This window comes from Rhamphochromis longiceps, linkage group LG1 (genome assembly GCF_057381845.1).
Source record: "Rhamphochromis longiceps isolate RC_006_pf linkage group LG1, R_longiceps_female_GT1.1, whole genome shotgun sequence".
NCBI classification, from domain to species: domain Eukaryota; kingdom Metazoa; phylum Chordata; class Actinopteri; order Cichliformes; family Cichlidae; genus Rhamphochromis; species Rhamphochromis longiceps.
This window is the reverse complement of record NC_140557.1, coordinates 28,896,779-28,956,410: the sequence shown is the minus strand read 5'-3', so window position 1 is coordinate 28,956,410 and position 59,632 is coordinate 28,896,779. Positions and strand designations below refer to the sequence as shown.

The 59,632-nt window shown below is 41.4% G+C and overlaps 3 protein-coding genes across 5 annotated transcripts; 2 read left to right on the top strand and 1 right to left on the bottom strand.

Annotated features, from left to right (window-relative positions):
* The first annotated feature begins 6,654 nt into the window (after window positions 1-6,654).
* Window positions 6,655-26,810, top strand: tnfaip8l3 (tumor necrosis factor, alpha-induced protein 8-like 3). Its single transcript, XM_085404993.1, has 2 exons — window positions 6,655-7,002; window positions 25,719-26,810. Exons 1-2 carry the CDS (start codon window positions 6,957-6,959, stop codon window positions 26,279-26,281), a joined length of 609 nt encoding a protein of 202 aa, XP_085261119.1. The 5' UTR covers window positions 6,655-6,956; the 3' UTR covers window positions 26,282-26,810.
* Window positions 26,811-35,511: 8,701 nt separating this feature from the next.
* scg3 (secretogranin III) lies at window positions 35,512-49,968 on the top strand. 2 transcript variants are annotated; one of them, XM_085404969.1, is made up of 12 exons: window positions 35,512-35,923; window positions 36,903-36,955; window positions 37,092-37,134; window positions 37,333-37,518; window positions 38,661-38,803; window positions 39,174-39,323; window positions 39,405-39,618; window positions 40,052-40,168; window positions 43,906-43,989; window positions 44,555-44,665; window positions 46,616-46,705; window positions 48,839-49,968. In XM_085404969.1, exons 1-12 carry the CDS (start codon window positions 35,818-35,820, stop codon window positions 48,955-48,957), a joined length of 1,416 nt encoding a protein of 471 aa, XP_085261095.1. In that variant the 5' UTR covers window positions 35,512-35,817; the 3' UTR covers window positions 48,958-49,968. The 2 variants fall into 2 exon arrangements, with proteins under 2 accessions (XP_085261095.1, XP_085261085.1); XM_085404959.1 differs by having other exon boundaries at window positions 37,333-37,530.
* A 149-nt stretch (window positions 49,969-50,117) lies between these two features.
* lysmd2 (LysM, putative peptidoglycan-binding, domain containing 2) lies at window positions 50,118-59,267 on the bottom strand. 2 transcript variants are annotated; one of them, XM_085404987.1, is made up of 3 exons: window positions 58,792-59,267; window positions 55,791-56,140; window positions 50,118-51,275 (listed from the first exon to the last, which is right to left on the bottom strand). In XM_085404987.1, the coding sequence occupies exons 1-3, from the start codon at window positions 59,035-59,037 to the stop codon at window positions 51,227-51,229; spliced, it is 645 nt and encodes a 214-aa protein (XP_085261113.1). In that variant the 5' UTR covers window positions 59,038-59,267; the 3' UTR covers window positions 50,118-51,226. The 2 variants fall into 2 exon arrangements, with proteins under 2 accessions (XP_085261113.1, XP_085261107.1); XM_085404981.1 differs by having other exon boundaries at window positions 50,118-51,278; window positions 58,792-59,262.
* Between the last annotated feature and the right edge of the window lie 365 nt (window positions 59,268-59,632).

Here is a 59,632-nt window from a genome sequence, read left to right as displayed (position 1 = left end):
CTATTATTATTTTTGTATTCACCCCTCCCTTTCCTGCTTACTTTCTAAATAAGCCTGGAGATTTCAGAGTTAGCTCACTCGACAAAACCTAAAGCCCCAGTCAGAGATAAAGGATATCACGACGCTGGTTATCATCTCTCTTTGTTAAATCTGGCTTCAGGCTCAGAAAATGCTAATAGAAAAAGGGGAGTTTCACAGGTCATATGACTCTTCTCCTACACAAAATGATCCCCATGAGTGACGCTTACTTCAGAGATCTTATCAGATGATGATGATGATTAAAATTCAATATCTATATATAAGAACATAAGAAGTGCAACGCTGCAGAAAATCATTAATCTTGGTATTTATCACGCAGGGCAGTAAAACGATCATATTAATTCAAGTTAATGATTTAAAGCTGAATGCGTTCTCTGTTCTGCTGTTTATATGTCTCATTAAAAGTTACTGTCCCACAGCGTAAAGGAGACTTGGAAATATCTTCAGTTTGTTTGCAGAAAAAAGATCACAGTACACGTTCTGTGTTCTGGTGTAAAATATTTGAATCACCATTTATACATTTTTCGCATGACCACAGTGCATTTATGTGGCAATGCAAAACAGTTTGTGCTTCAGGCAGTGGTTTTTAGTAAGGTATGGCTAAACATTTACACATATGAATTTCCCCGGCAGACAATCTATAATGCACTTAAAGGAATTAATCAAAATGCGGTGATCCAGGCAATTTTGAGCGGAAACTCAAAACACAGCCTGCTCCAGAGTAGGTTATGTGTTCAGCAAGTTACCATGGTGATTTATCCAGGTAAAAAGAGAGACGGTTTTGTGATACAGGAAACTGACTTTAAAGGCTTTCACACACAAAGCACGATGCAAAAAAATGACATGAAATTCACATTTTTCCGGATGCAGACACTTAACGTATGTAAATACTTGACGTATTGCATTTTTGTGCAACATTCATCCCCAAAAAGAAAATTGTAAACAAAATTGTCGACACCAAGCCACGATAAGCTGGTGTTTCCAAACAAGAAGAAAGGGAGGAAACTGAGATTTCACGGTTTGATCCCACAGTTGAAGCTGTATCGCAACTGCTTTCATTCATATTTCAGGATGTCAGTGGGGCAGTTTGAGAGTTGCTAGCAGAGTTGGAAATGCATCTGAGGAGTCAGGAAAATAATTTCAGACCCAGAGCAGTGTCTAGCTCTGTGTCTGGGGTAAAGCAGTGTTATTTTACTATTTACTTTTTGAGCTACAGTGCACTTGTTGCCAAATACATTGGTCTGGTTGGTCAGATCTGTTTGGAACTGAAAAATTGAGCTTAGATTGAAAAAATATTTGTCTGGCAAATTATGCAGTCAGAGTGAATAGCTGAATTAAGAACAGGTGAGTCTGAAAAACATTTTAAAAGCATGAAATATTCACTAAGCCATTCATCTGGCTTTGTAGTACACCTCTGGTACCATTCATCTTTTATGAATCTCTGACCATGCACATAATAGAATTTGTGGTACACTGAAGAAGACAAGTTAAAATGCATAATCAACAACTAATGTCATAACATGTAACAATGCCTGATCAAAATTCACTACTGTAAGCTAGCTTGCTAACATTGGTATTGACCAGTGTTGGCACTGGTGCAAGAAAACTGGAAGGTTGATGATATGAGGGGGCATTTAGCTCATGTCACACTTGTGTTTTATAAAAAGAAATACTGTGATTGTCTTTAGACGACTGTTTTATTTCCCGTTTTCAGCTGTGGAAAAAAAGAGTAAGATTAAGTAGTGGGAGGAAGTCATATCAAAACAAGCCCTGATGCTTTAAGAGAGAGAAAGTGCTGTAGTTTCCACTGCATCATTACCAAAAAAAAGAATAAGAAAATAAAATAGAAAAAAAGACTTCTTTTACAGTTAGGTACAGTAGGACATATGATTTTGTGTTTCCACCAAAATGCTCTAGATTCAGGGTACTAACACCACTTTCATGTTCAAGAGGGCCAGTTCAGTGACTTGGATTACCCGAGGCAGTACCTAGCATCTAGTTAGCAGCCTAGCTAGCACCCACAGGTCCCTAAACGTGGCCACAAACTTAACACAGCATAACTTTAAACTTTTAACCTATTTGAATTCTTCCTACCGGGCTGTGAACATGTTAGCTTGGTTGGGTTTAGCTGCACAACGGCAGAATACAGAAATTTCAAAAACATTTTCATTGCCAAGCTTAGCATTTTAGCATTTGTTGAATCTCTGACCATGCACCTAATAGAATTTGTGGTACACTGAAGAAGACAAGTTAAAATGCATAATCAACAACTAATGTTATAACATGTAACAATGCCTGATCAAAATTCACTACTGTAAGCTAGCTTGCTAACATTGGTGTTGACCAGTGTTGGCACTGGTGCAAGAAAACTGGAAGGTTGATGGTATGAGGGGGCATTTAGCTCATGTCACACTTGTGTTTTATAAAAAGAAATACTGTGACAGAGAGGTGTACATCCTTAGCATCACTGTGTCCATAAAACAAAGGTTGGCATAGCATGCAAAAAGCTAGCCAAAAAAAAGACTGAGCTAACCGGACACCAAGCAATGCACAGTCAAAAACATCCTATAATTCCGGTGTTTGTTATCTTAATCTGAATGTCTGCACATATCAGTTTCATACGGAGCCCCGCAGGGGACATGGGAGAAAAAAAATTAGGGAGGAAAAAAAAAAAATTAAGATGGACTTTTGCGAGATCTCAGAAAACAAACTCGGGATCTCGCAAAACTTTTGCGAGATCTCGCAAAACAAACTCGGGATCTCGCAAAACTAACTCGGGATCTCGCAAAACTTTCTCGCGAAAGTTGAATTCCAACAATGGCGGCAGCTACTTAGTTGTAATATTACTCTTTCTGGGTCACAAAATACACTTTTAAGATATTTTGAGGCGTGAATGTAGTTGTGTAAACGTCAGATACCTGCTCGGTTTACAAGACATCACATATTTGCAAAAGTGCTCCGACGTTTTTGGAGATCTGACACCCACTAGCTCGAAGCTAACGGGAGGTCGAGACCTACTACAGCCGGGAGGAACACCGCTTTCCCGACACATCGTGCCTCGACCTCCCGGTCGGCTTCGAGCTGGCGGCCTCCGAAGAATGCGGCTAAAACTTTTGCGAGATCTCGCAATACTTTTGCGAGATCCCGAGTTTGTTTTGCGAGATCTCGCAAAAGTCCGTCTTAATTTTTTTTTTCTCCCTAATTTTTTTTTTCTCCCATGTCCCCTGCGGGGTTCCGTAGTTTCGGATTTATAAAATGATTCAAATTTACATTTAACATTTACATTTAAAGCATATTTGAAATAGTTTAAAAGCAGCAAAACGGAATAAAAACTGCAGGCTAGAAAACATATTCTCTGATATTCATATTCTATCATCACAAAATTTTTAAAAAGTAGAATTAGCTTGAACTGCTTATTACAGCAGTGTGTTTTTATCAAAACCAAACTGTGTGATTTCATTTTAATTATAGTTGTAAGAGTATGTCAGCTGCCTGTTTGGACAGGAATGGATCCCCAAGGCCGACACATAGCACCAACGCTGCCGTTGCCATCAGCCCTCATTACACTAATAGTGTAAATACAGAAGAATTAAGTTGTATCGCCAAGATTTCAACAATAAAATCTGTATAACTGTAGGGTCTTTACCTTACAATATAAAGCGCCTTTTGCCATTATTGTTGTGATTTGGTGCTATATAAGTAAAACTGAATTAACAAAACCTTGCTTTAAATCTCAGAGCTTTACAGTACAGCTATTCTATTTGTTAAAACTTACCAAAATTACCTCTACTACTTTAAAAATTAGACACTTTTGCACAGTTATTACTAGAAATTTTGGATTAAGGTCTGCTTTTTTCCACACTCACAAGTCACAGGCTGGATAAACTTGCACTGTTTTGTTTCCTACAGGCAACTATAATTTTAGATATATGGATTACTTTGTTAGCTCTGTAAACAAAGTATCTTATTAGAAGGTCCAAAAGCCCATTTAGTTTGTTTTTCCTGAAAATAAATTTGAATACTAACTTAGTAATGACGTGCATTTAAAATCGTTGCTAGAGTGCATTATCTCATATCAGTGGTTCGTTTGTCCTGTCCAAAGAAACTCAGATGAATTTATAGTAGTGTATAGTTATAATACTAAAATACCTAATAACTAGATGGCCCCACATTACCAAGATCAAATGTGTGCCAAAGCTGATGAGGTATTCAACATTCCTGAAGCTTAACCAGTGCACACATGCAAAGTCCAGAGAGACAGACCTGTGCTCCAGACTGATCTTTAATTTTTATGTTTTGGTTTCTTGTAAAAGCCAGTTCACTCCTGTAAGCAAGCAATGATAGTGCAGACTCTCTGTTATGCTTTTCAGTCTCAGGGCATGAGAATTGTATGTTTCTATTCACGCTCACACAGCCTACACAGACACTCTCCATTTCACATCGGGTCAAAGGAGTACATAGCTTCAAAGTAGTTCAGCTTGTTGTTGTTACCGGCATTATGTTTTTTCACTGGAATATTGCACAAGAGAGTTGCAATTGCTCTCACACACACACACACAAATGCAAATGCACACAGGGTCAGAGATAATTGAGCCCTTGGCTTTGGAAAGACAGGCTTAATGCCATCTGGTGCCCAGAGTTCATGCTGAGAAACCGTGAGCTCCACACCTGGGAAACGCTAATGCCTGCAACTGTTGTCGGACCACCAACTGCACACCCACCTGCCTCCACACCAACCGCTTTAACTCATTTCACAAAAATTCATTCAAACACGAGGCCCACATTTTACACATTTAACATCAGTGGTCTGTCGGGTTTAGAGACACTTTGTTATCACGTGTATCTCAGATGAGGATTGTCTTTAGACGACTGTTTTATTTCCCGTTTTCAGCTGTGGAAAAAAAGAGTAAGATTAAGTAGTGGGAGGAAGTCATATCAAAACAAGCCCTGATGCTTTAAGAGAGAGAAAGTGCTGTAGTTTCCACTGCATCATTACCAAAAAAAGAATAAGAAAATAAAATAGAAAAAAAGACTTCTTTTACAGTTAGGTACAGTAGGACATATGATTTTGTGTTTCCACCAAAATGCTCTAGATTCAGGGTACTAACACCACTTTTATGTTCAAGAGGGCCAGTTCAGTGACTTGGATTACCCGAGGCAGTACCTAGCATCTAGTTAGCAGCCTAGCTAGCACCCACAGGTCCCTAAACGTGGCCACAAACTTAACACAGCATAACTTTAAACGTTTAACCTATTTGAATGTTTCCTACCAGCCTGTGAACATGTTATCTCTGTGGTTAAGGTGGACATTGAAATATGGAAATCTACAGGGACTGACGTTTGGTGCCAACCTCCATTGGAAAAACGTCAATTTTCTGTACTTTGTGTTGGCATCCTATTTCAGCTCCACATGTTACAGAGCGGTGTACATCCTGGACAGGTTGCAGTCCATCACAGCAGTGACATTATATCACATGAGGACGGTGAGAGTGAACCAGTACAGAAACAAATCCACTGTCTTAAACACATTTCCAGAGATGATTTGTGGGACACCATGAAACCACAACAGTAGGCCTATGCCAAATTCCACTTTGTGGGTTGAAACTGCATAGAGTGCTGACATTTTACTTTTCTTTCAGTTTACTACAGGTTTGAAGCGTCCACCAGCTTTGCAAGCGTACAGCGAATGTACTTTATAAAGATGGTATAACTATAAACTATTTTCAAGAAAGTTTACTTAAGTTTCTCGATCGAGTTCTTGCCTTTCAGCCTTCCACCGTCTATCTGAAGACAATTATGTGATCTGCTCTTCAAGTGTTATATTGCTGGAATGTTCATGCATTTCAAAGCAGGGAGCACTCTTTAGTGTGTTGCTCAAGGACACACCACATTCAGAACTTCAGAATTAGAGATCAGGAAGTTAAGATGAAAAAAATAAAAAGACAAACAAGGGCAATATGAAAAGAAAGCTGTGAATCCGATTTCTGTCAGAGTGCTTTCAAAAATAACAAGAGCATTGGAAAAAAAAAGCTCTCTGCAGCAAATTGAAAACCAAATAAATTACAGTAAGGAAAGGCGGCAAATAATATTATTCTTTTGATAATGATGGTGAAGTGATTGACACTGAAGTGTGAATCATTGTGGGATCCACAGAAAAATCAGCTTTCCTATTGCACAGAAATGATCCACAACTTTTCACGACTAATCAGTCATTACCTGGTCTGTGACAGTCACAAACCAAAGCCAGTTTAGTTTTGTTGTTGTTTTTTACAACAGCCAGTAACAAGAGGTCATGGGATTTTTACTGCTGGAGATGAATTTCAAGTCGCCGTGAATGAGTCTCTCCCATTGCTCTGCTAAAACACAGGCAGCACTCTTACCCAGAGACAGAGAGAGGGAGGGAGAGAGGAAGAGCGAAAGAGGAAGAGACGGCACTTACAGCATACAGAAAGAGGTAGAGAAAGAGTTTGAGTGGAGAGAGCGTGAAGAGGCTGAGTGTGACAGCACCGAATGAGAGAAGGAAGAGAAGGAGGAGGGACCGAGCGGCAGGGAAAGGGTGGGAGACGCTGAGAGGGGGACGGACTCAGCGAGTGAGGGGAGGGAGCACCAGAGGAGGGGAAAGTAGATGAGAGGGAGAAGTAAAGAGGGAAACTGAGGGAGTCAGGAGAAGAGAGGAGACTAAAAGGAAAGGAGCGCAAAAAAAGGAGGACAGATCAGCAAATAAGCCTAGTAGCATTCCTCTCACAGCTGCAGTGATCCAGGCTGGGAGGGGAACTTTAGCTCACTGGGAGAAATAATAAAAACCAACCAAGAATTTGTGTATATTTTCTCTGAGCTAAGAAATCAGAAGCTACTGTAAAAAAGGAAAGGGAGCAAGAAGAGAGCTTCTGCAGACTCCGAGTGTCCTGCAGGGAAAGATGGATTCAGATTCTGGAGAGCAGAGTGACGGAGACCTCTCTCCAGGTAAGGCCTCAAGACTCTTACAGGTCACCACAGCACTGGTTTCTGGCATGCCCTGCTAACTAGACTTTAAGCAGACCAATCCAGGAGGTCTACAAGCTCTTTCTTCCTTTGTGTTCCAGTAAATTTTCAGCATTTTCCAGCCTTTCTTTACTCTCAACTAAACACATTTAGTGCGTCTCAATCCTCTCTGAACCATTTCTCTCACGCGCTCAGTCTGTTTCTAGCGATCAACAGCTTGCCTGTAAATCTGAACCCTTCTTTAGTGCACCCAAATGTAAGAATCGAGTACAGTATTTAAAGCTTTCAAAGATGTGTGACAGGCAAGCAGCCGTGAGCTCGAATGCATGTACAGTGATGCTGGTGGCTGGCAGAGGCTCCCTGAGTGCGTGGAGGAAAGCCGGCTCAGTCACCACCAGGAACAGGCAAGCTCCGACACGTGCAGCCAGTTTGTTCATCAACACGTCCAGCTACAGAGCGAGCCGGAGAGACCACAGACTCCCCGGACGCTGAAATCAGCTCCTTTTCCTCATGAAGCTCGCTGCTGTTTGCTGGAAGTTAGAAGAAAAAAAAAAAGATTTATGGTGTCAAAGTACAGGGCAAAGATTTATTGCGCAGATGAGAGTTATACATTAAACACACAGGTAGAGGCACAAATGCTCCTTAAAGTGAACTCGCTTATTGGAGATTTCACAGCATCGCATGCACGTGGGCGACTGATTCTGTGGGAGAAAGGAGGGAGATGAAGCATCCTTGTGGAGATATGTTTGAGTTTAGACAGATTGAAATGTGTCTCCAGGAGGGGTTTCTTTGTTTCACAGCAGTGTCAGAATACAGGAACAGTCAAATAGCAGCGAATAAAAGTAAAACTCACGCTGATGCTTGAACTGACTTTATTGCTCTCCTATCGTGGTTTCCTAAAACTAATACTACTAGTAGATCTGCTTTAGGTGTTGGAGGGTTTTATCATTTAATGTTAGATAACGTTGATGGCGTGGGTGTTTGCAGTTTTATTTGAAGTCACAGAGCTCCGTGTGCCTTAATGATGCTCTGCTGAACTCTGGCCATCTGCCTGTCCATCTGGACCATTGTCTGTCTGTCCTCTCATCCATTTGCAAGTGGAGAGGAACCTCACTGTGAGGGTTAGAGGACTTTATGCATATAATGAGAAAGTGATGACATATTCATATCATCTGCTGACTTCCATAAAAGTCTTTCATATGAAGCGATGCTTTGTGCGTCACAGTTAAGCCAAACCGTAAAGGAAGAGGCTTTATTTCTGTCACTTTGATGTGAAGTGGTCTACAGTGTTTTCCAGAGACTCCAGGTAAAGCATCCTTCAGCATAACATAACCAGGTCTTTGTTACGTCAGAGTAATAAAATCATATAGATTTATCGACCGGACACCAAAAAAACAAAACGTTGTTGCACATGTTGAATCTCCAGGGTGATGCGAGAGCTATATTTTTCCAAAGTCAAGAGAAAAGAAGAGCCTGACTCACACTCATAATGCATCGTGCTTTGTTGCTGTGCTGCAGTGCCTACTCTACCGTGGAAAAATCTGGTTTGGCTCACTTGATAAGGTCAGTGAAAGCTGAGATAACGTATTTGGGAAAACAGGAGTCTTTTGTAACTCTGTTGTACACAAACAAAACCCTTTTCCTTGGATATGTCGGTGAGGGATGTGTGATAAATCTACGCTTTACACATACACATGCATATTTTCAGCAGTGTAAATAGCAAGGTATTATGTTTCAGCTGGCCTTGACCTTTCAACCATCTCCTGTGCCCTTGGGCAGTTAATGGTTGAACTTTTTTTTTTCCAAGAGAGTGATGTTCTAAATTTCTGTGCTGCATTAATTTTACCTCAACGTGCCCTTTCCATGAGCAATTAGTGATAGTTTATTTTCTTCAGTGCCTCTCTGGGCTAACCCAAGAGAACTAGCCTGACATGACCTTGGCACAGGTCATGTCAGGATTGTGCATTCAAGTAATATCTGTGTGTGTTTCTAACATGCAAACTCATAAATAAAACCACATAAAGATAATATCATGACTGAACTATGAGTAGCTTTCTAGTAGTTTGAGCCATGGAAACACTGTTGGAAGGTGGCTGCTAGTAAACAGATAGACAGATAAGTTTGTTACTACCCCCAGGAGAGAGCTGTTTGGTCACCTATCTGTAAATCAAACTCAAAATAGTGGCCTTGTGATCCCATGTGTTTTGTGTTTTATATTTATGCCAGGAACAAGAAAATAGTGTACAGGAAGGAGAAAGGTGAGGAAAGCCTGCTAGTTAATTTAGGCAGCAGGACTCACCGCAAACAGCACATGGTGAAGGTGTAGCTACCAGGGCTGTGTGTGCCTTTGCACACTGCTTACCCGAAAACGACGCTGCTGCTCCTGCTGCTTGGTGCCACCACAGTCACCGCTGCTGTCAGCATTTTAAAGAAACACCTCCACCTAGGCACCCACCTGTAGGTCCTTAGCTTTCCAAAGGCAGTAAAGCAGAAAACTACTCCAGCTGGAGGGGGGTGTAGCACACGCTACAATATGTAATTGACTGTGGCTGACTTAGATTTGGCTACGTCATTATATATCATCACTCTATGGAAGGTTAGCTGTGAAAAGGTGCTGTTTCTCTTTGTATTAGCTTCTTACACACAATATAATAGCATTCCTCAGCTTTCTTAATGATTCACTTTCCAATGTTGCACATTATCAGATGGGTTAGCCTAAGTTAGCAAAATTTAGAAAGCCTTAAATGATATTTGATATTTTACTTTTAAGTGAAAACATGCTTTATGCTTAATGCTTTTACCATTCTTCCCAGTGATGGCGCCTCACATCTTGAGCCTGAATCCCATTTTGTCTCCTTAAAGACTCAGTTTTTCCACCCTGATAAACTTGTATGTTTTTTAACCCGTACGTAGGGCATCCCACCTCAGCTTTTAGGCTCTTTTTTGCCAACTACATCTATAAATCTATGATTTCTGTGGGCTTAAATAATAATCTGTCTCCATGCTTTCTTATGGGAAGCAAGAAGATTTATGCAGCACATTTTTTGCGTTTACTCATAACACACTCCATGTGATAATTTATGGAAATATTTTAAATAAATAGGCTTAAACTTTTTTTTTCATTAAAAAAGTAAAAGTTTCACACTATTTAAAGTGTCGCAAAAACATTCTCGAAGATTTTCAGGACGCTTACATGAAGCAAATTTAAATAAGTTCTGCTGAGGAAGATATTTTCTAACATGGGAGAGTTAGGACAGAGCTTCATTACAAAAACTAATATTGTGCTTCATTGTGTTTTTCTGGCTTTGCTACAGCGTTCTGCACACAGAGCACACAGAGCTGTGCTGCAACGACTCTGAAAAAAGGCCATAAAAAACCCAGCTCAAACAGAAAGGATCATATTTTCTTACCCATAATCATCCAGTCATGCACTGAGCATGCCTCTGACCATACCAATATCCACAAACTGATTCACCCAGTCATCCTGTCCCTCCTTTCTGTGGTGGAGCGGGGATGACCACACCTAATTATGAGTCAAAGCAAAGCTGACTGTCAGTACACCTGTTCTCCTGTGTATGTTGCACAATAGGTGCAAAATAGAGGCTAGAAATTTCACTAAACTGTAATGCTTCAGGGCTTTCAGACACTCCTGTTTTCCACTTTGAATTATTTTTTTATATATCACTATATTATATTAAATTACATTACTGTGGCATTATGTTTAGCTATTAACCACGTTCTGTTTTTGGATGATTTATCCTGGTGATGTGATTCTCTCTAACACCATAACTCCATCAGCCCTGTATAGATCTATTTCCAGACATTTGTGTTTACCTTCAAATTCACAGGAAAAGCAGACTTGTTGAAAAGGGGAGCTTTTTGGCTGTTGTAACAACAGCTGTGATATCCATAGGGGCGTGAGGGCCGTTTCTGTGCTTCTATTAAAAACACAAAACTGCAGATGTTGTCTGATGACACAACTGAAATGCGATATTGGGCCAGTAGATTATCCCCGCCATTCATTCACATGTTTGCGCATCAACAAACCTGCTTTATTTTTCCTGTTAACCGCCACTATTCCAAGCTTCTACAAACACTTGAGCTATCTCCGACACATCAGAGCAGACCAGATGCACTCGGCAATGAGAGAAAGGCTTCTGCCTCATGATTGCCATGTTGGCAGACTGGCCACATGCTTTGCACATGTGAGCCAGCCCTGGATACACTGCAACACTCCCAAAGATACGCACAGACATACTGAAAAAAAAGCCTGCGCTCTTCTCGCTCATATCCTTGGTCTCCCAGCACGTGCATCCCTAAACTCTGCATTTAATCTGGCCCACAGATGGAGAGTGCTCACTGCACTACACCCAGCCCTCTGTACACACGCGCATACACACAAACACCCACACTCAAGACACCAGGAGCTGGTTCTGGAAAATTGTAACACGAACTGAGAGAAAAAAAAACACAGGAGCGAAGCCGTAAGTGGAAAAGACGACTCAGGAGAAAATAGTTTTTCCTACAACTGAAGCAAAAGACAAAAAAAAAAACCCCTTTGGTCACTATCTGTGTGTGAGTGCACTTCCTCTGTATGCACATGCATGCATGCATGCACTGACACAATAATACCGTGGCATTTCACGGTGTTTGTAGGACATTTGGAAAGAGGATTGTCTCCCCACGGCTGAGCCATTACTGAAACACGGAGTCAGACCGCAGAGGCACTCTGACAGACATTCTGGTCAAAGGCCTCATAGACACACATTCATAAGGAGGAGATGGCTGCGGTTTCACAGGAGGGCCATTCGAAGCAAAGCAAACAGTCAGTAGTGGCGCCTGAAGTGAGAGACGATCTCTTTGGGGAGAGCAGTATGCATTAAATGAAGGCTGGACTGGTGTTTGAGAACCACTGAGCCTGTGCAGATGCCGCCTCTGTGAAGGAGCGTGTGTTGGTTTATTTTCTCACTCGCGTTGACCTAAAATCACAATCTCTGATAGAAAGTGTTCTTTACCTTTACTTTGTGGTTACAAGAGTTTTCTACATTAGTGCCAATAGAACATGATGTCTGGGATTTTCTGACAAAAAAACTAACAAAAAAACCCAAAACTTAACATGCAGATGGTAAAAAGCTAAATACACTTTTCCTCTCTCTCCCACTCCAAAAAAAAAAAAGAAAGATTGAAAACAATGTGGAGTGGGAGGCAATTACACACACAGCTTTTCACACTTAACTCTAGGAGAACTGAACAAACTGTGCTGATTATAGCATTATAGAGTTGTGGTAGGGAAAAGCACCCGCGTTCATCATATTTCATAACAGTTTAACAGTGTGTCATGTTGATCCTGCTTTCAGAAAACCTTTAAAAACTATTTCTAGTGAGATAGGAGACAGCCGCGCAGACAGAAGTAGCCCTGGCAGCTATGTTGTGGGCGTAGACATTTCACGAGCCTTAATGGTAGCTAAAACTTTACTCTGTGTTATCCCTGGAGGCTGGGATTCGAATTAACTCATGGAATGATTCGGTTTAGGCTCGTAATAAGGAGTCGAAAGAAAAATGCAGTCAATAAAAGTCAGTTAGAAACATACGAATGTGAGAAAGAGAGGGAGCGTTGTGAGTCTGCGTGAACCACAGTTATTTCCTGGTCATTAGTTAGTGGTGTGTTGGCAGCCAGGACGGCAGAGGCCCTTTGGCTTCACACTAATGCGCGTCGTGCGCAGAGAGGGAGGGCCCGCAAGGTCAAAGCTCAAAGCATATGCAGTTTCATCACTTCAATCAAAGCAGGAGCAATCTGAAAACTTGAAATCCTGATCTTAATATTCTTTTCTTGACTATTTATGACTCTGTAATAGTTTATTATTATTGATGCTTTATTTCATCTGTCCTCTGGCTGTCCTGTCAGTAGAATGTGTGTGAATATTAGATAGAAAGAGCATTAAAAAAAAATCCCCCCTGCGAAGGGGTGTTAATGGGTCAATGAGACAAGTTGTGTAAAGTGCTTTGAGTGCTCAGATAGAGTAGAAAAGCACTACATAAGAACCAGTCCATTTACAAATTGTCAGAGTCAGTGTTCACAGCATGTCGAGCTGGTCATGTTTGAATCTTGGGCTTGCATTCGCTAAAGGCCGCTAATTGAAGTGGACAGCATACGTCACAATTTTCCAAATTACAAACATCCCTGCGAGGTGACAAAATCAGTGAGGTCATCACATTTTACCAGCAAGTACAGGAAAAGCCTGTGAATAGAAGGATACTGGAGGCCTAGCAGAATTATGTAGTGTTTTTGTAATGAAGAGAGAATAACTGGGAAGGGGGGGACCTAAGCACTGTATAACGGCAGTGACAGACTGAGCTCCTCTGTGAGTGAATCGAAGCTTCTCAGTGCCTCATTTTTATTTTATTTTTTTTACGTGAACTCGAAGTGAGTGAACTAGTAAACAAACCAGGAGGCCAAAGTTCTGGGAAGGGGGGAATTTGGGTGGGCTGTCATGGTCTGGATGATTTTGCATGCGAGTATCTGTGTGTGCGCGCATCTTCTCGAGCACCCGTGTGTCCCTTTGTGAACGATGCCACGGCATGCTGAGACTTGGCCGAGGTCTATGAGAGGAGCGACTCACCCAGGGCCGGAAAACGCTTACTTCCTCGACACTGTAGATGCGCTGAGAAATGGAGAGAGGAGCAGATGAGAAAGACACAAGAGCTTCGTGTGTGTGTGTGTGTGTGTGTGTGTGTGTGTGTGTGTGTGTGTGTGTGTGTGTGTGTGTGTGTGTGTGTGTGTGAGACAAAGACACTGCAGCCAGTTCTTAACACAGCTGTACATGGTAGAAGGTGGAAAAGAGAATGAGAGGGGGAGAGGTGTTGTTTCTTTTTTTTGTTTAGCTTTTTTTGGTGTTGTGCGCGGCTATGTCTGACGTTAAGGGATTTTGACAGGAGTTAGGCAGTCAAACTGTGGACATATGATCTCACCTCTTTTTCTTCAACACCCCCGCCTCCTCCATCCTTGCTTCCATCACTCCTCCACACTCCTTTATTTAAGTGACCTGACACATCTGCAGACGGTATAGATTGCTGCGACAGTCTATTTGTTTTGATTTTCTTCTTTCATCCGCAATAATTCAGAGCATTTCTCAAGCAAAGATAGTCAATTTTTCTCTCTTTTTTCGACCATCTTTACCTTAGACTGAAAGGCCTGAAAGATGCATTCCTCTTTTTCTTGCCCTTTGATTCTGTAAAAGGCATAACTTCTTTATTTTAGACGGAAAATGGGAAACTGGGTAACAGAGAGGCTGAATACATCATACTCCCCTGTATTTTATTAGGCCTCAGCCCCACAGTCTATCATTATAGTTAACGCACAAGCCCGCACACACACATTTGTAGCCAGCTGTCGCTGTCAGATTATTCGGTGCACAGAAGCAAATTTGTCATTTCGTTGCATAGAAATGTGGAGTCTTTTTCTCCATTCAGTCAACATCATCATAATGAGATTTGTCAGCTGGTGATGGTGGCTGAGTACTTTTCCACAGAGGTTACCAGAAAAGGGAAGTGGAGAGGGGAGACAGCCTGCAGTTCCCATACCCAGCTAGCCAGATACCCAGTTCACTGTGGTCTGGTGCTTTACTGTAGTTAAACAATGGCACAAACATGGAAACCATAGCTGGTGGAGAAATTTGCTTTGCAGCAGAGGAAAGGTCAAATGGTTGCAATCTCACAGGACCCCGCAGTCCACGCTGGGTCCTAACAGGATGTCTTGGATGCCACTTCTGATCCTCAGCGGACCAGGAGCTCCTTTGGTCTTCATAACAAGGAGTGACTGTGATGAAAGCCAAGGGCAGAGTAGAAGGTGGGGGTCAAATAGCTGCTATCTCTCACCCTCCCTCTTTTGGGCCACCCATTTTTTGGGGGGGTTTTTTGTGACAGGACATCAAGCGGCGCATTAATCATCTTCTGCAAATGCTTCATTTCGCCCAATCTCTTTGGTTCAGCTCTACAGGGACGTGGCCATTAAAACTAAGAGACAGAGAGAGACAAAGAAAGAGATGAAGAATGGAGCATTAAATAAGGCTGCACGGCTGCCAAAGGCAATCTGTTCTTGTGTCCCTCATGAATCAGAGAGCCCTCCTAAGTGCTTTTCCCTGGACCCTTCATCACAGTGGACATTTAAACCAGTCCCAGGATAAACACACTTATAGTCTCAAACTCTGTTGCAAGCCTCTTCATTACAGCTACATTAACACCCCCTTCCACCCCCTTTTATTTAGAAATGGCCTTTAAAGCTTTTCCTGGTTGATATTCATCCATTATGCTGTGAGTAACGCTGAGTGAAACCATTTCTGAATAACGCACAGAGGACTCCTAACTTCAGAGGCCAATTAGCTTCTATTTTCCAGCTTCATTAAGAGCGTTTTTATGCCTCGTTTCTTTTTTTTTCATTCCACAATTTCCTTTGACTTAAAACTATTTGATTGCAAAGCCACCAAAGAAAAAGTCTGAGAATGGTTTATTTTTAAGCTCCTCAGAGCACAAAATAATTTGATAATGACCTCACCGATCTTATAGTTTCTGTATGCTCTGAAACAAACTATTGATCCAACCTGCTGTTCAGCCACACTGAAGGAAAAATGTGGTTTTTTTTCTTTTTCTGTAGCTGTACAACTGAATATACAAAATGCTTTGGAGCACACACACTAAAAATATAATAATCATGCACATATGCAGCGTGACGTCAGCTGATTTTTCTTTTCTAACATAAATATATCACAAAGCAGCTGTGATTCAGCGGTTTCTGATTATTGATTATTTTCCTGCAGCACTTGAAATGCGATAAAATGAGATTCCTATTTCATCTCCCCACCCTTCCACACATATATTATATATATATGTTAAGCCTGAGGCAGCAAGATCCCTTCCAATACAGAAGCCAACACAGATCAGTGATACCAGACATGATATTTATTAGGTCAGAATTAGCATGACAAACATTAGCTTGCATGGAGGTGGGTCGGCAAAGAGGCTTGCAGGGGCAGAAGCAACTGTGTGAGCAGGCCAAAGCCAGTTTTTATAAAGTGCACCCCACGTGTTATCTGTTGAGCCATCAGATGAGCTGTTATGAGTCGCTGTACGGGCATACCAGGCTGAGCTTGATTCCATGACCTGCCTCGGCTAATGCTAAATGCTCAGATACTGGCTCACACTCATACGCTGTTATCTGCACTGAGAATATATGCTGATCATCAAGTTGAGTCAAAATCAATCCATCAAAGGAAAGCACATAATAAGTGTGCTGTGGCATCAGACCATATATTTTTACTTTTGTTAATACAGGCTGACTGAATATGTACTTTTTCTTTACACTTAACTGAAAATGCTTATCAGAAATCACACACTGCAGGCTATATTTATTAATATTGCAGGCTCGGTGAAAACAGTCACAGGATCAGTTTGTTTGCTTTCTTAGTCAGTTCTCCAATTTGTGATGTTTCCATCACATGCACTGACCTTTATCTCACTAGTACTCGTGTGTAACCTTTGTGGTGATGCAGTCACTTTTGTGCCTCGTATTATCCATAGCATCCATAAAAAGCGGAGACAGGTAACATCTGCACAAAGCATTAACAAAGAGCAGCTTTTCATTTGTCTTGTTTGTCATATTTTTGCACAATGTTAGCAGTATTAAAAGCCTAAATCCGGACGTATTTTTTGCCATTACACTCATTAAAGCGTGAGCTGTAACCTACAGCATACCCTTCGGTTTCAGCCACACACACTACATTTATACTTTAAGCTCCATAACCCTACTTTGCACAAATGAAAGTCATTAAAGTATTAAAGCTGAGTTATTTATTAACCATAAACTTCTGAATGCCACTCTACATCCTGAGCAGCTGTTAAAGGCACAGTGACTGACCTCTTTCAGCACCAGACTGCCCTTTGGAAACTGGCTCAGAGTCAGATTTTACATGTCATGAATAATGCACATCATTGTGCTTCACTCCACTGAATCGCACTGTTTTTCTCTCTGTGCAGAAATCATAGCTTTCTCAAGTTTTATCAGATGAGAAACAAACACATACATTGCAACAGACAGAGTGTGCAGGGGCGCTATGTTTGAGTCATCTTCTGAGGAGCGTTGTGGGAGTCCAAAAAACGCCTATGCAGAGACTTTTGCAGGTCCAGGGCGAGTGGAGGAGGAACATGAAATGACAAAAATTGGTTCCCATTCGACAACTCCTTCCTTATGTACAAAGGCATCGTGATGTGTCTTTATGCAGCCGTTATCTACACGGCAGTATATTAGTGCAACAGCGAGTCTGACAAACAGCAGCTCAACAAGTCAGAAGCCTCGAGACTGACAGTGGAAAATAAATATGTCCCTCCTCCAGCTCCTCTGTCGAGGTACCAGCTGGCACAGTCCACCGGCCTCTTGGGCTCGCTTAACATCAACCCTGTAGGCTATTAAAACCCCCTTTAAGATCACTGAATGACCCACTCCTTTGTTTTCCTAAAGCCTTGTAAATGCAGCCAGAGAGAGTCTCACTGCAAATCCTTATTGGGAACCAAAAGCAAACGAAAAGGCCAAGGCAAAAGAAGTGGAAGTCAAGCTGCCACCCTTGTTTACTTCTGCTGCGTGAGGAGCGTTCTCCCTGACATTTTCCTGGTATTGATACATCGTTGGTGCCTTTTTTGTGCTCCGAAATGGCATCGCTGATGGATGGCAGACTTTATTACCGAAGGCTTTCCCCAGATATTTTACAGCAGAAAGAAATGATGTAACTTTTTCCAGTGAAATTCATTTTATTTATGTGCATTTGTCACATAAATAGAAAATAGAAACCATATACAGCTACTATATGTCATATATGTGAATCATCATATATAGCACAGTAATGTGCAATTGGTCTTATAATGTGTCCAGGGAGCATATGAGTCGTTTAGATGTGGTAGCTAGGAATGTGTGTGTCAGTCTCTTTCCATCTAGCTGTAAAGCTATCATCACCCCAGTTAATTAGTGGTCAAAGTTGGTCTGCACATATACATCTTTTAGTTGTTACATTCCATTCCATTTTTATTTGTTGGCATTCAGAGTGCAGTCTATCAAATTTGGGCTTTTTTCCCCTTCTCAGTATTTTATATATGCTACGTAAACCCATTCTGTAGACAGTTTTTGTGATATTGGTCATAAAAAAATGCATCCACATTTTCATTCATCACATGTATCTTACTCCTGAAATCCAGACACCTTCCTATATCCTTTCTCAGATATTGGTTGATCCGATTGCGTTTGGCACCATATGCCACTGATATTGCTTTGCTATTTGATTAACTTTGAATCTCACTGAACAGGCTTGGTCTTTCCTGCAGGCACATATTTGAAGAGGAAAGTTTGAACACTTAGATTCTGCACAGTAACTCAGTTTCTCTGTGATTCTCATCATCCTTAAAAGGAGGCATCTAAATCCATAAAATACATCATCGTGTCATCCGTGCAAGGGCTAATTCTATGATCCCTGTTCCTTACAGCTACTCCCCTCAGCTCCCCGTCCTGGCAGATAGCTTGGGCCAGTGGTTTGATATAAATAGGACTAACAAAACATTCCCATCTCCTTCCTGTTTGTAACACATATCTCTGATAAGGAGCCACTTACCTTTACCTTTGCAATATGATCCTGATACATTGCTTTGATGCAACATTATATATTCAGTAAAACCAGATGTTTTATATAAAAAGAATCTCAATTAATTCTGACACTGGTCAGTAGCTGTCTTATAAAAAAAAAGTCATATAAAGTAAAATTTGACTTTGTGCAACTCCTGCAGAAGTCCATTTTTATATAACACATGAGGCAAAAGGGTATTTACACTGTACTTCTGTTCTCCTATAAAGAAAATACCTGAAAAGGAAAAATGTCTGGAAAATTATTGCACTTGCAGAGTGCCAAGAATGTCCTGGAAACCACTCATTTCAAAGAGGCATACAATACATAGCTGCTGGTGAATAGAAAATTGGTTGCAGATGGAAAGTCACCGTATACCAGGAGGTTTTTGGTGATGCTGTAAACAGGCAACAAGGAAGCTTTGCAGAGCTAAACTGTGTTTTTGTTTGCTTTGGACCTTTTTTGCATCTCAGAGCTAGGTTGTGTGTCAGTAGTATTTACTGTTTGCAACAGGTGCTATACACACATTTATATAGTGCTTTTCCAGTGTTATTTACATATATACACACACACACACACACACACACACACACACACACACACACACACACACACACACACACACACACACACACACACACACACACACATACAGGACTTTATTCTATGTTATCTAATTGAAATTCATCTATTTCTCTGAATGTTTTTCATTCCTATTCTTTTGCTTTTTTGTTGTCACATGTTCATCATATGCTGATATCCATCTTCACTGGAAATAATTTGTATGCTCACCTGTGTCTGTTGCATAAACACTAAGTCATGTGCTGTTAGTGTATCAGTGGCTAGCTGGCTTTAAAAAAAACCAAAAAAAAACCTGCACCTGTGCTGAGAATGTGACCTGGTTTGTTGTCGTTAGTAACCCCGCACGGGGATGCGCTTATCAAGTATTATGTTTCCTTGTGTGAGCGGGTCTGTGCGCCTGTATCACTCACGTTGTGGGTACATTAATGTCACGTTATAGAGCCCTGCCTGCCTTTTAAGCACAAAAAGCAAGTACTCCGTGCATCAGTTATCGCAGTTTAGACCAAAGACGAAGTTAATGTTGGGGTTAGAAAAATAGTTTAGTAAGGCTAAGACCCCAAGGAAATGATTTTAGGTCATTATAATGTTTTTGGAAGAGGAAATAGAATTATTGTGTGTGTGTGAGTGTGCATGTAGTCACCTGACAGGATCAAGATCCTGAGTATTCAGAAACTCTGAATGTTTCAGACTAATAACACTCTAATGGCTGCACCAAATGACTCATAGCTCTCTGAAAACAGTCCAGACAATATAAAAAAAAGCAAAACTACTAAGACAGCTCCACTTAGGAAGCCTTTATTTAGAACAACCTCTTTCCCTTTAGGTCAGTTACATCTTCGATTATGTCTGTAAACAGGAAGTATTTCTTCAGATTGTCATGAAGCTTTTTTTCCTGGTCAAAGGACAGACACAAAATATACACGTACTGTATCCAGACTCACACAGAGCCGCCTCATATTTGTGTGTTCCACACTTCCGGATGTAAAGTGCCTCCAGTGTTGACTCGGTAAAGGCCAGCCAGCTATTGTCAGTCTTAGTTGCTGGCTCTGCTAATGGCTCATTCTTCTGATTAGTCTGGAACAAGACCAACACAAGCCTTTTCCATCCCCACCGCCTCACAGCTGGGTGTGCTACAGAAAATGTCCAGATTAGCAAATCTTGCATCCAGTGTTGAGCTTTAGCACGTTACACAAATAGAAGCAGCTCACTTTTCATCCAAAGAAAACATATATTTTCTTGGATTGTCAGCATTCAATGAGCAGTGATTCCCTTTAAAGTGGGACAGTTTAAAGAATGCAACAGCTGAAACAAAGTTGACTGCACATTTTTATAAGAATGCACTGTTTGGTATTAACCATCCTTTCACTATTGCTGACTCATTCCTAGTCTGTATAATGTCTGCTTATTATATCCTCACGCTGGAGCAGCATCTCAATCCATCACTCCAGCCTCCTTCATTTAAAAAGCTTCAGGGTCAGTATGGAGAGAAGGACTAACTCATGCTCATTATATATGGACATATCTGTTCACTAGAGCCAGTGGCTCCATAGTGTGGTGGTTTAAACATGTGCTTAACAAGCAAAAGATTGCCCACTTGGTCCTGAGAGGATACACAGATCCCTTAGGGGTTGCACCAGGAAGGCGATCTGTCATAAAAATCTGCAGAATTAAATATTACAGCGCTACCTGCTGCAGTCACCTCTTCCTCGGACTGCCCGAAAGCAGCTAGCTGTTTGCAAGAGCCATGACATTTGCCCTTTTCAGGTTGTGAAACATAAAGCTACAGCTTCACTTCACACAGGGACCGTTAAACTGACAAATAAATATTTTTCCATCTCGGTTGCTTGATGTAAGTGTCTCTGGCTGCAATCAAAATAATTTCGTCCAGATGGATCTTTTTTTTTTTTTTTCACTCCAACACCTTGAGCAGGGCAGGTTTGGCCGGTCTCCATGATCCACAGTGGATGTATATTCTGATGCAGTGCAGCTGAAACTGTTGACTCAGGCCTCGGAAAACACCAGGCGGAACAAAGAGAGACTGTCTAGTCAACAGCCGTGGCCAGAGAGCAGCAAGCACCTTACTAATCCTGATGTTAAAAGTAAACTTCACCAGCTCCCAAAACATGCTTATGTAACCTCTCTGATGGGCTTCTGCGACTGGCCCCGCGTTAGCGGTTTAGCTCCGCTCCCTGTTTGTGTTCAGCAGCAAATTCAGAGCAACCGCTTTGCTTAGTAAAAACTTTTACAGCAGAGAGTGATGCAAAGGAAATAATGAGCAGGTAGGAGAAGAAGTGCCAGTGCTGGAGAAAGTTAGCATGCAGTTTTTTTTCTGGCCATGTCTCCTCTGACAGCTTGCACTATTCCTTAACTTATTCTGACACTGTGGTTCATGCATGTCACTCAGCACAGCCTCTGGGTGACAGGCTGTACGTGTGTGTGTGTGTGTGTGTGTGTGTGTGTGTGTGTGTGTGTGTGTGTGTGTGTGTGTGTGTGTGTGTGTGTGAGAGAAAGAGAGAGAGAGAGAAGGAAAGCTTGGACTTCTCACTGTCTTCTTGTTCACTCCCATAATGATCCACCCTCACTTACTCTCTATGTGCTAAAATCTCCAGTCAGTATCTGAACCACCCACCTCCTTTACCAGCACTCTGACTCACACCTCAAGCGGCCTCATGTCCAGTCTTCTCAGTAATTTCCCCCCGCCCCTTCCACCACACTCCTTCATTTTTGCTTACATTCTTCATCACTGCGGGATGCGCAACCAGACTTGAGACAGGGGTCAAGGCGAGTGAGTCGATAGCCACCTGCTGTTGCTCAAAAAAGAGGCTCCAGCCTGCGTGTTGAGGAGTGGCAGGAGAATAATTAGTCTGCTTTTAGCTCTGCAGAGAAAAAAAAGAAAAGAAAAAAGAAAGTGAGAAAGTGTCCAGTCAATTCCAGCTCAATAAATCTTTTGGCATAATCACAGCAGATGGTTTTTTTTTATTTTTGTTTGCATCTTTTTTTAAATTTAATTTAGAAATGGAGTCACTCGCACATACTGGTGGGATCCAAATCCAAGTCGCCCGCACCGCCATCGGTCTGACAAGGCCGGCTTTATGGAGCAAGCTGTCACCTTTATCAGTGTGCCAGGGTTTCAGAAATCTATCCAGTTGGGTTTCTGAATATCAGAGGCTCGCTGGAACAAAGAGCTGCTTCAGAGGAACAGGAAATGACTGTGACAAAGAGAGTCTGTTGATGAGAGGCACAGACACAGATCTGCCTAATCACAACCAGTCATATGTATATTATGGTGTGACTATTCAAATATCATGGAAACTATCGTGCAGCTGCTCAAATGTTTGTGTCCATGATACTCAGTTATTTCCTAGGTGGTTTCTTGGAAGTCTTTTAAGTGGGTTGTTTATGAAGTTGTTGGAGTTCTATTGTCGCTTGTCTGTGGCCTCTATGGTAAAGAGAGGGTAGATGGCCATCTTTAATAAATGGAAAATGTAGCAGCCCTTTTTTTTTTGACAAGCAAATGTTTAGGAATTTTGCTCTGTACACACAGTGTGGTCCCACCACAAGCAAGGAAAACGACATACAGTACATTTATCAGTAGGAAAAGCTGTGAAACTTGTGAAAGCACAGTGAAAAGTCAAAAAATTAATGTCCTGCTTTACAGGCCCATCCAACTGGTCTGATTGGAGTCCTCGCCTCTTCTGGCCCCCAGGCCTTATGTTTGACACCCCTGCTTTAACACCCGTAAAGCAAAGCAGCTGTGATTTTTATGATAAGTGATTTTTTTAGGCTTTACTCTCACCACACTCCTCTTTAGTTATTGTTTCAATATTGTAGTCCATCTTAGGTTAAAAGCTTAGGTAAACCTGCTGTTAGCTGTGCAGCACCAAACAGCAGGCAAACATACTGGAAAGCAACGTGGAGCATTTAGCTGCTAACAAGCCATGTGTTTCCCCGAGCAAATGGTAGGAAGCAAACGGCAATATTAAATTTGCTAAATTGCCAGAAACCAATCTTGACGTTGTCCCACAAACAACTGTTAGTTTACCAGCACCTCCATACTGTCAGGTTTATGTGGGGATAATTCATCAAAGCTATGTTCACAGCTTATTTATGCCACGCCAAACTGGACAAAAAAAGAAAAGAAAATCGGGACATATCAATCCATCATGAAATATTGCACGCTTCCAAAATCTGAAAGAGTAGGATATATGCCATGCGACTCACTTCCTCGGAGACCACAAGTGAAACGAGTGTTTTCATAGTAATTACAGTCAGGATGACACACTTATCCCTGTTCCCAGTAAAAATCTGCCTTCGTGCTGAACTGAACTCATAGAAATACCAGAAATATTGACACCTCGTGATTTAAATAGCACTGGGAACTTCTGTGTCCTCATGCTCACCCACCACACGTTTGTCAAATGCACAATAGGTCTCGCCCCCGCTCTTCTGAGGCTCTACAAAGAAGAGGTGAAAAGAGACATCAGATTTTTTTTTTTTAATGCGATGGGGGAAAGGACTGTAGACAAAGACATCTGCTGTTAAATGTCATGGTGGGCTAATTATATATACATGAAATGTCATTTAGCTGCAGACCAACACAGGAAATGTCACTTCTGTACATTCACATGAAATGCCACTGATTAGGTTTTCCCAATTGTTGCCCACCCCACCCCCACTTCCCCCAAATTCAAACACCTCCTTTGTATTGAAATAACAAACAACCGGATGATGTGACAATGCTGTGAATTCTAAACAGTCACATACAGGAGCTGTGTGCTTAAATAAAATTATAATGACAACTAAGCAGGTGTTCCTCTTCGAATATGGGCTCATCTGTTGCTCTGCGCTAAGCCCGCTGGGCAATGGCACACTCATCCTCACTTTTTTTACCGTCTCTCTCCCACTCTGGACGTAGATGTGGAGGAGGGAGCGGTTGACAACGTGCCCAGGGAACAGGGGGTGGGGTGGGGGGTAGTGAAGCCTCTTTGCTTGGCTTTAATCATAATAGGAGTTATCTGGTGTGTAATTTGAAGCTGGGTGGCACCTAAATAAAACCCCTTTCCATCCTCCCACTCCTCACATTCACACACAGACACGTGTTTGGCTGCTCGCATTGCTTCATGAGGACACAAGGAGCCTTTGATGTTCGCTCTGAGATAAACTGTGGCTGCAACAGGACGCAGACTAACAAATGTGATCAATCTGGACTTGTAAAAGGAAAGTGTGTGAAAAGGAATCTTATCTATCTTCAGCTGTTTGAAGTTTTCCAGGGAAGACAGTCATTCCTCCCATAGCCAGCTCGCTAAACCACTGCCAGCTCCAGGAAAGCCACCGCCCTGCTGCAGAATGTAGATGCATCTCAATTTATCCCTCGTTCACTTCTTCAGACTGTCGTCTGTACCTTTTTTTTTGCCCATGACACAAAATACAATCTTGTTTATAAAAAAAAAAACAGAGTCGTATATCTGAATAGACTGATTTATTCGACTTGACCTTTCATCCCAAGAGGAACTTTCAGCATTGCCATGTCATCATATCTACTCACATAAAACTGTTACCAGTTTTCTTGTAACAAAAAAAGGAAAAATAAAACCTACGAAATTTCTGCAGTGTCATGTCATGAAACGAGCAACTTGCAAAAGCCCGCTCGTCCAGATGGATTTCAGCTGTTATGTACATGTAAACATGTAAGAGTGTGTAAACAATGACTAATGTGTGCATCATTTATTTATTTTATTTCTCTTTCATCTCCCACCTTCCCACCTGGTCATGGCAGATGACCGCCCCTCCCTTAGCCTAGTTCTCCTGGAGGTTTCTTCCTGTCAAAAGGGAGTTTTTCCTTCCCACTGTCGCACACTGCATCTTCATAAGAGGTCTTTTGATTTTCAGAATATTGATGTTGATGTGTTAAGGAATAAACATATATTCTTAGTGCTTATTTGCTGATTATATTGTTTTATGTATTTTAATAAGAGAGGGCCAACTTTGAGTGTAAACTAGGCTGACAGGAAACTGCATTTGCAGAGCATATGAGGTACAGACAGAAAGTGAAACTAAGCAGAGTGTTCGAAACTTAGAGTGTGTGACGTGCTACAGAAGTATATAAACAACCATGCGGCTATTGCTGCTTTCAGACCTGAGCTTGTGTGTTCGTGTAAAATAAAGATAATTTTTGAGTTAGACCACTTTGAGCCTTGAGTTTTTCTTGGCCGCCAAAAGAATACAAAGAACTGAATTTAATAGCTGTTATCCTATATTCTAAAGAGCTTTGAGTCGACTCTTGTTGTGATTTTGTGCAACAAATATTTCTCACCTCTGAAAGGTGCAGCACACATTAAAGTTTTTAACTCATTTGTAAACCTTCTTATTTTGGATTGGTCATCACGAAGTGCAATATATGCTGCAGATTAAACTCACATGTCTTTTCTTTTCTTCTCCTTTTCGTTTCTCTTCCTTCAGGGCAGGAGAGCTTCAACTCCCGTTCCCTGGCTCTGCAGGCCCAGAAGAAGATCCTGAGTAAGATGGCCACCATGGTGGTGGCTAACATGCTGACGGATGATACCAGCAGTGAGATCTTGGACGAGCTCTACAAGGCGAGTCGGGAGTTCACCAAGAGCAAGAAGGAGGCCCACAAGATTATCAAGGACGTCATCAAGATTGCTCTGAAGATTGGCATCTTATACCGTAACCACCAGTTCAGCCCAGATGAGCTGGACACAGTGGAGCGCTTCAAGAAGAAGATGAACCAGGCAGCCATGACGGCGGTGTCGTTCTACGAGGTGGAGTACACCTTTGACCGGAATATTCTGTCAGAGCTTCTGCTAGAGTGCAGGGACCTGCTTCACGCCTTGGTCGAGCAGCACCTGACCGCACGTTCACATGCCCGCATCGATCACGTTTTCAACCATTTTGCCCACGGGGAGTTCCTGGCCGAGCTGTACGGAGACGGAGAGGAGTACAGACTCTCTCTGAGGAAGATCTGCAATGGCATCAACAAACTGCTGGACGAAGGAACGCTTTAACCTCTTGCACTTGACCCCTTTCACCTCAAGCTCTTTCTCCCTTTGCTCCTTTGTATGTCCTTTTCACTTGACTGCCACATCCTCTTATTGCTCTCGTCTTCCTGTTTCTTCCGCATCGATTTCCACGGAGGTTGTTGTAACATCCTGCTGTTATGATTCAATGAGGGATTTTTTTTTTTGGACTGTCTTTACACTCAGTGGAATCCTTTCTGCACGCTAAGACAGCCTGTTTCACATTGTATGCATTTTACATCCTCTTTGTGTGCAAAAGTGTACTGTACCAATGGCCAAAAAAAAACTTGCAGTAGGTATATTTGGATATGGAAGATAATCAGTTGTAGTAATCAGTCTTTCTATGTGTGGTTGCATGTGTGCGTGTATGAGAGGATGGCTGCGTGTGCTTGTATGGGATCCGCTTGAATAACGTTGTGTAGTGTTTGTACATAAGACCAATAATGACCTGGTATGTATTATGTATCTGTGTCAATCTTCTCAACAAGGGTGTAACACGTGTTCTTTATTAAAGATTTCTTTAAATCATTATTTTGCATTTTTTCCTGACAACAAAAGCTCCACATGGGCTGGGAAAGCTTTTAGGAAACAAGAGTTTGTTCCTTCGTGTTGGCAGTCATAACGCTAATTTTCTCCCGTGACTCATGTTGTAGTCAACTGAAAAAGGAAAACAATGATTTGCTTAATTGCTAACCAGTTACTCTCTTTTAAACTAGAATAGGTCTTTTAAGGGGAAGTATATGGGGGGACTTTCTTGTCCATTTGACCCAGATGCATGCCAGACATAAATCTGCACATGTTTTGAAATGTCCAGAGAATTCAGTGATTTGTTATTTCTGGTTCATTAGATGCCCTCTGCCTCTGTTCTGCTCCCCAGGCCAGGAAAACATATTACTGGTGGTTTGGTGTGACTCCAGCAGCGTAACTCTGGCAGCCAGTAGAGAAGAAGTCCAGTTTTATGTCTGTGTTCTCTTACAGAAAACACAGAACAAGAAGACCACCCACCCAATGTTCACCCGTTTGCACTCACTCTCAGTCAGATCCAGACGTCGAAATACTCATGCAGCTATTGTTACTGGATACTTAATTTCATGTCATTCACCATAAACTTCCATTACATCTATAAATCTTTGTTCTTCTAATTCCCGACCATTGCACAAAACCTCCAGCTGTTTCCAGATTCTTAAATCAAACAGTCTGGATATGAGACCGGGAAAAAAAAGTGGACGCATAATTTATAATGTTGACTAGTTTGAATTAAAGAACTGCTACAGGAAAAAAAAGACCGCACACACGTACGCGCACGCGCGCCTCTCCTCTACTTTTTTGTGGATTTCCTTCCATTGGCCATAGAGGCCGATTTATAATAATCAGTCATCTCATGTAACTCTCTGTTACTGATTTTCGTTTTAATTCTCAAAATATCTAACTTGTCCTTTAACCTAATTCAAACTTTATCTTAAACTTTATGTAGATCCTGTGGTCAAGACGGATCCGGCTGTAACTGGGTCAGTCTTGACTTTCGACTGACTTTCGGCCTCTTGTGTGGGTCAAGCTTTAAAACATTGAATCTGACATTTCCCAGAATGCCACCAAAACGGTCTTTTCTTTGAACCCGAACCGCCTCCAATGAATTCATATAAACATCTAGGAAAAATGAAGTTTGTAATGCAGTCCCCAAACCCAGGGCAAAAAAAAAAAAACCCTTGTAAAGTCATTTCTCAGACTTTGATAAAAACCTTCCAGAACCACAGACATACTACTAACTGCCTCAGAAGAGCACTTGTGTTAAATTATCTAATATGCAGAAGAACAGTAAATGTAAGCAAAACCTCAAAACTAATGAGATATTCTCTCGTTAGAAGGTTAGAAGTTCAAGAAGGACACACATACACAAAACAGAGGAGAAAACACAGAAAGCTCGGTGATGTAAAACGCCCTGCGGCTTAATGAACTTCCTGAGCGCCGTCTTCAAAGGATCAGAGGGTGAAGAAGAAGTCAGCAGCATTATATCTTGTCAGCTGGTTATAAAGAGACCCCACAGCTGATAATTCCACTGGAAATTCACATTTTCGATCTCCACTGAAAAACATATGACCCTTCAAAATGTTTATGAGGAACACATACAGCACATGCAGTGACATTTCACCCACAATTACCTTCCATTAGCAGAGATTGCTTCAGGTTTTTGGTGCCTTTTTCTGTCCGCTCTTGTCGGTCTTCCCCAGCACTCCTGTGGATGGAAGGAAAGCGTAGACCTCTAGTGGTGAAATAACTTCTTACACATGTTAGTACTTTTGCTAAATGCGAGGGCTGCCAGTTACAAAAAGCAGTGCAGCTAATCATCTGTCAAAGCTTTTACTCAAATGGGACAAAGAAATCCCTATTTACACATGTCACAGATGGGAAAGGGAATTAAAAAATTATATTTGAGACATGCAACCAGTTGTTTGTCCCACATAACCACAGGGGGGGGTTCTCTTAAAAATAAAAAAAAGAAAGAAAGAAAGGAAGAAAGAAAGAAAAGATAAATGAAGTGTTTCCCTGACAGTCTGTCTGAAGGAGGCTGTAAATAGATGACATATCAAAAGCAGTGCCTCCGTGGATTGGATTGAGCTGAACTGACTTTGAAGTCTCAACAGTTTCCCCCTGAGTCTTACATGAGCAGAGACTTCATGTCTTTCCATCTATTTTGTTCTCCAGAGAATGCCTCTGTTCAGGCCCTCACAAAAGAGAGTCAGATGGCATTTGCAAACAGAGGAAAAAGACAAATAAATACCAGGTCAGCTTGCTCCTCAGAACCTCTTCTCCCCAAACACAGGCTCAAACAACGATGTCAGATCCGGCCTCTAGGCACAAACGTGCAACGCCAACTACTGGCTTTCTTAGAAATGCATTAATAAACAGCGCGTTGAACGTACTCAAGAGGAATCTTTGATTCAAACCACAGATGGTTTAAAGGATGAACATTGCATGGGCTAAGGCCTTTTGAGGCCCTGATAAACTGCGTCACGTGATTTTACTTCTGTCAGAGTAGTTGGCTCAAGGATGCATTAGCAGCTAAACATTTGTGCCTGTAGTCCCAAGGCGAGGAGACGAAATTCTCAGAAAACTCTTTGAATTACGATGTTTTCTGAGAATTTCCCCACAGTGTTGAGAAATATAACAGTTATTTAAAACACATAGCTCATAACAACAAAAGGTGGGAAAACTATCAGGAGCAGAGAAGAGAACTAATAAGACCTTCACTCTTATAATGGTTTTGATGAATTTCTGCAGAGATGCTCTCACATCTCCCTCACCCAGTGCAATAACACTGCAACGCTAAAAATGGAAGCGATCGCAGCAGTAAGATATTTGGCAATCGGAAAAATATCCTGTGGACTTTCTCATGAGCGGAGTGATTACACAACCAAATACATACCCTTTAACAGTCTCACATTGTCACGCACTTCACTCTACTTCCGCTGGAAGTGCATGCCTTGCACGCTTATAAAAAGAGGTATGTCATGCACCCAGGTCAGAGATGTGATATTTGTTTTTGTTTTGGGTCATTTTTACTTTGAACCTGTGTCTATTATTTCATGTTCTGTTTGGTTTTCAGTGTGTTTATTGTTTTCCATTTGATTTTCATGTTCCTTACTATCTTGAGACGTCAGTTCTTTATTTCAGTTCCTGTTTGTTTCCGTTAGTTTTCTGGTTGGTGTTTGTTTTTTCCTGACCTTCTGTCCATGTCTTTCTGTGTCAAGGTTATGTATGTTAGGGTCTTGCCTCTAGTAGGAGCTTTGCTAGTTTTGCTAGTTTTAACTTTCTCTGCCTTGCTGTCCTTGTGATTAGTTTAAGCTGTTTCTTGTTAATCAGGGGTTTCCAGTTTTCTTACCTTTGTCACTATGTGTGTTAACCTCCCCCTAGTGTGTTCTCTGTTTCTCTTGAAGTGTTTGAATTTATTGTTTGTGTTGTTGTTTTGGACTTTGGAATATTAACTAATAAAAAGTCAGCCTATCAGTGAGTCTTGCACTTGACTCCTGCAACTTGCTACACCCTGTGACGGTGAATTCAGCAAACTTCCTCAGCGTAGCTGGTGTGACTTGAATGCAGAACTATTTTCCACATTGATATCAAAGTACTACGTTTTTGAAGTATAGGACAAGACAGTAGGAGTGCCATGTGCTTTGAAGGACCACCGCACAAGATTAATGCTCCATCAGCCAGTCACAAATGTTAGGGAGAAATCCTCAGTTGTGTTCTTCAGCATAATTGGATGTTTCAGCCTTTTGGCCCATTACATGCTGATCAGACCTTGGTTTGTATCCCTGAAATCTCAGGATCCTGCTGGGGTCTTTACTCCTCATCCACATCAGTGATCTACAGCACCCACCAGACACCAGAGATTTCCCCAGTTAGTTGTGCCTCCAGGTAAACCTGCCATGAGGGAGGCTCATGTTGGAGGCAGTGAGGATGTCTCTAAGTGTAGCTGGGGTTGAACACAAGGGGCATGCGAAGCTACCAACATTACAACTGCACAGTAAAAAAAATGTAATCATAATCAATAGCATGTAAATAGATAACTGTGTTGGTAACCCCGAGCTTTCCTTTTTTAACCAAACAGCTGAAAGAATGAATGTGTCACAGGAGTTTCAGACCCTTTCTAGTTCAACGTTTCTCTGAGAATCACTTGTAAGTGAGGACTTCTTACTAGATTTATATTTAGGCTGTTTAAAAAACTCCCCGTGATTTTCCTCAGAATGTTTGTGAGCCGTGGTGGACTCGATCCACAGGACCCAAGAAGAAAGACACCCCAACTCTGTCACATTAGCGTTCATACATTTTAACCATTGTTTGTGGGTCCAAGATGTTGAGTGCAGTCCTGAATTGGGGGTAGCCCACATTGGAACTCACCTTAAACTTCTTTGCTATTTTAAATATTTATTAGACAGCAATATTTGGATCATAAAGTTATACTCCAAATTTAAAAACAAGGAAAATATTTCATTTTTAAACACTGACTTAAAAAATTGCATGATTTTAGGACTTTGCTACAGGTAATTCAGCAGAGGTTAGTTACTGGTTAGTTGAGATTAGTCACTGATCACAGTTTATAAGACCTGTAAGGCTTTCAGTGAATGACAAAACCATACTTTATATTGTGAAAAGCTCATTTCAGGTTCATATGTTTCATAGCTCTGTTTAGCATGAATGGCAAAAAATAACATGAGTTGTGTTTTATTCAACAAACACACAATGGCAGCATATTCACTATACATCACTGAAGTAATGCAGTAAAAAGCTTTTGTATATACTTTTTATAATCATATGCGTTGTTCAAAACCTGAATCAGAATAAATGGTAAATGTCCTGTATTTAAGTCCATAGGGACTTTTTACTTAGTCCCTATGGACCCCAAAGCGCTTTACACTACATTCAGTCATCCACCCATTCACACACACATTCACACACTGGTGATGGCAGCTACATTGTAGCCACAGCTGCCCTGGGGCGCACTGAAAGAGGATGCTTACAGCTGCTCCAAGAACATAAGATAGCAGAGAGTAATAAAATGTTCAACTATACTTGCATTGAGTCATCTTTACCAGTTGTACTGCAATTGTACATTTGGAGCTGAGTCAAGTACAGTTTCATTTTTTCCTTCTCTTCTTGGAATAATACGTCAGAAATATGGACGTAGATATTTTTCCTACTAAATATTTTCCATAAATGGTTGAAAATATTTTGCATCACAAAATTAAATTTCTAATAAAAGTATTCAATCACTTTCTGTTTTGTCACAAAATCCCAATCAGTTTTTTTCCCACATACAATTCACTTGTGCTTGTTGTATTTAAGCTTCTCCAACACAATTTGCATATTTTCACAGGTTTCTTTTAATTGGACAGAATGACCAGCTGGCACAGACTGACACTGTAATTTAAGGCTGGCTTTTGACCTGTCAGCCTCCACTCATCTGCATCATGCTCACAACTCACCGACCACAAAAGAACCTCAGCTATAGACAGAGACATTGTCCATTTCAAATAATGGAATTAGATCTTTCTAACGATGCCTCTAAAAACAAACTTCAAAGTCTTCATTACTAGATCGATGGAGACAAAAGATCTTCAGATCTTCGGGTCTCAGAGCTGATGGCAAGTTAGTAGAATTGGCAGTCATCAATGTGATTCTGGTGTCTCACTACCAAAATAAGCAGAGTATACCTTCTTTTTTTTTTTTTTAATAAAATCTGTCACTGTCCCTGTTTTTTGTGAAGCATCCACAAATACAGCAGAAAACATCTGGATCATGTGTACAATTGTCTTTTGTTCAAAAACGTGCAAAATGAATAGTATTTCTGAATCAGTAACGAGTGCTGGGTTTCAGAATAGTTATGGGTTATGGGATTAAGGACGGTGGGTGTAATTAGAGCTACCACACACAAGGTGTCACTAGTGTACTACTTTTTTTGTCCATGCCAATTAACAGATAAAAAGAGAAAAGGTTTGTTGGGGTAAATCAAATATGGGGGATTGTAGAAAAAATTCACAAAGAAATAGCTGTTGTTACTTTCTTTTGCAGTTATGAGCAACATAAAGTGATTGTTGTACATCCTCAATCTCTTCTTTTCATTGCTTAGATGATTAAATCATATCATATTGACTGGGGGGGGGGGGGGGGGGGGGGGTGTCTGTTAGAGTGTAGCATACTGTATAATCTGGTGTTGGCAGCGCTCCTGTTCAGAGACTGCTGAGGCAGCCAGAGGACAGGAAGTGCAGTCGTCCCACAGCAGGTGGCAAACATCCTATTTTGTACCGCAATGAGCACCGTGATGTAGCAGGGTCAGTGCTACAGCTTTAAAGCATCTGCGCTGTGATGAATAAAAGTGATAAGGAAAACTAATAAGATGCCCTCAAATAGAAGACAGAGAACTAGAACTCACATTAAACTGCGATACAGTATAACAGCTGTGCTGCACAGGTTAACGGAGCACATCTTTGTTAGTCTCTGTAACTCTGTTTTTTCACCCAGCCCATACAATTCTATTCAGAAGTCTTGAGACACTCCTCAGTTTTTCATTATTTGCTTTTGTCAAGTGGTTAATATAGCAATAGTTCTGTGGGCTTTCTAAAGGTCGTTCAAAGTTCTTCTTTGGACATTGGTTGCTTTGTTACTCATTTTCAGTCTGGTCCTTGTACCTGATCATTTTTAGTTTGGTTCCTTGGACTACTGGCTGAAAACTTGGCATTTCTCAATATAGTGTGCAGTGTGTCCTTGAACATTTTCAGTAAATTGGACAAGTGGAGGACAGAAGAGGAAGCAGCACACCGACATTTACAGTAAACAGTACCTGAAAGTCATGTCTTTAAGAGGAAAAGAAAGACCTGAAAAATACCCGAGAGATGCTTCATTTGATTCATCTACTATTTGCTGAAGCCTTGTCACAAATGATCTCTGTGGAAGGACAACAGGGAACAGATTCTTTTTTCAACAATGATCCCAAACAAAGTGTCAATGCAGTAAAAGCATATCTTGATAAAAACACACAGTCACGAATTGGCCTCCCCAGAGCTCAGACCTCAACATACAGTGTGGGATCATCCTGACAGATAACAGAACAAAAGGTACACACATCCAAAGAAGAGCTTTGAATGTCCTTCAAGTAGCCTGGAGAACAATTCCTGAAGACTGCTTGAAGACATGGCAAATAAACTTGTCTAAGAGAGTTCACAGTGTGTTGAAGGAAAAAGGTGGTCAAATGCTGACTTTTAAGCTTTTTTGAAGACTTGTACAAACTCTCAAATGCTGTAGTTCAATGTATGATTACATGTTTTAATAAACTATGACACATATTACCTATTTTCCAAGAAAATTATAAAAACATATGTCTTTGCACAGTACAGTGCATACTGTTTACTGTTAAAAATTATTCCTCTCAGTTTAAGCCTAAGAAAATTAAATATTTTATGAACACAAACTAGATATTATGTTTACCTTTTGATAATGTTGGCAATAAATGAACACCTGCTTTTCCCAACAAACCAGTATGTGAGAGGGAAAAAAAGAATATTGACCTATACCACATCATGTTGTATTTTTTTTATATATAATTCAACGAAAAGCAAACAATTTTAACAAGAGACAAACACATAAACCAGTAGCACCAAGTATTAACAAGGAAGAGATCTCATAGGTTCCCTCCTAATGTCCTGTGAGGGGAGAAAGGCAGCTGTTTGCCAACCTAAAGAATAATATTGAAGCTTGTCAAACCAACAAACATGAATGATGTGACATGAAGAAGAATTGTCCAATTATTGACCGGGATGCACTTTAAGCTAAAGCCGGAGGATTAGCAGTGACAGGCCACATCATCCAGCTCATATGCTCCTAATGACTGTCTGGTTGCATCCACAGCCCGCTGCTTTCACACTGTGACATGTGAAATATGAGTGCGCTGCAGACCGACAGCTTTCAGGATGGCATCTGATTTTTGGATGAACCATTTGAACTATTAAGTGCAAAACGAATGAAGTTTATCTCCTGCACTCATTTTTTTTTCGCAAGAACTTTAGAATCCAAGTATTTCATTTTGTTATACCACTTCAAACCACCTGCTGGTTCCTTCATGAAACAAGCCTAAATCTAATTAGCGGCCAAAGGACAGCGGTCATAAAACGAGCCTGATGTGCGTGTGCACCCTTTGTTTATGTGCTCAAATGCTGTTTTAATAGCGGTTGCTATTGACAAGAAGATCTACAACCATGACGCAGGTTGTGGATGACGCACGGAGTGGGCGGGGTCACCCCCCACTGCTCATGTGCTGCAAAAAAATCATACTCAGCTTTACGGCTTTGCTTCGTCTTCTCTTCAGTTTTATGTGTTATCAATTAATTATCTGATCCTACATAAATATTCTTTACTTTCAGCGCAGTCTCGCGTGTTTTAGATGATTTTTTCCCCACTAAAAGTGGTTGATGATCATAAACGCATCAAATATCCACACAGCAGAATCTTAACCTGTTCTCACGTTTTGCAGCAGTGTGTGTGAAACTATCGCCCTTGCTTCCACGCATTATTAATGGAGAACTTATAAGATATGTAGGTGGACTTCACGTGCACATCAACACTTTTTACAGTGTTTAACTCCTCTTCCTCCCTCCCTCTCTCTCCCCCTCCTCCTCCTAAGTAAAGGCAGAAGGGGGCAGGTCTTGTTGTAGTGGGCTCTTTTACTGCCGTAGCAGGTGATGCTGTAGCTCACACGGGGCTTGGAGAGCCTCCCTGCTTATCTGGTTATAATTACAGAGACCGTGACCTGTTTTCAGCACCGCGGCTCGTCAACAGCTCCAGTGGAGAGACTTGACCAGCCCCAACCCCGCCCGGTACGTCAGGCAGAAGCGGGTTCCTCAGGGCGGCAGTTTCAGCACCATCGGCCGGCCGAAGCGCAGCGGAGCTGTCCACACATTCAGCACTTTTGTTGGGGAGGAGGAAACCGGACAGCAGGGACACCGAGGAGAAATAGACAAGTTATTATCACCATGGCGTCAAAACACGTTGGCCTTTTCGTCCTTTTCCAGCTTCTTGCCCTGAATGTAGTGAGCCAGACATCTGCCTTCCCCACACCTACACCAGCCTCAGCGGACGGTGAGTTGAAACCAATCGTGGAATTCTCTTCTCAGTCTGCGGGCTGGTGGAGCAGTGATTGCTTAGGGGATTTTATAAAATGCCACAAAGTAGTCCACAATGGAAGTCTTTATTTAAGCACATGGTTGTTGAAATGTTAAAAAAAAAATCCAAAAAAAATCCTACTGAGTTGATATTTCTGTGGGTTTTATACGTTTTAGAGCTCCAGGTTAAATTTAGTTTTAAATCTGTTGATTCATAAATCATAACAGCACAATAATGAGTATATAAATAAATAAAAAGCGGACTCCCTAAAGTTAAGGTCCAGCTCGGCAGTGCCTGACCGGTGGTGTTTCTAAAGGCGCCTGGCTCGAGGCCGCTTGTGGTCTATTTTCGCTGCATTTTAATCTTTTGTTTGATAATCCGATTAAGCTGTGCTTGTGCGGTGGCGAGTTAGGAGAGCAGGGACGCATGAAGGCTACGCATTTATTCAATAAAGTTAGTTTTTTTTAAATGAGACATGTTTAACTATCTTACTGGTTGTACAGTTGTTAGTTATCTATTGGTTTGTATTTTATTTTTTTATTTTTTTCGTGTTGACCCCTGCACTGGGTGACTTTTCACTGTTCTGGGGAGACCTTTAAAAGGTCAAGAAGCCTTTTGTAACACAGTGACCTGTCCTTTGTTTTTCACCTTTTTTTTCCTCTTGTTACAGTTTTTTGGCTCTGAGATTAGCCTCATCGACAGCCAGGCTGCTTATTTGTAATATAGGACAAAGGGAGTATAACAAAATCTATGTGGGATTATAATTTAAGAATAGGATGAGCATCACTATAATATTAAATATATCTATTTTCTATACTGTTCATTTGAGCCTCCTGTACAAGTATTTCACAGCATTGATTTTATATTTACATTTCAAATCTGGCTCTGTTTGTCAGTAATAAAGTCTGGACAATCCAGCTGTTTAGTAACTGCATGCATTTTTTTCCTGGCACAGATAAAACTGTGTACAATAGACAGCTGACAGAAGAAAGACCTCTGCAAGAGCAGGTAAGCTCCTTTCTCCTCCAATATCCGGACAAATGAGCTTTATGGCCACTTGGCAAATAACCGGGGTATTAACCCGGCAAACATTATTAATCAGAGCTTATATCCTGAGTGGAAATTATTTTTTGAATTTCCTCAGATCGCAGAGGCGGACAGCGTGAAGGCTGCAGTACAGTCAGCTGGTAAGGGGAAACCTTATTGCCAATCAATTAATGACTTTATTTCCGCCTGCCGAGTGGAATCATGTTGCAGCACTTCCAGTAAAACAGAATTCATCCGTACTGAGAAGAAAAACTGCTGCAGCCACAGTAATGTAAGATGAGTTCATCTTTAGCGCTCACTTTTCTTTACCCCCCTTTTTTGTTTCCTCTGCCTGACAGAGTCAGAGCAGAACCACGATGACTTCACCATGCTCAAGTCGCTGGCTGAAGGCCCGAAATCAAAGGAGACCACCGAGGTGCCTGCCAAGAAGAAGGACGATCAGTACATTCCTGACGAGTCAGATTCCACCAAGAGCCGACGTCTCGCTGAGGACTATGACTCCACCAAGAACGGGATGGACTACGGCAAGTACCAGGGTACACGCTGTCATGATTTCATGCACTGTAACTTTGGCCCCTTTGCTACAGGCAGGCTTCACGCTGCGTGCTTCTGTCCTTTCGCTGGCAGGACACCGGGCAGGCGTTTTAAGGAAGAGCAGGCAGGATAAACACATGAGTGTGTGATGGGGATGAGCAGAGACAAGAGTCAGAGAGAGAACATGTGAATGCATGATTATCCTCTCCCTGACTGCGTTTGTGAACGCTGATGTTCAGCTACAGTGCTGGCTTCTTCTTTAATCTCTTCACAGGAAGCTGTGTGAACACATAGCCTGGCATGGTTGAATATTAGTGCAGTATCTCATCTCTGTCCCATGTAAATAATGCCTGTCACTGCTCTGGCTTTGACTTAAGACGTGATGTAAAATGCATTCATCCCCAGTTGCTGTCATTGCTCTTTTAATATTTGTAAATTTAGCCAAAACACATTTCTCAACATTTATATTTGGGTTTTTTTTTTTTTTTTTTTGTCTCACTGGACTTTATCAGATGTGCACACGTTTGGCTGCATGTAATTTTATCATCAGCATATGAGCTGTCTCTGAGGTGAGGTGACTCTGACACAAACCACTGAGCGCCGTCCTTTATTGATTTGTGGATAAAGTCCAACAGTGACAAGTGGCTATATTTGGCAAGTGTGGTCTAGATTTCATTTCTCATTTTGCAGCGTGAAGCAAAAATAGGTTCCTGGTGTTTGAAGGCTAAATGCATCAGCGATGATTCAGTCAGGCCAGTGCAGGCACAAGCATCCTGTCGATGCTTATTTTTATTGTCTTTGGACTTTGAGAAGCAGCAGAGGATGTTATGTAAGAGAACAAGCTGTAAAAATTGCACATTTCGTGCTCAGTAATAGAGGCAGAGATATGGTGAATGTGAGGAGAGGGAAAACAACTTTTTACTAGCAAATCTAATAAAAGAGAGACTTGTTTCCGGGTCCAGGTTTGACATTTTATTGTGAAAATGAAAAAAGAAAAACAGAAAAGTTGAATCAAAGTAAAGAAGTGAAGAAAGAAAAGGATCTTTAGTCGATGTAGTGCACACATTAAAGCAGCTAAAAAAGTGTCTCGAGAAAGCTACCAAACGATAACACGAGTGTCCTCTCCTTTCAGACGACCCAGAAAGCTTCCGCCAAATCGACGGCACCCCGCTGACGGCTGATGCCATTGTTCAGAAGATTGCGAATAAGATCTACGAGGAAGACGACAGGGGAGTGTTCGACAGGATCGTCTCCAAACTGCTCAAACTGGGGCTGGTAAGTTGTAAGCTTCCATCATTCAGTTCAGCACAGCACGCCGCATGGCATTTTCTCAGCGGGAGCCCTCTCTCTCTCTCCCTCTCTGTGCGCTCGCTGCTTCCTCATGGGTTAAGATTTAGAGACGTGTGAATTGTTCTGTGTTTGCACCATTTTGGCTGTGAATTGCTTTTTTTGTTTGTTTGTTTGTTTGCTTTTTGCCAGTCAATAAAAACTTTTTCAGTCCTCCCTGAGACGGAGAGCTCAGTGATAGTGATCAATACGTGATATATGGAGTTTTATCACCAGTCCACCAGTATCCATCTTACAGTCCATTTCTTACCGCACACAATCATTCTCAGCCTGCCTCTTTCACTTTGCTGTCTTATAGATCACTGAAAATCAGGCAGATACTCTGGAGTACAAGGTGGCAGAGGCTCTCCAGGATCTCATCACCAAAAACGCCAAAAACAACGAGATTGAGGACGTTGACCAAGAAGCTAGAGGTGCTCAGGATGATGAGGATTCTGACACAAATGCGGTAAAACCTCCAAAAAAATGGTGAATGTAATGATAATAAGAATAAGGATGACAACAATAACAAAAAACAACACCCTTTCAGGACACATGGGAGCCACCCAGGAGGCGCTACGAGGAGGATGAGGATGAGGAGGATGATGAGATTGAAGACGAGGTGGACAGAGATGCGGAAGAAGATGGGGACAACGTCTGGGACAGGGATGCTGATGACGGCAATGAGGTGAGCCCTGAAGATGGGCTCCAGGACCTGCAGTACTTCCCAAACTTCTACCGTCTGCTTAAAAGTCTCAACTCAGGTACAAAAACAAATATGTCCACAAAGTCTCTGTGATGCGTTAGACCACACCCAAAAATACCTTTGTTACACTCAATTCCACCCCAAGATAGCAGTTCTTCAGATCGAGAACAGGGTTAGATTGTTAATCTTGGTGATGTTGTTTTAAGAGATCGAGGTGCAGCTTGTTTTGTTCACCATTTTTCCCTTTACAGATCTAGGAAGTGCAGATCAAATACACACACACACACACACACACACACACACACACACACACACACACACACACACACACACACACACACACACACACACACACACACAAAACTAATTATTTATAATCCAATCATTATAACCCCTAGAGTCAAACACTATGTGGTCACATAAAGGCCACGGTAGGCAGTTACCATTATTAGACACCGGTTTGCGATTTGTCTTCTGCTCTGCTGTTGCAGAACAAGACACCCAGGAAAGAGAGACGCTGATCACGATCATGAAGACTCTGATTGACTTTGTCAAAATGATGGTGAAGTACGGCACCATCACGCCAGAGGAGGGAGTGTCCTATCTGGGTAAGACATAACGTAATGCTAATGTTGTGTAACGGTTGGAGATTCTCAGCGATTTAATGGGAGGCAAAGGATTGTATAATAGATGGCAGAAGTCCTTGAAGATCCTGCTCTATTTGTGGTAAATAATATTATGTACATGCAGGACATCGTCATAATTCAGTAATGTTGATCTTGACAGATCATTTTTCATCTTGGTAATGGTAATGACAAAGTAGCACAAAGTCAATTTATTGGCTTTTTCCAGCTGCAATTCAAGGTCTTAATGTGGTTGGCATGTTGAGTGCTATAAAAAGTCCCATGGGGCTTCTAATGTGAGCTTGGACAACATCATTATTTGATCAGATCAGCAGCGCAGCACAGACACAGTGATGTTTTACTTTTTCTTCTTTCTTCTCTGTTTTCCTTCTGTTGGATTCAATCAGAGCTCTAATGCAGTTTTAACATTTGTCACGCTGATTGCAAGCTCATGTTTGCATCTCTGCAGTGGCACCTCTGGATCACAGCTATCAGGTCGACTTTTAAAAACAATTCATTGACTTAAGCTTTGTTTAAAGAGCCATATGGTTTCCATTTCTATTCCTTTTTTTTAATCATTTTTCCCAGTTTTTACTGGAAAGAGTTTCACTAAAGAGTTACTGCGTTATTTTATCAGCACACAAACAAACAGCAGAAACAAACTGTGCATTTGGCATTAACAGGTCATGGAAACTAACATGTTTTACCTAATAACTGTTGATCTGTTTGCCTTAAAATCATAATACAATTTTTTGTGTCTGTTAAAACTGTTGGATAAGAGTTGATTTCTAATTTTGACCATAATTTTGATGAAGATCTTCAAAAGCTATTGAGTGGATTTTAGTTTTTTGAAGCCTTTTTTTGTTGCAGTCACTTGAAATCATCGATAAAGCTGCCAAATCTAGATTACTGACCACCAATGTTTGAACTTGTTTTGCTTACATGTGTAGCTAACATGCGGATAAAAGCTGTAGGTTTCCACCCATCCGTTGCATTAACCAGCTGGATGTACATGCGCACATTTCTCTGTCTCCGAGTTACCTGAGCTTTCCCCCTGTGCTCTGTTTGCGTTCAGTCAAGCTAATGTTCGCTATCAGCTGACGCAGTGGAGCGTAAAGCCTGCAGAGACAGATTAGTGTCAAGGGCACCCTGTAAAATCAGACTGCTTGCTTTCTTTTTTTTAATGGACGTCCATCACATCACTGGCCAGTGGAAAAGTCAGGCACGTTTAACCTTCCTGCCTTCTTGGGACCTTTTTGTGCCACTGCTATGTGTTAAATGGCTGCCATTTCCACTGTGTTCAGTGGAATATAACCAAACTTGCCACAGGATAGTTTTTACCTGTCAATGTTAATATTCCAGTGTGAATTCCTTAAATCAGCCTAAAATGGCTGAGCAGCAGAAATCCCCACACCCATCACCCTGGGTACCATTTTCTGCCCATTGACTTCCATTATAAACGCTATTTTTCAACCCCAAATTATCATCATATGATTTTATTTTTTCTTCTTTTCTTGGATGTCAATGAAGACTCAGGGCCTTGAAGTTTTAATTTTTAAATTGCAAAAAAAATGCAAAAAAAATAATGGCAGGTCAAAATGTATGTTGGTGCCAATCTTTGGTCCATCTAAAGGCCTACTTATAATGACAATCACATATTACTTCAACTGGTTTTTTGTGGAAATATTTAGTTTCGTTTTTTGGTTTTTGGGGCTTATAACACAGGGCGCTCATGTAATAACACTGGGATTTGAAGGGTTAAAACAACGAAAATATAATTAAAACTTTACATGAATATTTCAGGGAGAAGTAGTTTTACAAGGTTGGCTAATTTAAAGTGGAATAAAATATGGATATATGGTCTTTTTATGGCGTGGCTGAGAATGGTCCCTAGGGTGATGGGTGTGAGTTTTTTAAAGGATGGCAGGAGGGTTAAGGGACAGCTGTCATCTCTGTTTGACATTCAGTCATAGAAAGAGACAACGGAAATAAAATCTTCTTTCATGCATACTTAGGACCGAGTTCGACTTTAACATCAGGTTCTATTCTTCAAGCTTCTAGAATTCTAACATATGTCTTTTTGTTGCTTGTTCTCTCAAAGCTTAAAGATATTTAAAACACAGTCCTTAGATCCTTAGGTCTGGGAGGGCTAACCTGCCGTATGTCGGTTATAAAAAGATGAATCAATTCTCCTTTGAGTGACCCCTGACAGCAGCTGGCCAGTGTTGTTTCTTACACAGAGGAAATGACCACTGCTGATGTCACTTACAAAAGCAAACAGCCATATACCACGAGAGCGGATGTGAGTTTCCTAGGCAACCCCTCTGGCTTTATAGCATAGGTTGCAATAAGATAATGGAAAAACAATACGTAAATGCCCCCCTCCCCCCCATGCCCATCTGCCTGTGGCGCTCCAGTGAGTCACACAGGTACACGAGTGAATACACACAGCTGTCAATCTGCCAGCGGATGATGCAGGACTTGAGCTAGAAAGTAAGACGTGGGGGAGAGAGTGGGCGAGTAAGAAATGTTGTGTGCGTGTGCGTGCGAGCACAGAGGAGAGAGTAAAATAATGGGCTTCCACTGTGGCACAGGTGGGAGGAGGTGGAGTGAATACACAGAAAGTGCAGAGCAGAGTGAGATGGTTGAATAATAAAAAAGAAAAATGGAGGAAGGAGGAAGGAGGCCGGAGCGAGCAAAGATGAAAGAGGAAATTGCAAAGCTCTACGATGTTCGGTGACAGCAAACAAACTGAACCTTTCTGTTTGTCTTACATCTTTATCGTCCTTCTGTCCTAATATCCACCATCAAAAACTCTTTTGCTCCTCCGCTCTCATATGTGGTCATATTTTATTCACCAAACTCTACCAATCCATAATTTTATTTTATTTTATTCCAGTATATATGACCTCTTTCAGACAGTGAGGTGCACTTTGGGAGTTTGAGTAAACATTTATTAACCAAAATAATACAACTCTGTGGGGAACTTAATTACGCTATGAGGGAACCATATCTGCAGACTTGTAATTATATCAGCTGTGTCTTCATAGAAAATAATCTTCACAGAATACATAAAAAAAACACTTAAGAGTCCTTCTACCTGCTCATAAATGCACTGTAGGGATTAAATGCGTAAATAAATCTTTTAAATGCTAAATGAGGGGACTGTGAGGTACATCTGAGAACATCTGCTTCCTTTATTTTTGAACATGAGGTTCACCCCTTTGTTAATCCAGATAGGACTGGATGTCTCATTAAGCTGCATTACCTGGTTGTCTCATTCCATGTTTTCTAACACCTAAGTGAGACCATCATGACCATATATGCATACCTGGTCTATCCCCCCCAAATAAATGCAGCCATTTTTTTTTAGTCTTTGTGAGTGATTAAAAGAGAGAATAAATAGATTTAGCTCACTGTTAACTGCTTTGTACATAAATGATTTCTGTGAGGGCTCTTCTCATACTGCATGCATAAATAAATCTGTGGAAATAATAGTGGAAAACACAAGATTATGTTTATCCCTTTGTTGTACTCCTGAGACTTCTTTTCAGTAATTAGATGACACTCAATTTAAATGATAATCAGGCTCTGAGTCACACAGGAACAGTGCGGGTCACTCAAGCACTTAAGAGGCTTTCATTCACTGTGGAGCAGCAGCGTGACGCTGATGAAATCTAATATGAAATCTAAATTGTTTGTTGTGTTTCATACACCTGCAGAGAACCTGGACGCTATGATAGCCATGCAGACCAAGAACAAGCGGGGCAAACCTCTCCTGCCACCTGAGTTTACTGGACCAAACGGTAAACAGCTGCACAGACTATCCCCCAGACATGCCAGACATTAATGAAACTATCATTAACATATATTATTAACACATTAATAGTTTCAGTTCAGTTATTTTACTTTTTTTCCATCAGGAATGCCCTTCTGCTTAAGCTAACCGGCTAAAGGCAGGAATGCACTTCTGGCCATTAGCCAGTTAGCTTAGCTTAACACTAAAAACTGTCTACACTAGAAGATTAAATCCACCTAGCAACACCCCAAAGCTCACCAGTGAGAACACTGCATCATGCTTAACATTTTCTAAATGTGGACCTGAAAACAGTAATTTAGATGGTTACATGCTACTTCTTGTGTGCTATTGAGCAACGTCACTCATCTAGACATACAGCCTGCAGGACAATCCACCATTAAAATGTATTAATGTTTTACAATATCAAATCAGACTTTTTTAAAGACTAAACAAAGTATACAATGTAAGTAATTTAACTAAACAATGAAGTTGTTCACCTGTAGCTTTAAGCATCGCTGTCAGCAACAGACCAGGATTTTTTTAAGGATTCCTGTCCTGTTTCTTTGCTGTAGGGAAAAACCTGGATGAGGATGACAACACCAAAGCTGAAGCTGCCAAGATGCAGAAGGAATATGAGAACCTGAAAGATTCGACCAAGGAAGAGCAGCCATCAGCTGAGACCAGTCAGTCCACTACCTAATCATCTTTTTTTCTGTGATTTAAAAAGAAAAATCTAAAATAATTTGATGCTATCTAACAGTTTTGCCCTCGCAAAGCAATAAGCTACGCTCCTGTAATTCTTTTCTTGCATTATTTTTTTAGGGTTTGTTTAGTGCCAAACATCTCAAATAAATACATGAGTCACAAATATTGCAAATCCCACAAGATTAGCTCTTTGAAGCAAATCATCCTTTCCTACCTGACTATTAGGCTGACTACAATTTCAGACATTTTGTTTTTCAGCAGAGCTGCCACTGAAATATACAGCGCTGTGTATTCGAGTCCCTGAACTAGGCCAGTCCAATAGCACTCAAAGGAAAGCTTGTCACAGCTGCCATTATTCTGTGTCCCTGTCTGCTGTGCTGTACCCACTCATCAATCTAATCCACGCATGTACGCACACACAAACAGGAGTGCATAAAGAGGAAAAACAAATGAATCACAGAGCAGGATTACCACCATGACATTTCAGCAGGAAATGAAGGAAATATGAAGTGCTGCCTACTAAACTCTGGTTTATCTGCATGTTAAAAGGCTGAGTTGCATAATATGATATTTATGGAACAAATTGGGTTAAAATCCAAATTTGATGTGTGATTCATCAAATCATTGCAAGTTTGCTGAAATATATAACTGTAACTGAGCTTTCTGTGTCAGAAAGTGAAACTATACATGTCTTTGATTGCAAGCGGTGAATGTTACAGGGAATAAAACATGATCATTATCTCGATTCAAACCAACACTTGAGGCCTGCTTTCAACACTCGCTAAGGTCTGGGTTTTGACTCCAAGGGGAAAGATTACAACTGTCATTCAGTCCCGGGTTACGTGACTCTGGAATAGCCATTTATCAGGCCCAGCTCTGATAAGCTCTGAAAGAACACATCACACTTGGGTGGACATGCTAATTTCAGAACCCTTTTCCAGTGCAGTGCAGTAATGGATGTTGAAGTTTCTGCAGCTGTTTGTCACATTGACCCAAAGATCAACCAGTTGAGTTTAGAAAAGAAGGAAAAGTAACCACTGCATCATTGTCACCAGTGCGGCTTTATACTATTTCCAAAACTTGTTTTCCTGCTGGTTTGTTCATGATGAATGAGGAAAACAATGGTTGTGTCACACACACCTTTGATTTGTTTGCTTATCCTTCCTGTCTTTAGAATAGTAAAAACCATCACTTCAAAACAAATTAGCAATACTGGGGTTAGTAATCTAACCAAGCCCACACCTAAACCTGTGTGAAAAGGGGCTGACTTGTCTTATGATGACAGAGTATAGCAAATGATACTTAAAGGTCCAACAACCAGGTTGTTCAGCTTTTTCATTCTGAGATTTCCTCTGGTCTTCCTGTCCTGATTTGTTTTCCTAACTTCTTTAGCGACTTTCTCCGATAACTAGATGAAAACACACTCACTGGTGTGGGACACGGTGCTGTAGATTTTGCGGGGAAGTGCATCTGAATAACCCAAGTTATACAGCGCAAGAGGAGGCGTTCAGGGTGTGTGTGGGCATGAAAGAGAAGAAGCTTTATTTAGTAAGAACCAGTAAACTGTCAAAAGGATTTTGATTTTGGGGGGGAAACAGGCACCATTTCTACCATTTTTTTTAAAGTGGGCATCTGATTTCAACAGCAGTGCTTTATTGTGCTGCCAAGTTATTAAAGGAAAAATCTTGTGTTGTCAAAATCTGTGTTTCCATGGCTTCTGAAAGAAAAAAGTAAAAATAAACAAAGTGCGCTTTTTGCTTTTGAAGAGTTTTGAGCTATAAATAATTGACATGCCAAAGACAGCACAGACTGATTCTTTGGTGAAAACAAAGCTTACCTGAGCTGAAATTTTTTGCATTTTATAATATCTCAACGAGCCGGTTCGTCGCCTGCCTTTCTCTTCATTTTCCCCTTTCCTCTAACTCCAGATCGGCCTGGCAAATCCGAGACTTATCTGGAGGCCATCAGGAAGAACATCGAGTGGCTGAAGAAACACAACAAAGAAGAGGGCAAAGATGGTGAGACGTGTCCTCACGTTCGACAATAGATGAGAAAAACTGGATACAGACCTCGTTCTCGTGTGTCTGCTTTTTGTGCAAAAGACACAAACATTTCCACGCTGAGTCCTGAACGGCTTTGTTGAGCACTACGAGCCAGAACTAGAAGCTGTCCTCTCCTTACTGAACAGCTGTAGATCACAGGTCTGAGGCGACGCGGCAAAGAAGAGGAAAAATTGAAGCCTCTTTTGTTCGCCTTGATTTGCATTTTCAAAGAGAGTGGGATACTAACATAGACGCTCCACTCCAGACCTCATGAATATGGATAACTGTAAATGAGTTGTCCTAATTGCTGTGATACAGCTGGCTTGTTCAGAGACAAAGGTCAGTTCATTTATTCCCTCCTACCTGTTCCTCATCATTGATGGCATCTTTGAAGAAGAAATATATTTAATGATACTTACCCTGCTCCACAACACTAAAATATCAGGCATCAGCATCTGTCTCGGGATTTTTGTGTAATGTTTGTATATTTTCAAATGTATTTCTTTCCCGGAACAATCGGTTTCCATAAAGAAAGTCTGCAGATCTGTGGAAACTGTGGAAGTTTCACACACTACGGTGCACTCGTCTAACAATAGGAACCTGCTGTTGGGCTCTCCACAGAGTAAAATCGATGCCCAGTGGTGCTTAATTAAGCAGAGCAGAATGAAATGTTAATGAGTTCTCACTATTGAGGCCATCCACCCAATGGCGATCATCTCAGTAGGAAATCCCAGACAAAAACAGCGAAAAAAGAAAATAAGTAAACAGTTCCAGCTAAGTGAGATTTATATCTGTTGTGCTGGCAGGCTTGATCTAATCTGAGCTGATCAATAGTGAACCAGACAAACACAGGAATTAAAGAAAAGAAAAAACAAAGTGTGACCCAGATTCTCGTGTGGATCTTAAACACGGAAGGGAAAGAGAAGAAAAGCAAGAGACTGACAGTGAGCTTAAAGCACTGAATAGCAGAGAGGAGCAAAGCAGCAGGGAAGTTTTGTCTGGAGCTCATCTCTGACCTTGCTCTATATAGGACACCTCATTAGCATTCAAGTGCGTGGAGGAGTTGTCTGGGACAACAGAGGGCCTCCCTGCCTGCCTGTCAGTGATCTGGACAGGGGACAGACTGATACTGGTCTAAGAAAGGACAAGTTCAGGCTGAACACACAGAGGGTCAAAATGTGCCCGAGAATCACCCAATTTTCCCATACCGAGACACTCAGTAACTAAAACGACACACCGCCAGGACCTATTTATCTAGCACAGCTTGTACCACTTTAAAACGCTCTCTAAAGTTCTCGTCTTCCTCGTCCTCTCTTCTTTCAGAGTGTTAGACAAAAAAACACCCTCATAGAAACAGAGAGTGTAAGATGGGCCATTTATTGTGCTCACTCTGCCAGAAGTACCCATTACAACAATCTCAGCAGACTCTGTGTGTGTTTACGCCTACGCACCACAGAGATTAGCCAGAAGAGCAGATGGACGTAGAGGCCGCATCCTGGTTTGGGCTCTTGGCTCCTCAGTGCCAAGATTGAGAGAAGTAGTGCTGTCTCTAATTACATCCTGCTAATCCTTCACGCACATCATGTCCGTCAAATCAACTGTATCTTCGAGCAGTTTAATAATTTGCTTCTGTTAGAAATGTTGTTAGGAAGATGCTCGGGAGTGACTGTGGGACTTGTTGGCTGTCCTCTAGCCTCCTGCAGCCACTTTACTCAGAGTCTGTTAGCACAGAGAGGGGTGCTGGTGTTGCGGCAGCTGTTTGCCTGCACTCATTTGTTACCATGATGGATAATACAGAGTTACGCTGTGTTCAACTCTAAATATAGCCACAGCCATATGGTGCCGTTTCAAATGACAATTAGTTGTCTAGAGCATAGTGGAAAACAATGTCACAAAGTCTTTTAGTTAGCAGTTATTTAACTGGCAAGTGTGTTTCGCTCTGAGATCTTTTGACCTCATTTCATTTCGTGCATTTCGGCCTAAGACAAAAATGACCTTAATCCTCCTTGAACCCTGTTTGGGTGTGCCATCTTAAAAAGACAGCACTTCTAGAATGTCTGATCTTTCCTTTAACCTCACGATCTTCTCCTGTTTTCCTCATCTTTCCAGATTATGACCTGTCCAAGCTGAAGGATTTCATGGACCAGCAGGTTGATTCATACATCGAGAAGGGCATCATCGCCAAAGACGAAGGAGACACCATCAAGAGGATCTACAGCAGTCTGTAACACTATTGTCCATCCTGTAACCAGCCCGGCCTAAAAAACACACACACACCAGGGCTCAATCTGATACGAATAATGCTCAAAAAAGCCCAGATTACAACTTATTATTACCGAAGGCATGGTAACGTATAAATGTTGTATTCAAACCTACCTGCTTAGGGGAACTCCCGGAGATTCTTATATGTATTACGAAATGGGAATTCATAATACTGTCAACACAATAAAAAAAAAAAAAAATTAAATTATTCCTTCCAGCTACTGAACTGATTATATTTGCACGCCAAGATCAGAGTAATAATCACTAGAGCGAAGAGGAAAGTCACACTTGTCAGATTTTAGTGCTAGCTTTTACTCCAACATGACTCCAATGGGACATGAATGTTTTGGGTATAATGCCGTAGTTTTGTCATAACTGTTTTCCATACAATTTTACAGCAAAACATGCATATATCAAGTTATTCTCATTGTATTTAACCTGTGTTAGCCTACATTTATTTTTCCCCCTCCAGTGTATGTGTAAGCTCCTAATGTACTCTCGCTTTTTACTTTACCAAAAATATATTTGTTGTGTATGTCAGTGCCCTATGTACGCCTGTTCTGTTGTAATCCCTCCAGAGCCCAATAGGGGGCGGTGTCTGACTCAATCAGTTCTCTCTGCATGTCTTTTGAGTTCAACATTTCTATCTCTGTAGAGGAAAAACAGATGAAGTATTTTTAAATGTAAATATTTGTGATTTTTTCCTAAAGTTGTAAAAGCAATTAAAACATTGCCTTTTCTTTACTCGACTGTGCTCGACTGTGATGAAGAAGCAGCACTCTTGATCTTAATATTTGCTTAAATATGCATTTATTCTGTCCAAATAAAACCCAATAGAACTTAAAAGCACAATAAAACAGTTGATACAGACAGTTCTCCACACATAAATAATGCAATCACACTCACAAAACAAAATAATAATAAGAGCGGTCCCATTTGTTCTCAAACAGGGCAAATGGAACTGCGTTCAAAGGCTTGAGTCCATCCGCCGCCTCCGTGTGGGGTGAGCTCGAACCGAGTAAACACTGATGAGGAAGGCCTGAATATACTTTCCGACGATCCTATTCTAGGAGGAGATTTAGAACATCAGAAGTCTAACAAGCTAATCCTTCTGGCATTGCTTAGCGCCCTGTGTGTGTGTGTGTGTGTGTGTGTGTGTGTGTGTGTGTGTGTGTGTGTGTGTGTGTGTGTGTGTGTGTGTGTGTGTGTTTGTGTTTGTGTTTGTATCTGAACATATGCAGCAGGTAGGTTCTGTACAGCAGCTTTGCAAGCATATCATATGTGGACGGGCACGTGTGCTCAGATGCTCCTCCAGATGAGATGTGAGCGACTTGGTGAAACTACAAAAAAAAAAAAAAAAATACCCTCAAACCTACTTCCAGGAGATGTGCCATGTAAAATGGAAATTTAAAAAAATACACATACATATATTTAAACCCCAGATTTATCTAGACGTATCATGAACACAGCATGACGAATTTGAAAACATTGTTTTAACAAGAATAAATTATCGTTTATGAATTGGATGCCAAAATGCTGAGTCAGGCGCACGTCTCTCACTACCGTGTTATATCACCTCCTTTTCTTAACGGAACAGTCTGGAGCGTCTGTTGGGAGATTTGGTTTTTGTAATGTGTCACGAGCTTTCAGTGGGTGTTTAGCACCCAGACTCTCCAGAGCCACACTGCTGGAATATGTGCAAAAAAGTGGTCTGGCCTTGTCTTGCTTAGACCTCCCTGCATGGCGGCAGATCTATAGGAAGCTTGTTTCTGTCACAGTTTCTCAGATGCCTACCTTGAAATTTTGAAATGATTTTGAAATGATGACTTGTGGATTGAAAAACTTTTTTCCTCTGGCAAAAAAAAAAGCTTCCATAGATATGAGCGTCTTCGCTTCTGGTAGTAGCGAGTCTAAATTAACTATAGGTAGGAGTGGGAACGGTTGCCCTGTGATAAAGTGGCAACATATCCAGGATGTGTGTTGCCTTTTGACCTATGACCACCAGGACAGGCTAAGTTAATATTTACATTTCACACAGCACAGCAGCAGTCTTGGAAATGGGCTTGTAATGTACATCATAAGAACTGCATTTCAATAAATAAAAAGGCAGAAATGACACTTGCTGAACGCGGTTCAGTAAACATGAAAAGGTAAAAAGAAAAAAGCAACGAGGCTGCGGTAGTGTTTGTGTGCGTGGGCAAGCGTGTCCGAGACTTTGGGTAAACAGATTGCTCTTTAGATCTCCTGGTATGATGTCGTGGGGGCCGCGTAATTCTCCTCGCTGCTCCTGCAAACAAGAGGAAATTTAAAAAAACATGTTACAGCCTTAACCTCAATTCGATTACAGACACATACTCTCTTTTACGCCTCACTCCTCTTCAGTGTAGGTAAGGATGTGAATATTGGACGAGGCTGACCAAGTCGCTGCCTCGTTCTCAATCACAGCTCAGAGCTCACATGTTCAGAAAAAGTGGGCCGATCAGTATAAAACATCAATGTCCTGAGATCCATCACAAGTGTTAACATTCGCTTTTACGACTACTGCAGCAACAGTGAAGCTGCTGAGAGTTTATTTAACTAGAGGCTGAAATATGAGAGGATGAACATCAAAAAAGGATGCAAAAAAGGTTTTATACCACAACTTTGAGGGTAAAAAGCGAAATAACCACTAATGCGATGTGGCGGATTTCCTTCGACTTAGGATAAAATCAATCTTTTAAACCACAAATAACTTACTCTCAGTGTAGTTTGGCTTTCAATAACCCTCACAGAAACCTAACTGGTTCACCAGATTCCAGTTATGTTGTTATGTAGTTCAAATGTGTGGCGGCCATTAGATTACAGATTTCCTGAAAATATACATATAAACACACAAAGTTCTTAACAGATATATCACACCTCCATCTAATGTAAGCTTTATCCCACAGCTGTCCTACATTAAGAGTATCGGTAATTAAAAAAAACAACAAACATTTGTTTTTATTGACATTGTTTATGTTTCTGTAATGGTTATTCCACCAGTATGCACCAATCAAATGTATGTACTTTTAATTCAAACCTCTGGAGCTATTGAGACCGTTCTAACATGAGCTGCCTAGTTTTGAAAATTTCAGCGAGGGTGTCTGTAATCTCTTGAATGTTACTAACCTTACCGAATAGCACCTGCAGTTGAAAATACACTGAAGAGGTGAATACTTTCACTAAAACATGACCCAGTTACAAACAACACCAAACCACAGACCTCTTTATGAGACGTTTCTGTAGAAGCAATTTTATTTCCCTCTCACTGAAGCTACAATGTTAGCTAGAAGCCATGCAGACAATTTTTGCCCTATTTTCTGAGAAACTGGATAATGTTTTTTTTTTTTTCTAAGAACTGTGACTCCTAAAAGGAGTGCCAGCTACTTCCATTATATTCAAGAGAAGGCAGACAGGTGGGACTACAGGACAGAGGGAAACATGCAAACATAATTTTACAGATTAATCTGTGCTGTATTCCTAACTTGTTGTAATATAATAGCCACGGGTGCACAAATGATAGAAGGTCTTCAGAAGGGAGAACTGGGTCATTGGTTTAGCTCAAGGGGGCTTGTGGTTCATTTCATCCCAGGCATTAAAGTCAAGCAGGCACGCTGCTCGTGTTTGCCCTAGCACTCTGTATAAACAAGGGAGTGCGCCTTTGTTTGCCTAAACACACTATAAGGCAGCCTTTTATGTGACTGAAGTCAGAAGCGGGACTAAACACAGAGCACAGATTTGACAAAGCCAGCAGGCGAACTCTGAAAGAGAAATTAAAAGCTGATGCATTTTGTAACACCAAACCACAGATTTAGAGTTAAAAGCACAGATCTGTGCTTAAAAATAGATTCATAGGAAATGCATGAGCTGAATAGAGTGTGTAATAATGAAATGAGAGACACAATTTTGCACTGTAATGTATGTAGGCAGTAAAGGTGGATATATATATATTAGGGGTGCAACGATATTCGTATCGATATTGAACCGTTCGATACAGTGCTTTCGGTTCGGTACGCATATGTATCGAACAATACAACATTTGTAATTTATTTTATCAACTTTCCTTCTGACGATGCTGTCTGTGTTGAGTGCTCAGTGAATCTGCGTTCGACTACTCCGCCTAGGCTGCACTGTCCAGCGCAGATCCACTGAGCGCTCAACACAGACAGCATAGTCAGAAGGAAGAGCGCTGGGCAAGCTAGCGAGACAGAAGTTAAGCTCTCCTTGCAACATGGACCTCCCCCACCCTCATTCAGATCTGGCGTTTGGAATTATTTTGGTTTTCATGTGACGTATGACCCTGAAGGTAAGCGCGTCATGGACTAAAGTAAAACAGTATGTTGGATGTGCCATGCAATGCTCAATTACATTGGTGTGAACTAGTGTGTTAGCGCAGTTAGCTCGTTAACGTGTTGGCCGTCTAGCCCCATGCACGGGGCGATCGGCGGTAGCTCGTTAACGGAGATTTGCCGTGTTGTGGCGTTAAGGTCATTTCAACGAGATTAACCTGAAAGCACTAGTGGGAACACAACGAATATGACTGCACATTTACGCCGACATCATCCTAGTGCAAAGACAAAAACAACAAGCATGCTACTAACTTTAGCCGAGTCATTTAGACAGCTGTTAGCACATGATTCTCCTTATGTGTTTAATATGCTGCTGAGAATATAGCCCAGAAGAAGCGGATAGTATAGCTTTTATTTTGGAAGGAGCCATTTCTCTGTAATAAACTCTCTTTTCCAAAGATGAGTGATTCCTCAATCAGAGGAATATCGCTAGCCCGACGTCCCGGGGCTAGCGATTTTTCCAGTCGGGCTACCAAAATCTATCTCTTCCCTGCCCGTCGGGCTATTGTAGGAAGGAAAAATATATGTCAATGCTTTTGCATTCTTTCAGAAATGTAGCTGGGTAATTATGTCATTGGCATCGGTGAGCCACTGTCAATATGTGACATATTGAAGTCGCGTTTGAATTTGCGCTTGTTTTTTTGCTTTCACTTTGCAATCACGTGAACTGTGTATAGAGAGCGACAGCACTGATCTGTGAGTGATGATAATTTGTGCACCAATTCCTCTGACATCGTCTTATTAATCGTTAGCTTACTATGCAAACATGACAAGTGAAATCTCCCGCAGCAAGCTTAAACATGTGAGAGGTTGATCGCGCAGAGAATCGCTGAGCTTATGTGAGTACGTGTGTAAAAGCAGCAGGATTTATATTTTAGTTCTGCTGAGCCAAATAAGACAGGTCAGGGTGAAGAAGTGACAGCCAAAGAAAAGCTTACCACAAAACGGAGAAGTTATGACAAATGAGACTATAAGGCAAAAAGAAAGTGCAGCTTTATGGTTTCATGGACAAAAGAATTTCTGTGGCTGCGATATGATGAGCTAAATAACCAGGGCTGCACATAAGTGGTCCGCAGGTGCGCATTCGCTGTCAAAATAAAAAACACGCACAAGGGTTAGGGTTAAATTTAAAAACTGTACTTTTGAGTTAAAATATATATTTATAATTTTAATAAATGACAAATTAAAAAGGCATGAACATTTTTTTTGTATCGAAAAAATATCGAACCGTGACACCAAAGTATCGAACCGAACCGAACCGTGAATTTTGTGTATCGTTGCACCCCTAATATATATATATATATATATATATATATATATATATATATATATATATATTATAGGAAGAGAACGCAGGAATGGTTATTTTTTCAAATGTAGTATCTACTTTGAGCTGTTCCCTTATTCACGAGGGGCTCAGTACATCGGGCAGATGCACACATTTAATTTGACAGATTTTGCTTTTTTCTTTTACACCGGATGCCCTTCATGACACAACTGCACCCCAAAGGACACATATCTCCTCCAGGGATCGAACTGGAGGATCTTTTGCTTGTTGGGCGAATGTGTGAACCAAATATTGAAGTTAAATACTAGATAGCGGGAGCAATATGACTCACAGCGTGACTCAGTCCTCCAAAGTGATAGTACCAACAAAGCCCGTTTCTCTATGAACGCTGTACGCCAGGCACTTACTGCTGCTTCACTACTGAGCAGACGCGACCGGCTTCTCTGCCTCAGCACGCAGAGGTAGGACGTGCGAGGGCAAGTCAGATCTCACACTAAATACCTGACTAGTACTGCAGAACGGCAAAAACCTGTACTCCTAGCTTCGATCTTCTCTCTGTGAGAACATTTTAAAAGGGCTTATTCATGCTGACTGGGATTTCTGACGAGCTCCCGCTGAGCTCAAAGAGAAGATGAGAGCGGTTCACTTCAGACGACGCTGCACTGTAAGCCGTTTCCGCAAATTCACTGCAGCCCTGAACTTTTCTGGACTGCGCCCATGTGAGAAAAGAGCAGGAAGCTGTCTGGAAAATTAAAAGCAAGTGTGCGAGCCCCTGCAGTGACATCTGTGTGGGGACACGTGAGAAGGTGAAACATTGGTCAATCGAGGTCAAAACACGCAAACATTATGCGGTTTTCTGTCTACTACGCTTGAAAAAAAATGACTTGGCATTTATGTCGTGTCATTGGTTGATACCAAACCAAGACACAGTATCAGTTTTTGCATCTGACCATGAGGCAAAGGTCAATCAGAACAAAGTCTGATTGGATGCAATGCTTAGAAGAAAGCACCAGTGTGAGAAGCAGCGGCCCAGAGGAAAAAACCTGAAATGAGCAATGGTGCTCACAAAAATAGTATGAAAGTGGTTACTTATCAGCACACATAAAAGAGGAAGCAGTTTGCTGGCTGTTGTTTAACACCTCACCTCACTTCTTCTTCTTCTTTCAGTCTGCGCGCAGCCTGCTTTGACTGTTTAATTTGCAAGTCCAGTCTGTGTAAGAAGTCTTTGGCTGACAGCTCCTCTGGCTGAGGCTGAGCAGGTCTGGAGTGCTCACGGGGCGGGGAAGGGGGCGGCGAGGGTCCCTCGATGTCCTGCGTGATAATACAAGGTGCGTCTGCCTCCTGGCAAGCCGTGTCACCATCCCCATCAGGAGACTCGAGAGACAGTCCATTAAATATGGAGCGCTTCTCTGACACCACGGGGATGTTGAGGCTGTTCCTCAGGAAGATGCAGTCATTGCTGAACAGCTTATTGGCTCTCTTGATCTGCTCCATCTGGAAGATGACAGCAAAAAAAAAAAAAAGAAAGAAAGAAAGAAAGAAAGAAAGAAAGAAAGAAAGAAAGAAAGAAAGAAAGAAAGAAAGAAAGAAAGAAAGAAAGAAAGAAAGAAAGAAAGAAAGAAAGAAAGAAAAAGAAATGTTAAAACTCTATTTAATCAATTCTGATGAAATTCTCACTACACACTTATTTTGATGGCACCCCTGCCTCTCATCTGAAAAGAAAATCATCTTATATCTGCGTATCTATATTTGATAGCAGTATTTTAAATACAATCACTGACCACATGGTTAGTTATACCTTGCTGGTACCGGTTTGAATCGCCTTTTGCCTTCAGGACTGACTTAATTCTTCATGGCACTGAAAACATTCCTCAGAGATTTTGCTCCATATTGACTTTAAAGCGTAGCATCATACAGTTGCCGTGGATTTATCGGCTGTACGTCAATAATGAGAATGCCCTGTTCCACCCCGTCAATATGATGCTCCGCTAGATTTAGATCTTGTGACTGTGGAGGCCATTTGAGTACAGGAAACTCACTGTCACGCTCAAGAAACCAATTTGAGATGACTTGAGCTTTGTGATCCTGCATAAAGCAGCGACAATACTCAGGTAGATGTGACATTCAATCTGATGTACCGTCCACAACCACTGGAGACAAGAGGGACATAACCTTTTGTGTTGTTTATGATCAATTCTGACCCTATGCACACATCTCAGCAGAAATCCAGACTATCTAAACTACAGCCAGGCTCTACCGCCTGGCTGTAGTTTAGATAGGCGGTAAAGCAGGTCATCTACTGATTGGAAGGTTGGTGGTTCGATTCCTGGCTTCCCCTAGTCTGCATGCCAAATATCCTTGGGCAAGATATTAACCCCAAATTGCTCTCCGATGCATCCATCGGAGTATGAGTGTGTGTGGATGTTACTTAGAAAGCACTTAGAAAAAATGTGCTTGTGCAAATGGGTGCTTTGCACAAGTTGTGCAAAGCACTTTGAGTGCTCAGAAGAGTAGAAAAAGCGCTATATAAGAACCAGTCCATTTACCATTGTTTGAAATCTTCTTTCATCCTATTTTGATGACCCTGTGGAAACTGTAGGCTTTGTTTCTTGTTCTTAGTTGACAGGAGTGGACCCCAATGTGGTCTTCTTCTGCTGCTGTAGGCCATCTGCTTCAAGATTCAACATGATGTGCACTCAAGATGCTCTTCTGCTTCTTCTTGAATGTAACAAGCAGTTATTTGAGTTAATGTTTCCTTCCTATCAGCTCGAAGACGTCAGGCCATTCTCCTCTGATCTCTAGCAGCAACGAGGCATTTTCTCCCTGAGGATTGACTCTCGCTCTCTGTTTCTTATTCTTCATTCTCTGTAAACCCCAGAGTTGTGTGGGAAAATCCCAGTAGATCAGCGGTTTCTGAAATACTCACAGCTGCCCATCCTGAACCAGCAACAATGAAATGTTCAAAGTAACTTCTATCATTCTTCTTCCCCGTTCTGATGCTCAGCAAGTCATCGTGACCATGTCTATATGTCGCAATGCACAGAGTTGCTGCCATGCGAGTGGCTAATTACACACTTGCTATAACCAGCAGCTGATGTATCAAATGAAGTGGCTGATGAGTGTATATGGTATTTATTGTGTGTGTGAATGGGTGGATGACAGGTTGTGTAAAGCGCTTTGGGGTCCTTAGGGACTAGAAAAGCGCTATACAAATACAGGCCATTTACCATTTACCATTTATTTATTTTACACAAAAGCCCAGTCTTTAAACTTAAATATATTAGTAATATATTAGAGGAACACTTTCACTCCCTGAAGTCACAGCAGTCTGAACATCAGTCAGTTCTGTCAGCAGCCCTTCAAACAAAGTAAAACTTGTGTTTTACATTTGGGAACCAGTGAAGTGACTGGCAGGGTATTTTTCGGCTGTTTCAGAGGTCATTTCGGGTAAAAATGAACAAGAAACAGGAAGTGGTTAACTCACAGCAGGTAAATATCCTGCATGTGTGCGTGTATTGTTTTTTTTTTGTTTTGTTTTTTTATTAAGAGAATATAGCATTGCATGTGAAGCAGATTACTTATTCTAACCCTGGATAGGAATCATGCAGAGTCACTTCACAAACTGGACTTTTTGAGGAAACTTGAGATGTCGACACTCAGGTAGAGCCCATTTTTGACCAAGTGATCATCCTCACAGCAAGCTTGTCAAACTTTTGCTCTCACCCATCTGAACTCAGAGTGGAAACTCTGAACCCTCGAAGCAAATATTTCACGCCTCTTTCAAATTGGAATAATTTAGCTGCATTTGGGGGGTCCTCAGTACTGCCTGACGTTTACATTAGGAGTAAAAGCGAAAGTAAAATATGGAAGTGAGCTTTCTGTTCTCTCAAGGTGAACGGAAATAGTCCCCAGGTGTTCAGTCACAATGCAGAGAGTTTACGGACAACTTTCTGGGCTCGGATTTCTTAGTGCGTGACTTTTAGTAGAATCAGAGAGTGGAAAGTAAGAGAAAATGCCTTCCCTTGTGTCCGTTTCAGTGTTTGCTCCTCTTATCTGTCAGTGTGGTGTGTTTAATGCAATCTCTAGTTCCGTCAAGGTAAACATCAACGCATACACTGCTATCTATGGCCGAGAAGCGACCTTACCGTGACACCGTATTTGAGAGCAATCCCTTGCAGAGTATCGCTGTCTGTAACCCGATGCTCTATGTATTTCTCCCCCAGGGAGGCCGTGACGCTGGCTGTGCTGCCGTACGAGCGGATCTTGGTCCGGGCCAGACTCTGGGACAGTTCACTCTCTGACTCGGAACCGGACCTGGACCGAGGGAAGATGGGCTGGGCAAATCGTCCTCCTCCATCCCGCATCGGCAGGACGGGCGAGAACTCCGCCATCTTCTCTTGAATAAATAAACAGCCCGTTAGCCTCTGTTTGTTTTAACGCTCCAGCTCCGTCGCTTCAGTGAACTAAATCGCTGATTTAGGCGGCGGAGAGAGTCCCATCCCGGGTCATATGGAGCATGCAACCCCGGGGAAAACAGGCATGTTTAGGGGGGCACTACCACACAGCCCTCTTTTGTCATTGATCCGCTACATTGACGTATGAACGTACAGAACGCGTGCAGGGGGAGACTATAACACAATTTCCGGTTACTGCACTTTCAAAATAAGTGAAGCAGAACCGATTTAGGGCACGGGCTTTATCTGTTCGCTGTTGGTGTGAAAAATTACAAGCAATGACTGAAATATTTCTAAATAATAAGCTCACAAATAGGAGGAAATTAATTGACCAAAGTATCTTGTAATACAATGAGATAAAATTTAGATGTCCTATTTCGCCTGAAAGTGCTAATGTTTTCGTGGTCCTTCATTTCCTGTCCACAGACGTTACGTGAGAATTCCACTGGCAAAAAAGAGGAAGTTAGTAGTAGGCTATAATTTCCGTGGGATTTTTAAAAACATTACTGTAGACCTTTGGGCTTTTGTGTGT

Coding starts and splice junctions, on each gene's coding strand:
- tnfaip8l3 (XM_085404993.1), top strand. CDS start 6,957: ATGGATTCAGATTCTGGAGAGCAGAGTGACGGAGACCTCTCTCCAG. Junction 7,003..25,718: donor TGACGGAGACCTCTCTCCAG/GTAAGGCCTCAA, acceptor CTCTTCCTTCAG/GGCAGGAGAGCTTCAACTCC.
- lysmd2 (XM_085404981.1), bottom strand. CDS start 59,037: ATGGCGGAGTTCTCGCCCGTCCTGCCGATGCGGGATGGAGGAGGACGA. Junction 56,141..58,791: donor CTCTCAAATACGGTGTCACG/GTAAGGTCGCTT, acceptor GTCATCTTCCAG/ATGGAGCAGATCAAGAGAGC. Junction 51,279..55,790: donor AAAGAAGAAGAAGAAGTGAG/GTGAGGTGTTAA, acceptor TCTTGTTTGCAG/GAGCAGCGAGGAGAATTACG.
- scg3 (XM_085404959.1), top strand. CDS start 35,818: ATGGCGTCAAAACACGTTGGCCTTTTCGTCCTTTTCCAGCTTCTTGCC. Junction 37,531..38,660: donor GGACTACGGCAAGTACCAGG/GTACACGCTGTC, acceptor CTCTCCTTTCAG/ACGACCCAGAAAGCTTCCGC. Junction 39,619..40,051: donor GCTTAAAAGTCTCAACTCAG/GTACAAAAACAA, acceptor CTGCTGTTGCAG/AACAAGACACCCAGGAAAGA.